The 72,089-nt window shown below is 31.0% G+C and overlaps 5 protein-coding genes across 8 annotated transcripts; 2 read left to right on the top strand and 3 right to left on the bottom strand.

Moving 5' to 3' along the window:
* Positions 1-7,654: 7,654 nt before the first annotated feature.
* LOC105247797 (NAD-dependent protein deacetylase sirtuin-1) lies at positions 7,655-17,471 on the top strand. The gene is made up of 10 exons (XM_025412998.1): positions 7,655-7,836; positions 9,138-9,270; positions 10,095-10,329; positions 10,948-11,163; positions 11,451-11,658; positions 12,008-12,166; positions 12,677-12,953; positions 13,708-14,531; positions 14,605-14,775; positions 15,569-17,471. The coding sequence occupies exons 1-10, from the start codon at positions 7,686-7,688 to the stop codon at positions 15,667-15,669; spliced, it is 2,475 nt and encodes an 824-aa protein (XP_025268783.1). The 5' UTR covers positions 7,655-7,685; the 3' UTR covers positions 15,670-17,471.
* A 4,878-nt stretch (positions 17,472-22,349) lies between these two features.
* LOC105247792 (ankyrin repeat domain-containing protein 17) lies at positions 22,350-47,307 on the bottom strand. Of its 2 annotated transcripts, none has more exons than XM_011252167.3 (28): positions 46,807-47,307; positions 40,682-41,122; positions 38,465-38,612; positions 38,030-38,310; positions 35,608-35,893; positions 35,223-35,524; positions 34,874-35,089; positions 34,008-34,616; positions 33,595-33,757; positions 32,922-33,511; positions 32,100-32,264; positions 31,798-32,008; positions 31,307-31,723; positions 30,855-31,190; positions 30,464-30,625; positions 29,375-29,740; positions 29,091-29,245; positions 28,844-29,019; positions 28,629-28,761; positions 27,813-28,549; positions 27,044-27,346; positions 26,714-26,908; positions 26,482-26,629; positions 26,198-26,408; positions 25,268-26,115; positions 23,701-25,011; positions 23,213-23,404; positions 22,350-23,086 (listed from the first exon to the last, which is right to left on the bottom strand). In XM_011252167.3, exons 1-28 carry the CDS (start codon positions 47,035-47,037, stop codon positions 23,063-23,065), a joined length of 9,357 nt encoding a protein of 3,118 aa, XP_011250469.2. In that variant the 5' UTR covers positions 47,038-47,307; the 3' UTR covers positions 22,350-23,062. The 2 variants fall into 2 exon arrangements, with proteins under 2 accessions (XP_011250469.2, XP_025268785.1); XM_025413000.1 differs by lacking the exon at positions 46,807-47,307 and adding an exon at positions 42,074-42,159 and having other exon boundaries at positions 22,351-23,086.
* A 1,120-nt stretch (positions 47,308-48,427) lies between these two features.
* On the bottom strand, positions 48,428-53,491 carry LOC105247793 (phenylalanine--tRNA ligase beta subunit). The gene is made up of 14 exons (XM_011252172.2): positions 53,382-53,491; positions 53,073-53,254; positions 52,477-52,532; positions 52,246-52,397; positions 51,802-51,871; positions 51,471-51,737; positions 51,106-51,285; positions 50,738-50,913; positions 50,431-50,635; positions 50,245-50,325; positions 50,065-50,157; positions 49,471-49,750; positions 49,204-49,357; positions 48,428-48,980 (listed from the first exon to the last, which is right to left on the bottom strand). The coding sequence occupies exons 2-13, from the start codon at positions 53,128-53,130 to the stop codon at positions 49,206-49,208; spliced, it is 1,770 nt and encodes a 589-aa protein (XP_011250474.1). The 5' UTR covers positions 53,131-53,254; positions 53,382-53,491; the 3' UTR covers positions 48,428-48,980; positions 49,204-49,205.
* Positions 53,492-53,963: 472 nt separating this feature from the next.
* LOC105247795 (inhibitor of growth protein 1) lies at positions 53,964-55,698 on the top strand. The gene is made up of 3 exons (XM_011252173.3): positions 53,964-54,234; positions 54,533-54,736; positions 54,842-55,698. Exons 1-3 carry the CDS (start codon positions 54,099-54,101, stop codon positions 55,414-55,416), a joined length of 915 nt encoding a protein of 304 aa, XP_011250475.1. The 5' UTR covers positions 53,964-54,098; the 3' UTR covers positions 55,417-55,698.
* A 1,178-nt stretch (positions 55,699-56,876) lies between these two features.
* On the bottom strand, positions 56,877-62,565 carry LOC105247796 (ubiquitin-conjugating enzyme E2-17 kDa). Of its 3 annotated transcripts, XM_025413033.1 has the most exons (5): positions 61,675-62,565; positions 60,942-61,022; positions 60,535-60,739; positions 57,812-57,973; positions 56,877-57,082 (listed from the first exon to the last, which is right to left on the bottom strand). In XM_025413033.1, exons 1-4 carry the CDS (start codon positions 61,716-61,718, stop codon positions 57,818-57,820), a joined length of 486 nt encoding a protein of 161 aa, XP_025268818.1. In that variant the 5' UTR covers positions 61,719-62,565; the 3' UTR covers positions 56,877-57,082; positions 57,812-57,817. The 3 variants fall into 3 exon arrangements, with proteins under 3 accessions (XP_025268818.1, XP_025268817.1, XP_011250476.1); XM_025413032.1 differs by lacking the exon at positions 56,877-57,082 and having other exon boundaries at positions 57,454-57,973; XM_011252174.3 differs by lacking the exons at positions 56,877-57,082; positions 57,812-57,973 and adding an exon at positions 58,477-58,833 and having other exon boundaries at positions 61,675-62,533.
* Between the last annotated feature and the right edge of the window lie 9,524 nt (positions 62,566-72,089).

Genomic DNA, 72,089 nt, shown 5'->3' with positions numbered 1-72,089 from the left:
AGTGTTACATTAAAAATATTAGTATAAAATTAAATATCCATGTGAGATTTAAAATTTCTTGTCCCTTTTTTTCTTTAGAATTTTTTTATTTTTTTTTTTAAAGATTCTTTAAGCGAGAACTGCTTCTTTCACAAGACTATTGAACAATTTGAATATTTGATATTTTTTTAGTAGTTTAAATTTCGAGAAAAAATTCGAGAGAAAATTAGATTTTACCGTATTACTGCACATATCGATTAAATGCTATATCAAATATGTAGTGTAAATATTTTAATTTTTTTGTATACGATCTATTTTTTATTCTATCGATGTTTTCATAGTGATGCACCTTGAGCACTTTGCTTCATATGTTTGCAATAAAAATATATTAAAGCAAATTATTTTGCAAATTTATTATTCTAATTTTTATTTAGAAAGACTAAGATTAAAAAAGACGTATGAATTTTTTCAGATATTTCTATTGAAAAAAACACATCAGATAAAACTGACTTTTCTGTACATTTTAAATGTGCCAAAAGATTTGCTCTTTATTCCACTTACTGCAATAATGTACACTAAAAATGACAGATCTATATTAAAAATGATAGATCTATATTTAGAAGTTGGAAAGAAAGAGAAGAAAAGTGCATCTAGAGAATTTAAAAGAATAAAAAACAAATCTAAAAATAATAATACATAAAGATTCATATTATGTATTTTTTTCATGAGGAATGTGAGGCGCACATTTATGCATTTATTTATTTAGATGAGATTTACTTTAGAGCACATTCAGTATTCAACTTTAATTTTATTTTCTCTTTCTTATGATATATAATTATAACATAATTACTTGCAAGTGCTATCATTTTTGTGTGCTTACAGTGATACAGAAACAACATTACGAGTACTATATTTACAGATAACATCTGTATAATAAAAAAAGCACCAGTCTAATGGTGAAAAAAGGGTAAATATTGTAGACCAGCATAAGTATCAACCAATTATTTCACCACTCTGTTTCATTAGAGTTGCAATTTTCTTTTATATCATAAATATTATAAATAAGATAGAGATTTCCATACGTTTCAAATAAATTTATATATTTTATGTATGTAATACTGCGCACACATATTAAAAGGTGATAATATCGCAGTTATAATAAGATACAATCCTGGCAATGTAGCGATTTTTGGATTCTGAAAATAATTTAATTTGATTTATTTTTGAGAAATGCGCACAATACTTTAGAACAAATTATTTTTGTGCCATGTATTACCTGTGTAAAATTCCACACGCAGTATCATATTGTCTGCGATATATGAAAAGCTTCATCGATGAAATAAATGGTTGAATATGACTGAGATATAAGAAAAGTACTTGTAATGTAATAACGTTAATATAGTACTTGTATATACAAGTAATATAGTACTTGTAATGAATAACGTTAATGTGGAATACATAAATATTTTATATTTTAATTTCATATAATCGAGATGAGATAAGACACTCATGATTACTTTAAAAATGTGTCCACAAATATCATGTAACTTCAATAGCTGCACATTCGTCAAATTAATCCTATTACTTTAAATGAATCACAGCAGCTTGTTTTAATTTAATCTAACCTAACCAATTATATTATATGCTTCTCATTAAAATGTGTAAAACTGTACGTCGCACATTTAATACGATTAATATACTACGTAATAAAATGTAATACACTAATGAAATAATTAAATATTATTTTTAAAAGCATGATACAATCCAGGCAGCATACGCTTGTATTTACATCGACATCCAAAGACAGTGGTTAGGTTAGGTTAGATTAAATCAAACAAATTTATCATTTAACAGTTGGCAGCCCTACAAGATAGGCTGTGCAGCACTGCGCGTATATAAAATAAATTTGAAATCGCTTCTAGCATAACCATCTTCACGCGATCGACTTTATTTGAATTGCACGGCATCGCATCGAATTATGATGCGGCGCTGATTTGTTTGAACGTAATTCGGGACATCGCGATGCTGTATAAGCGTTGAATTGTTACGCAAATATGATAATAAATCACATCTACTCACCGTTCACCGGCTGTTCCACAGGCCGCTCCTCCTCGGGACAGTTCGCTCACCTCGGGACGTCCTATTCCGATCTTGATGCACACGATATCATCAACGCGAACGCGCGACACTTTATTCGGCACTCCCGATATTCGCTCGCATCCGATAATCATCATCAAGGGCGCGAATAACGCGACGCAACTTCGCTCCATCTTCGCGATAACGCCATCACTGAATATCGTCAAAAATCGCTGTCGCGCGTTTCCATCGACACACTATGAAAGTCGCGCGATCATCCTTGGACACTCTCGACGCTCTTTCAGTCGCGATATTCGTTTAAAAACGGTTAAAAGACGCGAAAAATGCGGACGTTCGACGATCCGTGTAACTGCGTATGACTCCGATTCATGCGCCAACATGGCGGCCGTATGACGCGTTTGACGTAGCAGTGACGTACAGTGACGTCGCAGTCACGCGCCAACATGGCGGCCGAACCAGTGCGCTTTCGTTTCTGCGCACGGCCATTCCTGCGCGCAACTTTGATTTCTGAATATTGTCTACAGCTTTAATTAATAGCACATAATGATAAATATATAAAGATGGAATCAATTAATCATATTGGTCATATATGTAGACTTGCCTGAAGAAAGAGAGTTGTTCTCGATGTTCACTTTTAAAGGAATAAAGAGAATTATATATAAATGTAAATAAATTATCCAAAGAGAGAAAAAATTGAGAGATATTTTTAATTTTTTAATAAAAAATGGAAATGTCTATTCATAGGCTTGTTCTTCTTTTCCTCTTTTGTGCAATTTCGATTCAATATATAACGTAGAAAATTCATAGTATATTGCATTTATTTTTATATATTCACAACTATAATATTCGCGCGATCATTTTTTGACATTTACAATACTCGTGTGCCTTGTTCTCGATGTTCACTTTTAAAGGAATAAAGAGAATTATATATAAATGTAAATAAATTGTCCAAAGAGAGAAAAAATTGAGGGATATTTTTAGTTTTTTTAGTAAAGGTTGGAAATGTCTATTCATGATAGAAATGCAAAGAAAGAAAATTATTATGTTTAAAATAATAATTTCATATGAAATACAACATTAAAAGTTACATTATAGAACTTGACTTTCTAAAAGCGTAATAAAACAATCAAATAGCAGACAGAGAAAAGATTAATTGTAAAAGAAAAAAAGTTGTTAACTTAACTAAACCATTTAACTAAATTATTACTTTTTTAACTGGAATATTTAACTATTATAAATCTAACATGACATTTATTTAACTTAAATATTTCAATATCTCGTGAGATTTAATAAATAATTAATCTGTGTACACTGAGAAAAAAAGTTGTTAACTTAACTAAACCATTTAACTAAATTATTGTCTTTTTAATTGGAATATTTAACTATTATAAATCTAACATGACATTTATTTAACTTAAATATTTCAATATTTCAATTTAAAAAATAATAATTTAGTTAAACGGTTAGTTGAGTTAACAAAAACTTTTTTTTCTCAATATACGTGTGTGTGTGAGACTTTAAAAATATACTTGGATATAAATACATTTATATTATTAAACGATTAATATATCTCGTGAGGTTTAATAAATAATTAATTTGTGTACATTGAGGAAAAAAGTTGTTAACTTAACTAAACCATTTAACTTAACTAAACCATTTAACTAAATTATTGTCTTTTTAATTGGAATATTTAACTATTATAAATCTAACATGACATTTATTTAACTTAAATATTTCAATATTTCAATTTAAAAAATAATAATTTAGTTAAACGGTTTAGTCGAGTTAACAACTTTTTTCTCAGGTACGTGTGTGTGTGTGTGTGTGTGTGTGTGTGTGTGTGTGTGCGCGCGCGCGCGCGCGTGTGTGACTTTAAAAATATACTTGTATATAAATACAATTCTCACATACGTCACAGTACGCGTTAAATATTTCGGCAGCGAACTAACACGTCATTCGACCTTGTGACGTCATTTGGCCTTGTGACGTAGCGCGCTATTGTTTACATACGCGACGACCTCCCCTCATTCGCACGGCGACATTCCAACGGAGAAAGTAGCGATACGGACCGCTCCGTATTATCGAATTCTTTTCCTAAAGATACGATCGCGATTAGATCGAAATATAATAATTCGACTATTACAAATGACAAATAATTAACTCTTATAATAAATGCAATTGTGGCGACGATAAATTCATCGAAACGCGATCTTTCATTATTGCAAATAAAAATTGAAGCGAAAGGGGCAAAAATTACAAATTTTCTCGCAATATTCTCCGATTATCGAACTTTAAGAATAATAATTATTTCTTTAACATTGCGTAGAATGAAATTCAATTTCGCCCGATGTTTTAAACTTTCCTAAACTGCATGCATATATATCATATTAATTAAACGATTGCTGTATCATCAATTTACATTACTTTAATATTTTAATCTTATGATTCGCGTTATTATGCATATATTATACATCAACAAATAGAAATAGTTAATTAGTGTAAGAATCGAATGGTGCATGATTTTGGCTTCGTTTAAAAATCGAGCGAATTATTGTAATTTTTGTGTTCCTCTCTTGCAATAATAATAAAATAATAATAATATAATAAAAATACGTATCTCGTATGATTATTTTGCGATCGGGAGTGCCGTGCAAAGCGTCTCGCGATCGTTTCTGTATATGACTGAAATATAATTAACTGAAATGTAATTGTTTGTTCGCGAGTGAATACGTGAGTGCTACGAAAAAACAACAAAGGATGAAACAAAAAAAGAGAAGGACATCTGGAAAAGTATCGGACAGTCAGAAAGCAGGGAGAGAGCCTGAAGCAGCCAGAGACATGCGGTAAGTAATTTATAAAAATTATTTATTATTTATTATTTATATATACTATTTTTAAACTAGATATATTGCTTATTATTTTATTATCGTTTTATTTTTCGATCATTTAAATATATAATTCGGATTGAAATGCAGTAAAACAATCGTAGATCTAAATAATTAACTTAACAAAAAGATCCATAAAAGATGTATTAGTGCTTTTAATAAATAATATCGTATATTTAATCTATATAAAAATGAAATATTCTCTATTTATTTCTACATATTAAATACTATAAATTTAATAGTTATATATTTTGTAAAATTTAATTATAAAAGAATCTTTAAGATATTTCAAAAGAAACAAAGAACTTTTCTCAACATAGAAAAAGTTAATTAAAACAAATTTATATTTATTATAATTAATTTGTATTTAATTTTATTGGAATTTTATTATTAATTTTATTGCATTGTTAAACTCTACGCGATCTCTGTAATGATAGCTATTCACGAAATAGGTACAATGAAATAATCAATTATTATCGCTGAAAAGAGGCAATAATATACTTTTAAATCTAATTTAAACTTTTGATAAACGATATAAAATTTTTTTATTATGATGAGAAATCTTTATTAAAGATCATAATTGCAAATAAAAATGGAAATAACTTCACAAAGTATATTAATCGTTTAATAAATAATTAATCCGTGTGTACGTGTACATGTGTGTGTGTGTGTGTATGACTTTAAAGATGTGTGTTTAATAAATCATTAATCCGTGTGTACGTGTACGTGTGTGTGTGACTTTAAAGATGTGTGTTTAATAAATTATTAATCCGTGTGTACGCGCGCGCGCGTGTGTGTGTGTGGGACTTTAAAGATATACTTGTATATAAATACACTTGTATATAACTTTAAAAATATATATTTCCGTTATGTTAATTATCCGATTTTTATTCGATCGTTTTATTGCGCGTTCTGAATCAAATTATATTTAGATCAAATGATATCAGAGAGAATATTTATTTATTATATTAGAATTCTAAATGTGTGTGTGTGTGTGTACACATATATATTAGGATAGAAACGAAATAGAAATAGAAGAATAATCATTGCTCGTAAAGATTGCAACAAAGTAATAATTTATAATTTTGATTCCTATCGTATAATCGAGTATCGTATTTCGAGATCAATCAACTATTTATTAATAATAAAATTGTATATAATTTACGAATATATTTCACTTATTCCGGATGTTAATATCGCGACAACGACGAATAAACTTTTCAAAAAAGTTCAATTCAACTATTTCATATATGAGACAGTTCTACCAATCACTGATACAAAAAACTCGTCAATTGACTAGTTGGTGAAACTGTTTCAGTCCTGAGTATTTTCTTAAAAGAGCTGTTGGCGCACATACATGTGTGTATTATGTTTACGCGCGTCACGCGTTCGAACGAACCTTGGCATTCTCGCGGGTAAAGTCACTAGATTAACAAAGGCCGGTATTCATAGTCCGATCTTATATTTAAGATCGTCTTAGGTCTGGTCCGAGGTTGACTTGAGACCTCAATCAACCAATCAAATAGCTGCGTAACATTTCAAGCTCGAACTTAAGACGATCTCAAATATAAGATCGGACTATGAATACCGGCCTTAATCTAGTGACTTTACTTCAGCGTTCCTTAACCGCAGCATGAATTTTGATGCATAAATGAAAAGCTACTTAGATAGGAATCCTCAAGTGAGGAATGGGACAAAACCGCCATTAATGGAATAGCGGAAGTGACGGATTAGCGCCATTTTTGAATAAAAAAATTGAATCGAAAATATGTCCCAGGTAGCAGAATTATGTCAAATGACATGTTATTAACGTTTTACGTTATAGGAAAAAAGTTTTTATATTCAAATGATTTGTCTATTAAGGCCTCCTGTTAGAAAAATTTTTATATAAATTTATTTTTGCATTTTATATAATATAAAGGAAGTTTTAAAATAATTTAAAAAATTTGATCAAATTTTAATCATTTGTTAAAGATTATTAAAGTATAAGGGATACATGTAAAAACGATGCAATTATTCGTTTTTATGAATTAATTATAAATCGATTGGCTATCGCATCATTTTTGGTATGCATAAAAATAATGTAATAATAATTAATCAAATTTTTCAAATTCATACATATCAGCTAACTGTAAAAATAAATAATTAATTATAACTATTTAGATAATTGTCAAATTTTTTAAATTATAATACATTTAAACATCTCATCAGCACTTATTTTCGAAATGCTAGATTTGTAAATGTACTAAAAAAAATTGAAGTTTTCATAAAGTGAACACTTCTCACTTACGTTTCTCACTAACATTTTCATTTTTTATTATTAAAAATTATAATAAACAATTTTAAACCTACAATTTCAATTTAATGTATCAGTGCATTGCCAACTGATTATAATATGAAAGCATAATTATTAAAGACAGAATTTTATTTAAATTCTGGAATTGATTAAAATTCCATGAAAACTTTTCAATTTTTCCTGATACAAAAGAAACTTCTAAGAATTTGGGATTCTCCATATTTTTCCAGGGAGTAGAAGACGCCTCTTATATATATGAAAATCTTACGATTATATGTGAAGCATATAAAAAGCGTACGAAATATAGGTAGGAAGAAACCGTGGGGAGAAAGGGAAAGCCGGGGGGACCGGGGCGACCTCTGGCGGAATGAACTGTCAGCCAGAGTACACGACATTATTCGCCGCATTGCTCGGCATTGCTGTCGAAAATGGCGTCGAGTTCGGAGCTGCTGGAGTATTCGTCCCCAGTGAAACGTCGTAGGATCGATGGCGGCGAGCACGAGGTGAAGGCCGTCACGACCCTGGAGGAGCCCCGGCTCGCCGAGACACCGTGTGACAGCCCGCACGATGAGCTCGAAGGTATCGAAAGACTCGCCGAACGAATAATACGCGATTGATCCCGATTATCGCGAAATTCACGGGTTCCTCTAACGCGCAAGATGGCAGCCATTGAACGCTTTTCGTCTCGCCATTACGTTCTCGGACCTTCGATCGCATCATCCGGCCGCCATGACAGTCACGTTTAATTGCGTCGTAATTTTATAGCCGATGCGTTTTCACGATCGTAACGATTTCCCGTCGTGGGCCTACGATCTCGCGTTTTTTTTTCTTTCTTTTTTTTTCGAAATATCGAGATGCCTTATTCTCGCCTTTTCGAAGAGCGCGAGTCAATCGATAAAATCGATCGTACTCACAACTGGCTACGCGTCTGGTCATCGCGTCCTCATTAAAGCGTTCACAGATGGCATTCGTATGTTCGTTTCTTCTAGCTGTACCTTTTGTACCTTCGGCTTCTCTCGCTTTTTTTTCCATAATGCTAGTTTTCTCGTTAATTTGTTAAATTTTTTTAGCAGTATTTATCGCATTTGATATGGAATAAAATTTCCATTCCAAGCTCTTTAAGCTTCGAAGGAAGAATAAATTTTCTGTATCTTCCTAGATTATATGCGATATGCTTCTGCCATTTTGTTGAATCCGGATATTACGATCCGGATATTTGTTTAAATATCACTTGGCGCGAAATATGAAAGTAAGAAATTAATTTTTTAAATTGTATTTTTTAAATATACTTTTATATTACTATATTAAAAGAAATTAATTTTTAAATGTAAAATTTAAATTTTTTAAATTGCATATTTTAAATTTAGAAATTAAAATTCTAAATTTTTTTTTATTACAATTTTTAAATATATTTTTATATATTACTATAACTTAAGAAACGAATTTTTAAATTGAAAAATTAAATATTTTAATTTTTAAAATGCAATATTTAAATTAAAAGCTTAAATCTATTAAAATCACAGTTTATGAATATATACTTATTATTAAAAAATTAATTTTTTAAATTTGCGTACAATTTTATTATTAATTACATGATTGTATTGATAATGAGAAACAGTGAGAAATATATAATTATTTTTAAAATTTTACTATATTTGATATATATTTTTTCATGTCAAAATAAATATGTAGAAGTAAGTTTTGAAATATAAGTTAAAAAATTAATAAAGAAAAAAATATAATAACACATGGAGAAATTAGTTGGTCTAAGTTGATAACATCATATTTTATATTTATGTTTATTATAAGTTTTTTAATATAAATTAGTTTAATATACTATAACGTATTTTTATATTTTATGTTTTTTTTATATTATACAGAAATACTTGGTGCAGACAGTGGATTTAATGAACTGAGTGATGAATCTAAATCTATATCCATATCTCCTGCAATTACAAATCTGAAATCACCATCATCTAGAATTGATTCCGCTAGTAATGGTACTGGTTGCACGTAAGTTCTATTTCCAAATAATTTTTTGATGAAAAATATTTATATATCTATATATATTATATATACATAATTTAAGCACATACAATATATACATAGAAAAAATATCTCATATAATCATATATTTTAATAATATATTATAAAAATAAAATAAAAAAATTATAAAAATAAAATATATTCGAAAACAGTCTAATACGGAAGTTTTAAAATTACAAATTATTTAGTTAATTCTAAGTAATCAAATTTGACTAATAATATAGTTAGTTACAACAATAAATTTTCAAAGAACTTGTATGCACACTTGTAATTGCATCTGTCATCTGATATTAATTTATACAAATCCAATGAATTTGATTAGTAGCAAATTTTAACATAAAGTTTAATAATTTTACTTTTGAGTAATTAAATACTTTTATTATAAAAAAAGAAAATAATTAATGTAATATTTTAAATGTAATATTGTAATTTAAAATTTACAAATATTGTACACACATGTATAGAATAATTATAAGATTTTTTTATAAGTGGCTTTTAGATACCAAATGATACAAGTCAGAAAAATAAAAGCTTGAGAAAGAAAGATCTTATATTTGCTTTGACAAATAAACATGTAAGTGATTTAACTATGTAAACTAGGTTTAACTGACTTTGAAAAGAAACGACTTTAATTTAATTATACTAGATGATAGATTACATCTCAAATCTATTAATAACTTGAAACCGAATTTGGGTGAATTTGTATCACTTGGTCATTTGTACATATATAACACACATCTAGTGAAAAATTAATTCTTTTTAATTACATGTTATTTAATGTAATATTTCAGAATCGATACTACAGACGAGAAAGACGAGATGTCCTCTACTGTCTCAAATTTATCAGATTTATCAGGTTTGTCTGATCTTTCTGGAGATGCAGAAGTCAGTCACCAATGGAGAAATGCTTCTTCATGGATTCAGAAGCAGATGTTGACAGGTGCAGATCCAAGGGACCTCTTACATCATCTTCTCATGGATTCCACATTGATTCCTGAGCAAGTTGATGATTTTACATTATGGAAGGTATCTAATATATTTTATAGTTGTACAATAAGATCAATTCCTGAAAAAATATGACACAAACTGAGACAAACCTGAAATTCCTAGCGATTTTTTTTGTACTTAGAAAAGTCAGGGAATTTTTATGGAATTTTATTCAGGAGATTCAGAGAATATTTAAAAAAATTCTCTCTTTAATAATTTTGCTCTTATATTGCAATTGTTTGCTCTTATAAGCAAACTATCGATAAGCCGTAGTGAATTAAGTGTTTAAAAAATATGTTATAAGTCTTATTAATTATATCTATCTATGTTTATATGTTTAACAAAATATTAAATATACATATAGTATATATTCTTTTTATTAAGTAATTTTTAGCAATAAAAAAATTAAAATGTTATGCAAGTGAAAAATTTAACTTTTGCAAATTTAGTATTTAAAACTCAAATGTATTTCTTCTTCATATAAAAAGCATTAAAAAATATAATAAAGAAATTTATTTATTTTAGTTACTCTAGAAAATCTTTAGAATATTCTCTTCACTTAGAATTTTAAATATAAATATTTGATAAATCAGAGAATTACAAGATTTTGTAAAAAAAAATGTAATTAAATATAACAGTGAATGATATGAATTTCAGATTATAATCAATATGATGTCAGAACCTCCAAGACGGCAAAAGCTTAGACATATAAATACCTTATCGGATGCGGTGCGATTAATTCGCAATAGCAAGAAAATTATAGTCTTGACTGGTGCAGGTGTTAGTGTCAGTTGTGGCATTCCTGATTTTAGAAGTAAAGATGGTATTTATTCGAGATTAGCACAGGATTTTCCAGACTTACCAGACCCACAGGTATTAAAATTTTACATCTCAGTTTTATAGCTGTTTAAATTAAAAATATCTAATTACTATTAATATTTTAAATATTTCGAGATTATGTGTATATACATATATATGTGTATATATATTAAAGTTGAAAGAAATTCATATATGTTTGTTTTAAAAAATTTTTTTATGCATAGTACATCAACGCTTGTGATTTCTTTGCCTAATTGCTCTTTAGCTCTTTGCCTAATTGCTCTTTAGCCATTTCTTTATTAGATTCATATATAATGTTTTGTCCTCTGGTTTGTTTTCAGGCCATGTTTGACATTAATTATTTTAGTCAAGATCCCAGGCCATTTTACAAATTTGCATGCGAAATCTATCCAGGACAATTTAAACCCAGCCCATGTCACAGGTTCATCAAAATGTTAGAGAAGCAGAAAAAACTTTTGAGGAACTATTCACAAAATATTGATACTTTGGAACAAGTGGCTGGTATTAAAAATGTAATTGAATGCCATGGTAGGTACAATTACTATTTGTTTATTATATAAAGAGTTTTGAATCTCCTGAATAAAGAGTATTTGAGTGATATTTCACAATGAAATGTTTTTTGTATTAATTTTTATATAAACTTAGAGATTTTATTCATTTAAAAAAAATAATATTTTATAATTGGGGATAGAGATTTTCATATAAGAATTTGGAAAGGCTTTTTTCCAAGATTTTAAGATGAAAATAGATAATGAAAATAGATAATGAAACATTAATTATAGTTAATTTCGAGCAAATTTAAATAAATTGTCAAAAAAGCTCAATTTGTAAGTCTATATTATATAGTTTTATACTTATTTAATATTTTCTATTAAAGGCTCTTTTGCCACTGCATCGTGTACAAAATGTAAATACCAAGTGAAAGCAGATGATGTTAGAGAAGATATCTTCGCACAAAGGATACCTACGTGCCCGAAATGCCGCATCAACGCGTTGCCTTCTCTATCCGAAATTAACTGCAGCGAGAATTACAGAGGTAAATAGAGAAATTTGTTTTTGTATAATTCTTGCTGATAGTTATTTATTTGCAGTCTTTCGTAACGGCTTATCAATTTCAATATGATATGGAGAGTTAGCTATCTTTAGTGATAGTTTTCCGTTATTTAAGCCTTTGCTATAATGTCGCGAGTCGATGGCCAATGAGAGAACGTAATCTACTCTTCTACGTCTCAAACTAAAATGAAGTTACTGATCCAACACATAAGTCGGTACATCAATCGTAACTGCGAATAAAGCTTCGCTTGTTAATAAGCACATAAAGGTAAACTTCTAAGATTGCACTTACTTACGTGAGTGCCGTGTTTCGTGGCTATTTAGAGCAACGGTTTTTGTCGTTTACCATTTCCTCAATTTGACAGTATTGTGTGTTACGATTGAGCAAAAAAAAATTTTTTTTTGACATTTGAGAGAATTATTCGTTAAGTAAAAAGAATATGTAATTATTATATTCAATTAATTAAATCTATCTCGTTCTTAAAACTTTCAGACTTGGTATCGCAAGGTATAATGAAGCCAGATATCGTTTTCTTCGGTGAAGGACTCCCAGATGCTTTTCATGATGCGATGGCCAAAGACAAGGATGATTGTGATCTTCTAATCGTAATTGGTTCGTCCTTGAAGGTTCGGCCGGTAGCTCTAATTCCGTCGTCCATTCCATCACATGTACCACAGATTCTCATTAACCGAGAACCATTGCCACATCTCAAATTCGATATTGAGCTATTAGGCGATGGTGACATTATTATAAATCAAATATGCCATTTGTAAGTAAGAAGTTTATAATCTATCTTTTATATGAAAGAACTATAGAGTTTTGTACCTGAAAAATCATGGAATTTTATTGAAATTTGAGGATGTTTTTCAAAATTCTCTTTTTGATAATTTTGCTTTTATCTTATAAGCAATCGATATAAACAAACAATTATGCAATTATGAATTATATATTTAAAATATATTATAAACATATATCTGTCTTTGCTTATATTCAATATTTTAACAAAATATTGAATATGCAATACATACTTTTTATTGTAATTTTTAGAAATAAAAAATAAAATTGTTATAATGTTATAATTGTTATAATTGTTATAATAAGTGAAAACTGTTTATCTATAAAGTTATTCAACTTTTATTTAATATATTTACGAAAATTTAAGATGTTAAAGTAACTTGTATTTTTTTTCTTTGTATAAGTAAAAAGAAATCACAATAAAAATTCTTATTTTTAAAAATTGTGTCACAAAATCTTTAAAATATTCTCTTTAACAGAAATAAGATATAAAAGAATATCTGAAAAATCAGGGAATTCTTTTTTATAAATTTTGAATAAACATCCTCTGTGCAAAATATATTTCACAATGTTGATTAACTTTTTATACAATAGATTAAAACTTTATGTATTTTACACAAATATTACTGTAAATATTCATATATAATAAATTTTTATTTAATTAATATTCAATGTTATGATTAATTTTAATTATGATAATTAAAATCCATCTATTGGTGTTATGACAGGTTGGGTGATGTTTATAAAGAGGTCTGTTGGTATGATAAAATCTTGAAGGAAGCTTCACAACTTCTGTCATTACGTCATTTGTCTGATATGTGGGAACAGAATCAAGATACAACGAGCAACACTGAAATATCACGAGATAGTACAGAAATTGATTTCAAGTCACAAAACATAACTTCGACTGAAAATCAAAATAATCTATTGAAGACTACAAATGCAATATCACATCATATGGAAAACATCAATGTTTGCATGCCATCTTTCCATACTGGTCAATGTATCAAAAATGCAGAGGAAAGTTTAAATCTTTTTGGAGAGAGTCCAAAGAGACGATCAGGTGATACTAGTGTAGAGAACAGTTCCAAAAGAATGAATTTTGATAGCACATGTGAATCGAAAAGTTCCGTATCATCGACAAAAATAAATGTTGAATCTGCAATGACTTCATTAGAAAATAGATTTCATGTTGCATCAATGTCGAGAGAGAATTTCACAGAAGAATGTCAGGTGGTATCAGTAACATTATCTCTTTCTTCAGAAGCTATTATAAACGAAAATACCTTATCATATAAATCGCTAGACAATTGTGAAAAATCAAACAACTATGACAATACTGTAATGACAAATGCTGCCGAGTCAGACAAATTGACACCAAAGCCTAGGCAAGTGTCAGTAGATTCTATGTTGGATTCTGGCATGGGTGACAGCTGTAATAGTATCGATAGCACAGAAGAGAAATTCGATATTGCCGAATTGAAGAACAGAAGTTTAGAAAGGCATTGCTGGCAACCAAAAATTCGAGAGAGCCTCGCCATCAGGTTACCAGGTATGTTATTCTTACAAATAATTAGACATTTTGAATAAGTGAAATACAAATATTAATTTGCAATGCTTTACAGAAAACTCGTATTACCAATTGGCGCCAGGTAGATACATCTTTCCTGGTGCAGAGGTCTATTCCGAACCTGAAGATTATGATCAGTGTTCTTTTTCGGCAAATTCTGAGAGCACAGATAGCGACAGCGATTCTTCTTTAGAAGAAGAAGAAGAGGATGAAGAGGAAGAAACATGTAAGTTTCATAATTTTTTTGTTTTTTGCGTTATGTTAGAGAAATAATCAAATCTCATTTATTTTTAAACTTATGCTCTGATAAAATTTTATGTATATAATCACACACACATACAGGATATATACTTCGATATTTTCGTATTCTCAAGGATTTTTGTTTCTTCCATGAAAAATCAGAGAATTTTTATGAAATTTTTTATTGGAATTCAGATGAAAATCGATAATTTTTAACAAACATCTTGTATTAGTTTATTATTTTATCTTTTATATATTAAACATTTTTTTATATTTAAATAAACACACAAACATTTCTTGATAATTTATAATATTTTAAGAGTTTAGATATGTTTTTATATACGTTGTCCAAATTTTATGATTATCTAGCCGATATCAAATTTTAGTACTTTAGAATCTGTATTTTATTTAATACATAAATAGTTATTTTAAAATATATTTATAAGAAATATGAAGTTTTTTAGGTTTAAAATATATTGAAATATATTTTAATTATGTTAAAACACATATATCTTAAATAAATTTATTTTAAAATTGTATGTTGTCTAAAAATATTTTTTTAAATTCTATTTGAAATTTTGAACAAAAATGCTTAGAAAATCATAGAATCAGGGAATTTATTTACAAGATTTGAGTATATATATCCTGATAATCTATTATTAATTATTTAAACAATATTTTAATTATTAAAATAATTTAATTATTATTACTTAATATTACTTTAATAATTATTTAATAATGATTACTTAATATTTAATTTCTATTTTTTTTCTATTCAGGTGCCGATGATGATTTGTCGGAAGGAGCGGACGCTGATGTTGACGGCCAAAATAATGACGTGAAATGGGCGAGTGATTCTTGTAGTGCTGAACAGCATTGAATTCGAGCTACGCCCGTTCGGGTTGTGGTTAGTTTCGATCATTGTTTCTTTATTGATTTTTATAAAAGTTTGTTGAGATTATTTATATAGAATGATAACAGTGCAATTTTTATCGGCTCGATTACGAAGCGAGATATATATGTTAAATGTTACATGTAACAGAGCCCACAATGCACATAACTGCTCTTGTTTATTTAATCGAAAGTTGGGATATTTCTTTCGAATTTTTCTCTAGTTCAAGTAACACAAATTGAGGGATTAGTTAAGCACAAAACTCCACGTATTTTTCTTGTTTTTACTTTAAATAATTGTTATTGAATACAAATTTGCAGTGCCCATGATAAAATGTATATAAGGTATCATTAATCATATAAACGAAATATATCACCTTCCCTCGATTCGCATTCTAATAACACAACTAATAGTTGTTTTTGTCTATATAAAGATCATATGTGGAAATGATCAAAACTGCTTGTAGCTTAATGTATTATTCTATAATGTATGAATTAGTCTATTTAACCTACTTTATACTCGTACAATGTATATATCGATATTTCAGCTTGTCTTTTGATTGCAAGAGACAAAGTGAGAGTGTGACATAATATTAAAAGAAACTACGCATTTTTTCCTAATTGTGCGATAACGTGTAAATGAGATTAATCTAAAAATAATTCCCAGTTGATAAAAATCGCGAATTATTGCATCTATTGTAATATTTTAAACGATGCAAATTTCTTTTTAGCTGCACGATCTTACACTCTTATTGTGTTTAATTAAAGTAAAACAATCATGAATGAAAGAAGATGAAAGAAAATAGAAAAAATGTAGAAAAATGCAACCAAAATTGACAGATCTAATTTTGTGAAAATAATCTATAATGTTCTTTTATTATGAGAATGCATGTAATCATATTTTAAGCACATATAAACGGAATAACATGGAAAATATCCTTATTGAAACTGTAAATCTATAATAATTTGAGCCAAATAGCTTTCTTTGTTATTCCTAATATGAGTACTTTGATTGATGAATAATAATGGAAATAGTATATTTTATTTAATGTATACTACTTTAATAGTATACTTTATTTATATAATACACAAAACAACATGTAAACAAATTATACTGTGACTAATACTGTGCTAAACTAGTATTGATTAAAAATTGAATCCTATTAATTTCATATTATTACGTGCATTATGCTATTTCTGTTATTATAATTAGGATCGTTAGTATTAGTCGAGATCTTCTTTCATTACAAACTTGGGAAAGAGAGCTGGGATGATAGCTTGGGATGATAGCTAATTACAAATAGTATATTTCTATTATAAATGGAATTGAATTTTTTAATACAGTTTTTTATTTAATTATAAGATATATTTGCAATAATTATTGACATTAAGAAGGATCGATTGAATTTTTAATAAATAAGTAATAACTGTATCTTATCTTTATCGGTCGACACGTTGGCAATCACGCACTCACATTCTACCATTAAGTTATATTAATAGCTTCTCGCGTCCCGATAATAATCGTCATAATTCTGCAATGAGAACACACTCTCTTTAGATTCGTTAAGTTCAACTTTGTTTCATTGGAGCACGGGCGAATGTACAAAGCAATGTTGGATAGCTTCGCATTGCATGTTATTTTTATATGAGCCAGAAGAAAGAAAATAGAATAGCGAATTTACAAGATTAAAATAAAATGATGTAATAATGTTTGACAAACCGTCGTTATAATCCGCAGCCGCAGATGCATAATTGAACGAAACATATGTGTAATCATAAAAACAAAACGAAGGAATAACATAGACACACGCGAGAATGATGCGAAAACTGGATGCAGATTAAGACACTTTGTATACACAAGAAGAACGGTTCTGTCAAAGTCATTATTGCAACGTATATCTGTAAGAAATAGAAAACGCGGTTGTGTACGAGTTTACTTTGTGTTTGTGTGTATGTGTATGTGTATGTGTATATGTGTGTAATTACAATGGACGTAAACTTACCTTGATTCAATGCTGTTGCATTGTATGAGTAATGTTTGAAATATATAATTGCAAATATGAAATATGTTAAAAGTATGTATGTGTGTGCATGAGAAGAAGAAAAAGAAAGAGAGAAAGAGATAAATAAATTATACCATAAGTACATATATGTAATACACTTCTAATTATCAATAAGATTTTATGTTATATTACACAAGAGACAATTCTAGAAGAATCGTTTCGTTGCAGGGACACTTTCTCGCTATGGCGATCATTCACAGAGAGAAAGCTCGAAAAATAATATTTAATTCCTTACACTAACAAATAGTAATTTAATAAGATGAGCACACACACACACACGAAAATTATTTTCTAATTTGTATAAATAGTTCTATATATATATACATATTACTATTTTGTTGAACAATGGGAAGAAGACAGATTAGATTATTATTATACTTGGTGAATTTTTCTTTTCTTTTCTTTTATTTATATTTCATACACACACATACATACATATACACATATATATATATATATATATATATATATATATATATATGTATGTATGTATGTATGTATGTATGTATGTATGTATATAGTTTTTACGAATGTACATATACATACGCATACGCGAGCATCCGTGAATAATTAAAGGTTTTCAGATGCCCCCTGATACGTGCGATTTCTTCAAATCTTTGGAAACTTAGATTCTTTGTGATCGACTAGATGTACACAATAATACATATGATGTCACATTAAATAAGAATTAGTTTTTTTAAATTATGCATATGTAATTATTATTCATTCATGATTAGTTTTTTTTTGGACTTTTATATTTTTACTTAATTATATTATTTACTTATATACGCATGCCAGTTACTTAAAAGGAAGATTAAAAGGTATTTTGTATATGATTACAAGACATGTTAATCGAGAAGCGTCATCATGTAATATTATATACATTTAAAAATATATTTGTTATACAAATATATTTTTTATATAGTGACGATTATACGTAAGATTCAATTCAGAAAAAAAAGGAGAGCAAAGGAAGGGAAAAGAAGAGGGAAGGAGAAAGCGAGAGAGAAAGAGAGAGAGAGAGGTCAACTCGTAAAAGTTTGACAATCAATATCAATTTTTTTTATGCAGTAAAGTAAATTCTATATAAATGTCACATAAACATTTATTATTTTTACTATAAATTGCGATTGTTATCATATCTGAATGAATGAATGAAACAAAAAGATTATGTTCAATTGGAGATGTAATATATGTATTACATCACATATATTACGATATTTTAACGTTTTCAATGATACAATATAATAGTATAAAATCTTGAATTTTTTATAATTTGTTATTTAATATAATGTGACTATTATATATGAAAAATTGTTCTCTATTACAAACTTTGTAAGTTTCCTGTTTCTTCGGTATTATTAACGTATAAGCTTAAATTAAACGTTTTTCTATAATAAAATTGTTATATTTATTTTTCCTCCCGTAATTTTCCTATAAAAATAATAGTATGGATATGAAATTTTATAATCAAATCTATTAAAAATTTTAATTTAAAATTATTAATCGCGCTATATATTTTAACAGGATAAACTATATGCTTGATAAAAATTGAATCGATGCTCGTGGTAGAGTGAGTAAAGTGCAGTAAAATAGGAAATTCTTTATCATTTTGCAATAATTATTGAATTTGACTTAAAGAGATGGCAAATGAGCGTACGTTTCGCAACTAGACCATAAGATGTGAGGAATTGTAAAAGATTTTTTTGTTCAGTTTATTACACTTTATCCATTCCACATAAGCATTGGTCAAATCTTTATTAAACCTTGTATATTAATTGAGACATTAAGTGATCGTATTCAACAACTTACCTAAGACAGCACACATTCTTAAAAGATCTTCGTGATAGTCTCTGGATGTATTTTGAATGATATCTGAATATTTATTTCAATGTATTTTTAAAAAATTATAATTCTTGCTTCTGATATCATAATTCAAAATGATGTCAATAAGAAACCACAGGAGTTTTTAAATAAATAATTATGAATAAAAACTGAAATAAAAATTTCTGATTTTACAAATTAATAACTGATTAGTTTTCTACACCAATTTGTCATAGATTTATTAATAATAAAAAACATAATATAAATAAAATGTATATTCAAAAAATATTCAAGAAATTAAATATGCAATCTTAAGTTCGATAAATATTTTAACTAATTTTTTCATTTTACACAGCACATATATATATATATATATATATATATATATATATATATATATATATATTATAAAGGACTCTGTTAAATATAAAATAAAAATATAATAAAATAGCGCTTTGAATTTTGTGGCGTTCTCTTTTGGTTTATAAGATAAGCGATTTCGAAATATAATTTTCATATCACCTCTTTTTATATCCTATTTATATATTATATAATTATATATATATTTTTTGTTTACATTTGCATAAAATTGTGTCTGTTAATACGCTTAAGAATTATTGTTTAGAAATTTTGAGATATGTGTAATGCAGTGTATGTTATGAATTTCTAGCTATTATTGAGGATAAATTTAATTATTTACTTTAACATCACATTATGCATAATGAAATCAAGTGTCCTGAATACTTTATATATTAAGTATTTATTATTAAAATATATTTACTTTTTGTTATTGGGCCTTTTATTTTATAATGAAATTATAAATTACATATTTACTCTCCGCACAAAAAGTTTAAAATAAAAAAAATAAATTCGATATTTACATATTTAAATCTCTAAAGTGAATGTTTATGATGAAGATATTTTTTAAAGTTATTGAGAATCATAATGAAACATATATCCAAATTATTAGGATTCTCTTTTTTAAAGATGTTATTTTTACAATGTTTCAAAATTGCATCTTAAGAATTAAGGAAAAACGTCAAAATTCAAAGCACGTATTAAGAAGTTGTATTCTCTATAATAAATGTCAAAAGAAAAATGATTCATATTGTGTAAATAATACAAACATTTATCAGTATTTCTGTAAATCAAATGTGGAAGCATGAACGATAGGATGAATATAATGAAGAGAATAAATTTATCGTCGTTATATTTATTTGCTTCATTGTTATATGTCATATAATAGTTTTATATCATGTATATATATATATATATATATATATATATATATATATATATATATACACATATATATTTATATATATATAATATATATATCGTAGTTATCATAAATCAAATTTGAAAATAGGCTTTAAATTATAACAATGTACTCTTAGAGAATAATTGAAGCGCTCCCTGGAATAAAGGTCAAAAAGCCCTCATACGATTCCATGAGCTTCATATCATCATGTTGAATCTTATGCGCGTCTCTGGGGAATCGTTTCAATTACATTATATAGTCTCGCTATGTATTGAACACTTGCCGAAATCCCCACCAAGAAAGATTTTCAAATGTTCAATGAAAATGAACATTTTATATATATCGAATATATATCTATATAATATTATTATATTATTACTAAGTCCAGCCGAAATAGCGGGTAACATTTCTCTATGTGTACTTGTTTTTTTCTTTCTTTTTCTTTCTTTCTTATAGTTATGTCTCTTGTGTGTGTATAATATATAATAACTATAATATAATAATAAACATTATTACCACCACACAGCAATAATATTATAATAGCACTGTCGCACTAGGGACGCACAGCTATATTTTTTATGCATTGGCGGCCCACTACCACTTTAACAATGAACAATATTCATTGATCTGAGTAAGGAATCGGTGTACATATTATTAATACAGTGTATATTCGGTTCGTGACATTTTTTTATAATGCTTAGATAAATTCGATTTCGAGAACATGGTCATTCACGCGTGTATGTATGTATGTATGTATGTGTATATATATGTGCTTAATTTAAAACTCGCTAGGAGTATCATACAAATCTGTCTGGTTGATCTGTTAAAATAAAATATGGTCGATCAATAATTGTGCCTATGAAAAAAAAATATATATTTATATATATATATATATATACCGAGCCGGCTGGACAACTGAACCTCATAATCAATAATATATTGTTCGTCTTCATTTCGTTCTCTAATTGTTTTGTTGATGTAACACCAACGTATAACCGCTAATGAGGTTTATACAATTGGGGACATGTCAAACAATGAGCGCGCTCAGCGCGATTAGACACGATCGAGAGTTCAGCGCAAAAAAAAAACATCCTTTTTTTCTACTCAGCAGATCTATTCCGAGCACACTTGAAAGAAAAAAAAAATCGATCAGATTCTTCAAAATAATAGTTACGTGTTCAAGCACAGATGCAAAAGTGGAAAGCGAATAATATCGAGTTTTCCATTTATTTTTTTTTATTTTTTTTTTTAACAGCTTTTCGTAAGTTTTCCTTGTATCTTTCTGTTTTTTGCTTATTCTTCGATCTCACTGTGCATAATTAAGTAATTAAAATTGCGAAGCAAGTATATGCAATTGTTTCGTACTCGTATATCAGTATATTATTACAGCAAATCTTTTATATGATAACACAGTAATCTCTTTTAATTATCTGGTATGAAGAACACAGCTATAGAGTAGAGTCTTTAATATAAATAATTGTATATAATAATTCATATCATCGAATCAAAAATTTTTATAAAAATTCAAATTGATTCTGAATTAAATCCTGAAAGTTAATTATCATTATCGCAAAAGCTGAAGTGATAGTGTAAAATATGAGAATGTACGTTTATGAATTTCATTGCGATGAAACTGACAAATATTCTATTCACGGTAGTTTGAAATATTGCCATATCCAAATCATTTCCAATAATAAGGACGAAAATAATCATTATTATTAATATTCAATTATTATTAAGATGTATTCTAATCAATAACTGATAGGAGCATACAACTATCCGCAATTAATATCTCAATCTGAAGGGATCATATGTCAATCATCAAATTACTGTTATTCGTTTCCATTATGCTAATTTTAAGGATCGTTTATATAGTTATTCGCAAAACGCAACCGCAAAATGATGTATCGTCATGCAATAAGTGAAATAAATTCCAACTTTTTACTGCAAACGCATCGTCTGCGTCCTTTTGCGAATAGAGATGCACAAGACTGGTTTTTATTCTGATTCTTTTTTATACTCTTTGCATTATAATTAAATTAATATATTCTAATAACAGCAGTGAATAATTAAGGACTTCATGTTTTTAGCATGATATGTAATATAAAGAATCTGGGTTTCAATAAGATTATAAATTTATGCGCCTATAAATAATTAAACGAGATTTCAAGTACTATCACTATTACGAATTGCAGAATTTCCATCATCAGGTTTTGTCAATACGATTTGGGTTTTTAATGAGTCCATTTAGTCCACGCCTGAAAATAAACGAAGTTAACATGTGTATACATAATTTCTTGCAACATAGAGCATTATCTCCTTTGAAATAAATTTTAAATATAATAAATCAAAGAAATTTTACTGAAGGTAAGAAAAAATCTTACCGGATGTTGCTTGTCTTGCACAGCATCGGGCATTCCCCATGCTGGTGGATCTATTTTATTCGGTTCATTTGGAGGGATTTCCGCCAGACCAGGTGCTCCAAATTGTCCTGGCAATAATGCCAAGCCTGGCATAAGTGATAAAGCCGCGGTATTTCCATTAGCCGGATAAGGTTGTTGAGTATCTACATGACCCTATATGTGATAAAAAATAACTTACGAGAAATTCTGCAAATTTTAAAGAGCTTAATGTACCATTTAAAGATACATCGTACATCCATGCACACACAATTTACATTGACTTATCATTGACTTATCGACTATTGCCGACCGCTTACAATATAAGATTAAAATTATCAAGGAGAGAATTTTTTCCCTGATCCCATTAAAATTCCATGAGGATTTCCTAAATTTTCCAGATACAAAAGAAATTCCGGGTTTTTCTAGGGAGTAGTCATCATGAATAATCTAATCATGCGAGGGATCATTACCTGAAAAGTGGATTCCATCATCTGATGAAGCTCAGGATCGACATTGGATATACGTTGATTGTAAGTGGAATTTGATCGGAATATTTGATGCCTATCGATACCGGGCGCCAAGTTGCAATTAGAAGGCCAACCTAATTTCTCGTTGAGCATCCAACTAATGGTATCAGCATCTCCGCCCGGACCCATGTTTGCGGCCGAGTAATTTTTCCACGTTGCTCTCTCGGTACCGATCGGTCGTGGAACCTTACGGTCCTCGATTTTCAATTGGTTCATCTCCTGAGTGACTTGTGCCGGTGATGAAGGGGATATGGCCGGTGAACCACCGTTCTCCAGACTTGTGATAAGATCCATACTACCACCAGGCTGCCCGCCAATATTAGCCAAGTGATTGGAGAAACTAATCTGACTCATCATGGGCTCCTGATGCGGCGGATAATTGGTATGCGGTGCTGGTGCAAATGGCCAACGTGTCTGAGCTGTCGTTGAAATACCAGTATTCGCCGCCGGTGCCGCACGTGAAGGCGGCTGATACTTTCCCAATGGGAAGTTGCCAAGCATTGCCAGATTGTTCGACTGTATCGCGGATGGCGGTGGTGCCTGTACGGTGGCCGTGAACATATTCGCCGGATGCAATGCCGATCCGGTGGCAGGATTAAACATCGTTACCTGCGATTTATTGTTCAGATGCAACGAACTGGAAAAGTCGGGAGCACGGGGATTCAACCTCGACATGCTGACGGTGGTGTTGATCACAGAAGTGGCTGGTGCAATGGTCTGCGCAAAGCTCTGCATGTGCGGGTGAAATGGCAATAGGGGATGACCAGCACCGCCCTGATTCTCGTTCGGCACCATCTTCAGCAGGCTAGAATTTGGATGCTCGTAACCACTGGCGTTATTCGCTGTCTTGAACAAGCCAACGTCCAATCCTGGCTGCGACGTAGAGGATGGTATCGTCGTATATACGTGGGTCGTCGGTTGGTGCGACGTCGCATTTCGCGACGTCAAGTCACCTTGAAAAACCGCTGGCCTATTGTACTGTGCTGCTGCCATGTTTGCTCCCATGTCGATACCTTGCTGGGGCATCACTGGTCTAGCCACCGCTAGACTTCCCGGTGGTTTATTCGGTAACGGATGCTCGTTATAGCTTGTTGAAGATTGAAATTGTGCAGATTGCATTGGATTGTTCTGCACGGAGCATGATACCACGTTACCGATTATATTAGTTGATGAGTTACTCGTGATACCTGACTTGCTGGAAACTGGAGAACACATCGTTGTTCCACGATATCCAGGAGCTTTGGCTGCATCCACCTATTCGATGAAATTCAAAATATATTTTATTATTTTTAAAGAAACAGTAAATCATAATTTTTGATAAAAAAGAAAAAATGTGTACACAATTACGAGTGTGACTTACAAAAATAATTAAACACGAATATAATTTACAGTGTACAGAATTTTAATTTTTCCATTAACGAGCATTTTTTCCAAGTTTTGCAAATTTTAATTATTTATCTAATCTCACATTTTTCTTTTTAACTAAGAATGAAACTAAATATTAACATACCTGGGGCGGAGAACTGTCAAACTTAGCCGCAGACGAGCTGGAACCTGTATTTGACGATACACCACCGCCCGCAACAGTCGCGAAATTCATGCCTTTCTGAGTTTCGTTCTCTCTTCCGCCCCACATCGACTGTTGCGTGACTTTGGTGAAAGTATCGTTAAATAAGGAGTACTCGAGAGGTGTGCTACTAGGTAATTGTTGTTGTTGTTGATGTTGTTGTTGCTCTTGCATCACAATTGGAGTTGTGCTACGAACAATTTGTTGCTGTTGTTGCTGTTGCTGCTGCGCTGGCGATGGCGGCGGCAACGTTTGCGTTTGCGACGATATAGGTGGTGAGGATGTCATCCGGATAGAACTAGTTGACGTAGACACGATTGAACTTTCCGAGCAGTTTGTCATCGCCACGGTACTTGTAGCTGATGACGAAATCGCGCTCGTTCCGAGCGGGTAATTCGACTTTCCGGTATAGTGACACGCTATTGACGGGACAGGCAAAGTAGGCAGTGATCGGCAGTGTTTCGGCGACGTACTGATTACAGACTGCTGTTGCTGCTGGTTGTTGGTTGCATGAACGGTCGCTGCGGCCGACATAACTGTCATGACTTGTGCACCAGGCTTCTGTTGCTTATTCACAGGTGCGACATGAGTGGATTGCATGACCGTTGTGGAACTATGGGTCGAGGCAGTGATTTCGGACAGCTTCGCCGCAAACGTTTGCGTCGTGCTAGTCGCGACGATCTTCGTCCCTGCTCTACCAGCAGTCATGATTGCACTTGTATATGACATTGTCGTCTTGGTGTTTGACGAAGAGGCCATTTGCGCGGCTACAGCTTGCGCGCGCTTCTCTGCTGCGTACATACATTTGTCATAAGTTGTTGATAAACACAAGTTGTTGATAAATGTTATATATCTTTTTCGTATTTAATTTACCTGCGGCTACGAGTCTAGGTGCTGTCGCACGTGGTAAAGAAGTAGAGAAAGCACCAGCAAGCTTAATAGTGGACGATGAGCGAAGAGGAACTAATTGGCTTACAGTAGTAGACACACTTGAAGGATATCCTGGCTTATTAACTTGGTTATTGGTTGTACTGGATGCTAGATTAGATGATTTATTTACAGATCCAACTTTTGTCTTGCATGCCTAAAAAGAAAACAATCAACTTATTAAATTATTTCACGTATATAAAGCTTACTGATTTGTCTTATATGTTTACCGCGACTGTGGAAATAGATTTGTCCCACGAAGAAGTTGTTATGACATTGAGCTTTGATTTTGGAAGCATTTGCAATATATCCACGTCAGGATCTTTGATAAGTATTGATATCAATGTATGAGCTTGTTTTGTAGCTTCAGATGATCCCCTGAAAAACAACAAATATGGTAATATAGAGTGATATTCTTTTTATTTGTATCTGTGTGTGTAAAACGTAATATTCAATGCTTACTTAATTGTGATGATTCTTTCCCCTTGGCATTTACTTTGCTTTTCTACTTCGATGTGTGCGCCTGTTGCAACACGAATGGCATTTATGTTACTGCCACCTCTACCTATCACTCGACTAATAGCATTCGGCGGAACCGATACCTTTTTGGAACGAAACGGTGAATTCATAAATCTACCCGAATCATCCGATTGTCCCCTAAAAAATTATGATGCATGTATTAAAGAATATATGTTCATTTATGAAAATAAATTTTTTTTTTCGAATTACAACACACGAAGTCTGCAAATATCTCTAAGAACTATCTTATTTTCGTATCTAAGTATATCTTACTTTCGTACAACTTCCTTCCATCCTTCTTCGCGTTTTCCGCTTTGCTTGGGACTAGTATTACTTATCTTGGTTAATGTGTTCAAAGTATCTCCATCGTATTGATTATAAGACTTTTTTCCTTTGCCAGGAACATAAGTTTCATTGCCAGTCGCTTCGAAATCTTCTCTATCAGCAGGATGCCTAGAGGATTCGAAAACTAATTGACCTTTCAGTTTTCGATCAGAATTGACGGTAGTGGATGTTCTAGTCGTGACTGAAGTTGTAGGTGCGGATACTGCACTGGTAATATTAGTCATAATTCGCCTATAAAAATTATTATAAATACTTAACAAGCTATATTTACAAAAGGATAATTTTTCAAATTTTTCTCTCAACAGAATGTCTATTCGAAACATGTTCAAAAATGTTCTAAAGATTTCTTCAGCTTCCAGGTTTATTCAAAATTCATTTTTATTCGAAATTCATTTTTTGAAATACATATTACATATATTTTTTTTTGTAAAGAATACTAAATATATAAACGGAGGTAAATATAATGCATAACTAAATGAATTATGCATTAAAATGCACGATTCATTAGTTTGACGACTGATTTTTTCAGATACAAAAGAAATCCCTAAGAATTCCAGATTTTCTATGTTTTTTCCAGGAATAAACATCCTATAATATTCAATATTATTTTCTGATAGGTCTGAAAGATTATAAAAAAAATTATAAAAAAAAATTATAAAAGAAATTTAAAAAAATAATAAATAAGAGATTTACTTACTTTTCTGAAGTATTATTTTGGGACTTGGTCGATGTTGCCGTGTTTTGAGATAAATTGTTATTTTGTGTAAGAAGTGCTTTAGGTGAACGCTGCGGGGATGTATTTTTATCGTTGTTACTAGGAGTATTATTCTTTTTTTTCTTTTTATCTTTCTTCTTTTCTCTTGCCTTCACATCGTTGCTACTACAACTGCCCTGACTATTTGCATCTATTCCGCTATCACCCTCCTCTCTATCAGGATCTTCTGGACTTCTGTTCATGGGCGACGGCACGCTCTCCATTCTCTCATCGCCGCCCTCGTGTTCACTATCATCCGCTCGATCGCATTCTTCGTCACCCGATTTCTTTCCATTCTCTTCCTTATCCTCGAAAGTTGTCTCGTTCTTTTTATATTCCTCGTGAAGCTTACGTTTCTCTTCTTTCTTCTCAAGCTTTTTCTTTTTTTTTCTTTCTCGTCTTCGCGCAGCGGCTGCCTTTTTCGATTCTTCTCTTGTCTTTTCCATGTCGAGCTCCTCTAATAGTATAGTAGCATTTTTGTTCGCCTTAGCAGCTTGCGTCTCTTTAGCCGCTCTTATTACTTTTACGCATTCTTGACACTTCTCTAAAAGTTCCTTGTCGCTAACGGTCGCTATATATCTAGTCATCTCTTGGTCACTCGGGAATTGCGTTACGTGATTCACCATCCACTTGACTACTTTAATGTGACCTTTTCGAAAAGCAGCCATCAGACAGGAAACCTGATCGTACAGAAGGTATTTGTTTAAGATTAAGGAAAAAAAAAGATTATTCTATTAATAATCAAATTTGCGTACACACCTTACGATTATCTTGCGAATCGATATCCGCATTTGCATGGTACAACAGGTCTACGACACTAAGATGACCGCCATTTGCAGCTAACCATAATGGGCTGTTTCCTTTTTTATTTTTTACTTCGACTTGAGTCCCTCTAGAAAATAAATTAGTAAATTATTAAGGATATATCCTTATGAAGAATTCAAACACATGGAGTGAATGTATAAAAAAATTACTTCGTTAATAAGAGTTCCACGAAACGGCAGTGACCTTTATCAGCAGCAATAGTTAGGGCAGTATCACGAGACGATGGGACAGGTGTTGCGTTAACATCCGCACCTTTGCTAAGTAACACGCGGCCAACCTCTACGTATCCACCGCTAGCAGCTTCCATTAGCGGTGTTAGACCCGTCTTTATAAAGAGATGAGAAAAAATGGTTATAAGAGACTCACATATATAATTTATCATTTTAAATATATTACCTTAGCTCGATGTTCAACATTCGCTTTTCGATCGAGAAGAAGACTAACAACTTCATGTCTTCCTTGGAAGCACGCAAGTGTCAATGCTGTGTTACGATTTGTCTCAATTTGTGCATTAATATCACTGCCCATATCCAACAGTAATTTAACTGCCGCTGTAAAATCAATTATATATTTTATAATCTTTTAATATTAAAAGTATAATATAGAATTGCTTTACACATACACATATATTGGTTATTGATTTATAGATAATTTCTAGCTCTAATTAATCTATTTCTTACCAGTATGTCCATTCATAGCAGCAAGCATAAGTGGAGATATACCCAATTTCGAACCGGTACGAGAATTAATTTCGGCACCATGACTGAGTAGAAGTTTTATTATATTCACATAACCGCCAGATGCTGCGAGACTCAAAGGTGTATAGTCAGAAACATTGCGATGTTCCTTATTTGCACCGCGATTAAGTAGGAGTTCGACTACTTCGTATCTGCCTCCGCTACACGCAAGAGACAATGGTGTATCTTTAGTACGTTCAGATTGTGCTTCAATGTCAGCCCCATGATTGAGCAGACCATCGACTACTTTCTGGTGACCCGCTGTTGCAGCCAAAATGAGTGGAGTAAATCCTTTCTTATCTCTATGTTCTGCAATAATATTGTATATCAGCTTCGTGTGTATCTATTCGTTTCATAAAAAAATTTACCAAGAATAAACAAGCACTCTCTTTTGCCTCTCTTTTTCTTAATATTACATATTTTCTATATTACAAATTACTAATAATTCTTAATAAAATTCTATATTTATATATCTTTATAAAATATTTTTCTATATTAAATATAAGACGAAAATAAATAATAATAACACTAATACTGCTCGTGTGTTGCAAAGCAATAATAAAAATTCTAGAGCCAATAATACGAGCTAATTACTAATTAAGGTCTAAATAAAATAAAACCAATATTAATAAGTTCATTTAATTCAATAATCACAAACGTTTCGACTTTACTTAGTATGAACGACTCTTCCTCAGTATGAAAAATAACAAAATCAACATATTAAAATCATCTGTATTTCTTTAACAATATTATTCGTATGTCGCAGAAAAGTAAGTATAAATTTAGTCAAAATATTTAATTAATATTGATTTATTAACTGATTAAAAAAATTTTTTAAATTGTTTACTAATTGCTTCGAAATCTTTCCGACCTTTTGAGAGGGATCAAAGTTGACTGAGAATCGGTTAATAAATCAATATTTTTAGATATATCTGAGAGTTCGCATGGACTATCATACTCAGTGATGTCCTCAAAATCTAATGACGGAGAGTTGCCTCCTTCATTGTACATACATATTGCATTTTCGCTTACCTATATCTGCACCACGACTCACAAGAAGATCAACGAGATCTTCATGTCCTCCAGCACAAGCTAAAGTCAATGCTGTGTCGTGATTGCTGTCAGTTTCTGAATCAACCTCCATACATGAGAATGGAGCAGGTGGAACTTGTTGGTTGGTCGTGTATCCTGTGACTATTGAAACAATATATTGTATGTTTATCAATTGATTGTATCACTAGTTGACTGAGAATCGGTTAATAAATCAATATTTTTAGATCTGAGAGTTCGCATGGATTATCATACTCAGCAATGTCCTCAAAATCTAATGATGGAGAGTTGCCTCCATCAAACTCTCCGAGATACAGCGACATATAGTCACTCGCATTTTTAGAGCAGTATTACAGTATCGTATAGTTCTCACCTGTCGCTGGATCCATTTGAAAATTTTGCGCCGAAAAATTGGAAGTTTGTTGGGCATTGGCAGTTTGTTGTTGCTGGCAAGATTGCTGTTGAGTTAGGAGAGGATATCTGGTCTTTTTACTTTTACCGGATATTGGCGCAGTATACACTTGTTTCTTATCAACAGCGGCAATATTCGAGGAGGTTGTAATAGCAGGTGCTTGAGTTTGAGTAGCGACTTGAACTTGATTAGCACTACAAGTTGTAGATTGTGTATAACTGCTTGACTGATGAGGCGGTATACTATCTATTATTCCCGTTGCTCCACTCACGGCTGGTAATGTTTGTGTAGGAAATGCTGAAATAGTGAGAGAAAATTGAGAGAAATTAAAAATCACTATAGCAAAAATTCAGTAACAGTATTTGTATTAAGTAAATACTGTACTAATAATTAGTGTACATTGAACTACTTACTTATTTGAGAGGATTGAAGCAATAATTGAGGCTGAAAGGTATCGCTGCTAATATGTTGCATACATTCGCGGAAATGTATGCTACCCTGGCGAAAACCTTCCTCGAAAGCTCTTAAACGATTTTTCAGCGCTGGATTTTGCAAGGATTGTGTACTCGTTAGTTGTAATCCCGCTGATATGTCTGCCTCTATCTGAACGCCAGCACTAGTCACTTGCAGTGATGGTAATGTAGGTAGAGAGACCGATGGTACTGACAGCACAGGACTAGTGAAATATTCTTGAGATACATGAGGACTTCCACTTTGCTGTACTATTTGAGTTTGCAAATGTTGCTGCTGTTGTTGCTGCTGCTGTTGTTCTTTGCTGTTATTCGACATATCCAATCTTTTCAACTCAAGTTTTTCTTGGTCTTCTATTGCTATAGAGAAAAAAGATGAAACAATTAATTTTATTAATAAATTTAATTGTCAAATTTAAGAAAAAAATATTTACTATCAACTGCATCATCAAAATTGATGGAGCGAAAAATTTCAAACGCATCATCAATTGGAATATCTGTGCCATCCTCCAATTTCAACATTCTTTCGTTAGTGGAGAATGTTTTAGATTTTTGAGCTCCAGTAAAAAATGCACAAGCGCTTTCTCTGTACTTTCGCATTAATTCAGGATCCATTTGCTCGGGAAGAATTTCTTGAGCCGGTTGCTATGTCAAAAATGTATGTTTTTTTAGTGTATATTAGATGTTTTTTAATGCAAACGAAAATATCGGCAATTAATAATTTAATAGCACATACCTGGCTATGTAAATGATGATGCGTAGGATGCAAATGCGACATCAATTGAGTGGGCATCAATATGCTACTCGTATTATTACCGATCACATTCGTTTGCTGTTGTGAATGAGGTTGTTGGTGAGATTGTTGTGGTTGCGATTGTGGCTGCTGGGATTGTTGTTGTATCTTATATAAAAAAAATTTTATATACATATATATATATATATATATATATATATATATTATTTTCACAAATGAATATATATATATATATATATATATATATATATATATTCATTTGTGAAAATTATCCTATGTGTTGAGATCTCTCATTGATATCATATTGAATGACATCAGAAATGGAAAATTGTTTTTGAGAAAATAAATTATTAAAATTGTTTTTTTCATTTATTGTCACTTGCATTTAAGGACAATAGTATAAAATAAAATTCACTTTTTGAAATTTATGGGTTAATAAATGTGTAATTAGAATTTAAATTCAATTTAAAAGTTCAATTCATTGTTACAGGACTGTTTGAACATTTTTAATAGAAACGTAAGATAAATACAGATAAGAATCATATGTACATTTATTTATACTATTAATCAAATGCAGAATAACAAAAAAAAATTTGACATATTTACCATTTTTACCATCTAATATCAAATAAATGATAAAAAAATTATATTAAAAAATTTATTTATTTCGATATATGCAAGAAAAAATATCTTTTCATTTGATGTTATAATTCAATATAACTGCAAGGAAATAGAAGTTTTGAATCTAGTTAACGCTTAAAAATTTACCGAACTGAAAATATATACATGGGAGTAAAAATTCACCTGCACTTGATCTAGCTGAAGTTGCAATTGTTGGTTGAGTTGCTGCAATTGTTGAACTTGTTGCACTTGATAAGAAGGATGCTGTCGTTGCTTCTGTTGATATTGTTGTTGAAGACCGGCCATTATGGTCGCCTGTGTTTGCTGTAATTTCGCCATCCCCATGCCGGATGTGGCTTTTCGTATGTTCTTCCCTTCTTTCTTGGATACAGGTTTGGCTTTTGGACGATCGCTTATAGCGGTATTTTGGCTAACGTCACTGCTTGCGGTAATAGGCGATTGAGAAACTGCTATGATGGTCGGAGAAGTAGAAATGCTCGGTGGACTGGGTGTAGCTGTTGAGGAAGTGGTGATCAGTGGCATAGGAGTAGCGGTCGTAGCAGGCAACGACGCAAGAGACAAAGGAGGCGAAGAAGGAAAAGTATCTGTAGGAAACGTTTCCATTGCATTAGAGGTAACGGACATCTTCGGATAGTGTGCACCTTGCATTCCCATTAATTTACTATCAATGTAAGCACTGCACACTAATGCTGCATCACCAGTTCCTTGGTACAATGAATTGCCGGTCATACCAGTTGTACTGCAAACTAAACCTTTGGAGCAAAACAATTATGTTGAAAGTATTTGCACGAAAATCTTTAATAATCTTTAATAAATAATAAAATGAAAAAAGTACCATGAGATGTCGATTGACCTGGTAAATCAATGTTTAGTACGCTTGGTAATAATGCCTCAGTCTCGCTAGGATCTTGTTGTTGTTGAGCTTGATTTGCCGTGGAATTTCGTTGGCTCGAAAATAAATGTCCCGCACCCTTAATGTGCAATTCTCGCTCTACCCTCTACAGAATAATTATATGATTTTAAAAGAAATATATATAAGACAAAATATAATAAAGTTGTAAAATGTACAATATTAAATATTATTTCAAGTATTTTTTTTGCTTTTTTAACTTTGTTAATTTAAGAATTAAAATAAAAAGAATTAAATTAAAATAAAAATTTTTGTATTTCGATAAAGAATTTTATCGAAAGAATACTAGTACACAGAACCTCCTTCCTCAAGTATACATAATAGTACACAAAACATACTTGTAATTCCTCAAGTATTTGTTGTTTATGAAGAATTTGTTCTTGTCTAGTATTTTTCCGACTCTCGGTGACATTTACGCCTTGTGTCGACGCTGTTGATGTTGGACTGAGACTAATGTTAGGTTCCGACAAACTCGTGAATCCTCCACTGCCTTTATCGAGAATATTAGTATCATCTTTGGTAATAGCGGTCGGTTCTCCTGCAGGTTGCGAACGAACTTGTTGCGCTTCGGCAGAAGTAAGACTCATATCGGGCATCATAGTCACTGATCGATTCTTTCTCAATAATGATTTTTGTGTATTATGTTTGAGTTGTAGATTTTGCGCTTGTTGCTCAGTGGTCTGTTGTTGTTGTTGTTGCTGCTGATGCTGAGGTTGCGTAGATGTTTGCTGAGGGTGAGGTACATGTTGTTGGTGACTTATATGCTGCTGCTGCTGCTGCTGTTGTTGCTGCTGCTGCTGCGGCTGTTGTTGTTGTGGTAATAACATAGGCCCAGAGGCAGCACTATGGGGGGCACTCATCATAATACTATGAGGATAATCCAATAATAGTTGAACAACAGCAGTATGACCACCTTTTGCAGCTTCTATCAGCATGGTAGAGTTATCCTATAATACATTAGATTGCATATTAATGAAACTTATATGTAAAAAAATCTCGAGATACTTTATCAATATTCTACAAAATGTATTGAAAAATTAATACATTATTGATGATATATCAATCTTATTGCTATTATAATATTTTAACATTCAAGTATATATATATATATATATATATATATATATATATATATATATATATATATATAGATTAGAAATATATAATTCTTTTTTTTTATTGAAATGTTTCAAATACAACATACCTTCAATTTATGAAATGGATTTGCAGAGTTTGTTAGAAGCGTTTCAACTACCGCAAGGTGACCACCAGCGCATGCCAATGAAAGAGGAGTATGATCATTGTTTGTTGTTTGTCGATTAACATCAGCACGCTTCGTAATAAGGAATTGAACTGTGCATAAATGTCCTGCTCTACAAGCCTTCATTAATGGAGTTCTACCTCCCTCTGATTCATGCTCCTATAATACAAAATAAATTGATGTAGATAATTCATACTTTTTGATTTTGACTATAGACGAAAAAAACAGAAAATTTAAAAATATATAAAAATAAAAATAATTTGTAAATCCATAATTATATTAAAAAGCATACTAGATCAGCGCCAAATTGCAGTAAAAGATCGGCAACATCAGTGTGACCATTCTCACAGGCATATGTCAATGCAGTGTCCCCCGTTTGCGTCTGAGCATGAACATCTGCTGCAGATTCCAGTAAATATCGTACAAGATCTATATGTCCTTCCTGCGCAGCTTCCATCAAAGGAGTAGATGCACCTAATTCTATATCCGCTCCCGCCTTAATTAAAAAATCGGCAACTTCCAGGAAACCACCACAACAAGCCAAAGTAAGCGCCGTCTCTTGAGTTTCCTCAGTTTGGGCATTGATGTTTGCACCTTTTTATTAATTTTATATATATTCGATTATCTCTTTTTATTCGATCATTTTTATTTATCGCTTAACAATCTATCTAATGTACCTTGACTCAAAAGTAAAGCGACCATTTCTTCGTGACCTTCACGCGCTGCCTCCATTAACGGTGTGTAACCTTCATCGTTAACTTCTTCGATGTTTGCTCCACGCTCGATCAGAAGCATAGCCAAGTCTACATGACCACCACAAGCTGCCAATGTTAATGGTGATTCAAAGCTATCTGTCGGCATATTCACTTGGGCACCTGAATCTAAAAGTAAACGAGCAACTTCCACATGACCATCCATCGAGGCTTCCATGAGAGCTGTATGCATTTCGTCAGTCTTGTGCTCCTGTAAAAAATCGCAAAAGTATTCATATTTATCTTAAATTTAAAGTTAAATAAGTAATAAATAGAGAAACGAATGGAGGATTACACGAGCTCAGACATATTCCCAAGTTCAGACAATCCATGGTGGAAGTACTGATATATGATACATTTTACACATTTTTCAATTAAACAATCGATAAAAAATGGTATCTAGGGACTAGAAAAATATGAAGTACGAGTGGGTGAATCGAAAACTGAATGAAAATCCTTTGCTTTCAGACTCATTTTTTCAGATATTCTTATTATTATATATATTATCTTTATGCTTTTAACACTTTTAACATAGAAATACAATAATATAGTATAATTTCAAAAAGATATCCTAATCTTTACTAGTTAGTAGCTAGACTATAGATATTAGGCAAGCCACAGTCTACAAGACTTCTAAAGAATAAAATAATTCCCCACTTTCTGAACAAAGTCAATGTTTTTGAAAGTGGACAAATAACGTTAAATGAATTTTTAATAAAACAACTTTGATATATTTTTTCCTAAATAATTCTCTATAGAAGATACATATATATATAAAAATAACTAAATTCATGTAACGCGAGCTAATGCAAGACGAATATGTCATAGTGTTAAATTAGCATCAACCAATCACACTATATTACCGAAATGTTTTATGAATTAATAATGGTAATTAAAGGGCAATTAACTAAATTCATAAACCTCGTCTTTTCCATTTCTCTTTCGTTTAGAAACTATGAATTATATCTGAAAAATTATGATTAAATTTTAGAAAACAGATTGTAGAAAAAAAGAACAGAAAAATTCTAAGATACATTCTAGTTGATATAATAATTTCAATTGAAAAAAAAATTTGAAATTGTGGTTTTAATCAATGCTTATGAATGCTTTTCTTTTTCTAAATAGTAAAGAATGTTTATTTGTTTGATTAGGCAATTTTTTTATCTCAATTGGTCAATCAAATGCTTCGAGACATTTGAAAATGTCAAATGAAATGTGCTAAAAAAATACATTAATTTCAATATTTGTATTAACTAAATCTCTAGTAGAATGTATCCCTAATAGAATGTATCCCTAGAAATATATAGCCAATACATACAATTCTCATTTTGATGTTATTGGTCGGAAAAAGTTACAATTTCTTTTATAGATTTTTGAATACGAAGAAGTCATGAGGATTATGATTCATGTGTTTTCCAAATTCACTGCCAGTACTGGAAATCTATTTCATATTACGTATATAGATCTTTAATGTTGTTAGTGAATTTTGCAAGACAACCGTAACATATTTTGTCCAACAAATGGAAATACACAAAAACTTCCTATTAATATATATTAATAAGAAATTTCAAATTTTGTAACGAAAATTTCCTGGTTTTCTAGGAACTATTTTATATTTTATTCTTGTTCAAAATTCCAGGTAAAAGAGAATTCTTTAGGATTTTTTTAGACACAATTTTGGACTTTCTCAGAAGTTTTTTTTATTGTGTACATTTTCTAATATTTTTTATTTATACAAAAAAAATATAAAAAAGCCACTTAAGTTTCAAGTGCTATAAATTTGAATCAGATTAAAAATTACAATGAAAAATATGAATATGAATTATCCATTCTATATTTTGTTAAGACATATTCTATATTCTATATTCTGTTAAGACACTGAATATATATATATATATATATATATATATATATATATATATATATGTTGTGTACAATATATTTTAAACACATAATTAATTCTTATCATATTTAACTCTTATCAACTGATTACAATATAAGAGCAAAATTATTAAAAAGAAAAATTTTTTTAAATCTTTAAGTTCAAATTCCATAAGAATTACGTGATTTTTTTCAAGAATAAAAAAATGCTTAAGAAATCAGATTTTCCATGTTTTTACCCTGATATAATTCACACTTGACAACTTGACTTATTGGAGAATTGCCTAAGACTAAAATAAATTATCAAAGAGAAAATTTTTAAAAAAATTCCTCAATAAAATTTCTTAATTTTCCAAGTAAAAGAATTTTATTCCATGTTTTTCTAGAAAGTAAACACCCTACATAATCATCATTTTGTAAACATGACTATTTTGTTACATCTGGAAGAAAATCAAACAATAATTACCTGATCTGCTCCAGCTTCCAATAAAAAGCGAACCATTTCTAAATGTCCTTTATAGCAGGCCAACGTTAATGCCGATTCTTTAAATTCATTGGAATGAGTATTAATACCAGCACCATGTTCAAGTAAGATCTTGGCAACTTGAACATGACCAGCACTTGCTGCTTCCATTAAAGGTGTATGACCATTCTCATTATGATCTTCAACATTAGCTCCCGCTTCTAATAAGACACGTACAACTTCTTCATGTCCACCGGCGCATCCATACATGAGAGGTGTATTACCTTCAATTACAAACACAAATATTTTGTAATATTATTCTGAACGAATTTTCCTCGATTAATATTTGCAATAGAAATTTGAAATAAATGAAAAATTAAGCACATAATTTAAAGAAATATGTATAATAAGAAACAAAGAGCTACTGTGTAATTTTACCTGAAGTAGACTGAGCATTGACATCTGCTCCATGAGCGATCAACAGACTCACGATATCTACGTGTCCTGCACTGGCGGCTTCCATTAGGGGCGTACAGTCCCCTTTGATACCACGATCTTCTACATTGGCATTCATCGCCAAGAGGACCTATTGTAAAGACATGCAATAGATGAATTTTTCATCTATGCAAAACTAATTATAAATAAATTTTATTTTATAATTGTAAAATTATAATACTAATTTCATGTTAATTAATATAATAAATATTGAATAAACAAGGAAAAAAGATTATAAAATCTAACATTAATACTTTCTGATAGCATACAAATAGTGAATCTTTCTAGAAGGATTTATTCAAGTACCTAATTTCTTGTTACTTGTATTATACTTGTATTACACTTGTATTATAAAGTAAAAAAGTTGTATAAATTCTTTTATTGCAAAATATGTCAAGATAAATTAGTTTTGTCAGAACTCATGTTTTATGATAATAAATTGGTAAAATATATCGAAAATTCAAGATTTATGGATAAATAATTGTAAATTTTAAATATAAAATCCATTTTTATTATTTATTTATCCATTATTATTATGTTTATTATTTATTTATCCATTATTATAGGATACATGCAGATTGATTTATTTATAGAGGCATTCATTAATAGAGTAATATATCAAGATAATAAAAGTTTTTAGTACATCTTATCAATCTGTATTATCCAAATGTAAATAGTAGCATATAAAAAAACTAATTTATTTCGGTATATTTCAAAAAAATTCTCACGCTTGAAGTCATAATATAGCTACAATGAGGAAATAGTGCCTTAATTAAAGTAATTAAAAAGTTTTAGCTAATTAAAATTCATTTATGAGTTTTATACAACGTGTAGCCTATAACACAAATATATAACTGCAGACTAGAAAGAAATAAATATATTACAATATAACTCTGGAATGTAAGTCCTATAAAACTAAACTATATTTACTTTTAAAATAATAAAGAGAATAAAAAGTTATAAATTATACAAAGTGTCTATTCAAATTTTGCAAAAATATATCTTGCTTTTCCAGATATTTTTCCAGACATTTCAGCTAAAAAGAAATATTTTAAAGATTTTTTTATGCAACTTTTATAAAATAAAATTGTGATGTATGCGTCTCCTGATGCTTTTCACTCATACAACAGAAAAACATTGCTATATAGAGCTATTTTAAGTGTCAAGTGTTAAATTTGCAAATGTATTAAAAAAAAATGGTTTAGATCACTTGCATAAAATTTTAATTTTTTTACTACTAAAAATAAAACAAAAAAATATATATACTGTATACTCAATCTTTTTAAGACATTAAATATATAAACAAAGACATTTATAATGTGTTTTAAATATATAATTTATAAGTTGGATTATTGAGATTGTTGACTGTTTATAATATAAAAGCAAAATTATTAAAGAATTTTTTTTCAAAAAGTTTTAATAAAATAAAGCGTTAGGTCCTAATAAAATCGCATGAAAATGATTTGATTTTTCCCAAGTACAAAACAATTCCTTTCAGATTTAGCATGTTTTTTCAAGAAGCAGATAGGCTGTATATGTATCATTAAACAATTATTAAGATATTCTTATTCTCTTATTATAATTATTAAGATATTCTTATAATTATTAAGATATTATTCAGATATTTTTGCAATATTTGAATGACTGTAACAAGTAATGCATGCATATGTGAAATAAGACAATTTAAAGCTATAATAAGATAATAAATTTGATATTATTTATTTCTTTACTAACTTTTTTGAGGTAATATGAAAATTATAATGCTAATATAATATAGTTACTCAAATTAATTATTAATATGAATTATATGATCAACTTGCGCCAAATGAAAAATACATATATATATATATATATATATATATATATATATATATAATATATATAGATACACACACACACACTATGGAAAAATATGGCATATATAATTTTGATCAAAAGAAAAAATAATTTACACAAAACAGATTTCACAATTTATCTACTTTTATTTATCACGCACCATAAGAAAAATATTGAACGTGTCCCAAATATTATATCTCTCCATAATATATAATCATGCACTTGAATAAAATATCCTTCGAAATGTCATTTCATGCAATTCAATGAGGATTGACATGGGGAATTTTTTCTTTTAAAAGGAAGAACATTATTTCTAACTCAAACCTGAGCAAGTTCGTAGTAACCAGCTGAGCAAGCTAAGGAGAGTAAACTTTCTCCTTCCTCAGTAGTTTCATGAACGCTCCGGCCCTCTGTCAATAATTTCCGAACGGTACCAACGTCTCCGTCGGTGCAAGCCTCGACGAGAGAGCGTTTTTCGTTCGGCGTACGTGGATTGTCACTACGCATACGTGTTAATGCGGCCGCAGCCTCGTCCAATGCACAAGAAACACTAGATGTTAAACGACGAAGCACTTCGTGGTCGGCCAAGTGCTTCCCATCACCCGATGATAATTTTCCGATTCCAGCTGCCTCAAGGAGTGCCTCGAGACGCGCTTGAGTTTCTGGATCCACGGAACGCTCAGGATCCTCAGGAGTCAATAAAAATTTCGAGGATTCAGGATGATCTTCGTCCAATTCAACTTGATCAATCGCAAAACACTCCACCTAAAATTGAAAATATTGCTAAAATACATATTAAACAATACACACATACCGATGCAACAAACATAAAGTTAATTATATATAATTATACATATAAAATCACATATAATTATATACAATCAATTAATATAATTTTATACTTTATATTTGTTTATATCGATCTCTCGTCACGAGAGAATCTTGGACGCATCTCGCAGTTGATTATATTATAATCGCCGAACAAAGGGACGTGTAAAATCGCATAAAATGGACGTCGATTCCCAAAAATTGATCGCCACTCAACAGATTAATCGAGAAATGCAAAAACACTCCCCCGCAAAAGACATTCTCATTCTTTCGGGCCCCCAACACACACACACACGCACACACACTCGGTAGACAGGATATTCGGTATCCGAGATATAATTTCGCGTGTTGCAGGCAAATGGCTAAGGCCGCGGGACGTCAAGTGACATTTCAACATTTTGACAGTTGACAAGTGCGCGCGTCAACGGTATCCTTCCCGGAGAAGCCGATCGCGACACCGATGCCACTTCCACGACGGGGATTCTGCGTACACTCCACCGCATACCTGCGCATCGTACACCCGTTTGTTTGCCCTCTCCTCGCCCCTCGTCGCGCGATATAATCGGCCGAAGCAGCGCGAGGACGAGCGACATTCGCGTTGACGAGGGACGTAGGCGACGTCGGGGATCGAAATTAGGATCGCTTCCACGTCATTGATGCACGGGGAACGCAAGTATGCACGCACGAACAGGGCAACCTCCGTGCGAACGCCGTTGATAGGATACGAAGGAATAATATGGTGGCTCTGCTATCCGCGATTGCCTCCACGAGTACATCGACTAGCAGCAGCACACGCACGAACGCACACGGGCGAACCGATGCACACATACACGCTATAATATACATGTACGATACGTCGCGAGATGATGTATGCAGGGAGATACGTACACAATGTGCCACGAAATACACACAAAGTGGCAAGCGGAGAGATTGGTATACACGAGCGAGTTAACTAATGAGCTTTGACAGATTGACTCGCGTCAAGACAGATACGGGGGGCTAATCGACATCTCGCGACTCGCGGATACTCGCGAGAGCACGATGTATTACGAGAAATCCGCTAGATAGCGCACCAATTGAGATGTGAACAAACGCAAGGCATGCTCGCGACTCGCACGGTATCTTATGTATTGTATATACATCGCATGCATCATGTGTATATATCGCGACAGTAGTGTGGGCGATAGAGTGTCTATTCAAATATGGAAAATAGTCTTTTAAATTTTCCTGATATTTTTCTCTAAAATTCCAGATAAAGAAAATGTTCTGAAGAATTTTTGGAAATTTTCTCAAGTTCTTTTTTATTACGCTTCTCGAGGGAAAAATATAGAGCTGCTCAAATTTCAAATGCTAGATTTGCAAATATATTAAATATACGAAAAAAAATTAAACAGCTTTCGTAAGCATTTTTCATTTCCGTAACATTTTTAGCTTTTTATCACTATATTTCAAACATAATTTTCACTCGCTCTTGCCTTGCCAATTGTTTACAAAAAGAGAAGTTTTCTAAGAAACTTTTTGTGAATCCTAATAAACTTCGACGAGACTTCTGATTTTTTTTCAGGTACAAAAGTCTCCAAGAATTTCAGATTGTTTTTTTTTTTCTGGAAATAGACATTGATATTTTTTTAAATTCCTCGAGTCCCAATAAATTTCTATAAGAATTGCCTGATTTTTGTATAAAAAAAAATCCATGAAAATTCTAGATTTCCAATATTTCTGCAGAGAGAATAGACTCTAATTTTTAAAAAAATTCTTCGAATCCTAACAAAATTCTCCTATTTTTTTATAAAAGAAATTCTGAGAATTCTAGGTTTTCCACTTTTCTTCAAAAAGTAGACCTGATTTTTTTTATAAAATTCCATGAGAATTCTCCATTTTTCTAGACACAGAAGAAAGCCTGAGAGTTCCAGTTTTCCCAAGAAGTACTCTAATTTTTAAAAAAATTCCACGAAAATATTTCTCTAGCTGCAAAATTCTGAGAATTTCCGATTTTCCCGAAAGTACATACTTTAAGTATATGATAGCAGGAATATATAAGTGTACACTCATCACGCATATAATGCGTGTGTGTTAAATGTGTATACATGTGTGGTACGATAGTTAAATATATTTGTATACGGCTTCCTGCGTGGCTACGCGCGCGTTTCGTACACGTGTGCGCACGCGCGTGCTTATGCGGGGCATACTAGTTTAGAAGCGACTATGTACTTTATTAACCAGTGCCTCTATGCACGTACATACACAGACACTCGTATTTATTATATACGCTATATTCATTCTTCCCTTCTCTTTCACCTTCGTACTCGCTCAGTCGCTGTCTCGCTCTCTCTTTCTTTCTCCTTCCCGTTCCTCCTCCTCCCCCACTCTCCTCTCTTTTTCTCTTTCTCTCGTGGAACACGCAGAGATGCCAAGAAGAATGGGAATGGCATTCGAATACTGCACCTTGGTGGTCGCGTCCCGATGCTCTCTCTCTCTCATAGACATCAGGATCAAGCGAGATACATACGTTGATAATTTAGAAAAAAAAAAGAGAAAAAGAGGGAAAAATTACGAGAGAGAAGAGAGACGGAAGAGAGAACAATGAAAATTGTGCGAGCGATTCAAAATGAGAGATTCATCGATCTGACGTTTCAATATCGATGACTGTTTCCACAGCGGACAAATTATTAACGCACATACATATATTCCAATTACATAACTCTTCTTTTCCAACGAGTGAATTTTCCGCTGACGTTCATCCTTTCTTTTCTTCGTCCCTTCGTTATACGAGAGTAGCCATCTAACTCTAAAGCCGCCAGCAAAGCGAAGACATTTGGTAGCTGACTCAACATCGAGCAACAGATAAACTCTCTGTAAACTTGAAGAGGGAAGGCACATCCCAATATCTTGTCGCGATAGCAAATCCTTAAAGCTAACATCGATTAACGATAATATCGTTAGCGTTCGCTTCCTGTTGACAAATTTAATTCCATAAGATTAATCTGTTGCATTTTTAGATTATAATACGCGGTCTTCTAAATATTTACATCCCTTTAATCTGTTTAATTAATTATACTTTTTTATTAGATAATATTAAATAAATTGTGCTTGAACAATATGATCAAATCCAACTCTATATGAAGTCATATTAAATTATCCTGATTTAGCAATTTCTTTTTTGCATGATCTTAAGAAAATATACAATTTTTTTTCTCTCTATTCATCTATATATAATTTCAAAAATATCTCAAAAATTACAAAAATTTTATATTTAAAAAGACACAGATATTAGTATTAAAAAGAAAAAAGAAATCATATTTTTTTTACTCGTCAATAATGCTTTAAATTTGTTCGCTTTATACTTTATTAAAGCATTTCACAGTGTTTGCAATATTTTCTATTTTTATAGATTATAATTATTTCTAAAATATAGATAAAAAAATTAAATAGGATTAAACAATCTTATTGTTAATATGATCAGATTTAATATCAGATAAGATCAGAATTAATATGATAATTTAAATAAAATAAATTAATAACATTTTTTTAATGTTACAACTCTAATTAAGTATATCACATAGAGAGAGTGGCTTTGATTGTTGAAATAAACCATTTTAGATCACGGATTTTTAATCCCTTTTCTTCTAGATTATGTTCCCAATATACATAGAAATAAATTTAGCCACAATGTTTGATCATGCAAATCTTAATAGATTAGACTAATAATAATTTAACCGTTTTGTTGCATTTTCATTTTAGATTAGACTAATAACTTAATAGTTTTGTTGCTTTCGAAAATGATTGACTTAATTCCACGCTTTCAAACAATATATGTAATTTTCAATTGTTATGTTTCAAGCTTACTATGAATTAAAGTTTACCTTATAAAAAAACGAAAAAGGCTACACACTGTTTTATATGCATGTGAAAATTCTTTCCCTTTGTAGATATTATATATTAAATATTAAATATTTGTCTAAACACATTCAAATCTTGTCAAAAAAAATTTCCCAAATTTTTGTTCAAAATTCCAGATAAAGAGAATATTTAAAGATATTTGATGTACTTTATATAAAATAAGATTTTTCATTGTATGCGCGTTTTCCAATGTTTTTCATTCATATGATGAAGAAACACAGATTATTTACATTTCAAATACTAGATTTACAAATGTACTGACAAAATTGAATAATTTTCATAAAATAAACATTTTTCACTTGCATAACATATTCATTTCTTTGTCACTAAACATTAAAAGGAAGAATATGTATTACATATTAAATATTTTAAGACACTGAATATATGAACAGAGACAGATATATATTTATAATATATTTTAAATACCTAATTCACTATTTCACTTATTGGAGGACTGTCAACTGCCTTACAATAAAAAGCAAAATTATCAAAGGGAGAATTACCTGATTTTTTTTATTAAAAAAATCCAAAAAAATTCAGTTTTCCAGAGTAGACATCCTATAAAACAAGATTATCGAAGAATCTTTTTAAAAATTGCTCGAGATCCATTAAAATTTCATTCCTCTGATTTCTCTTGACACAAAAAAAACTTGAAGAATCTCAGGCTTTCCACATATTTCCAGAGAGTAGACACCCTAAAACTGCCAAAGAAATAAAAAATGTTTCGGGCCCTATTAAAATTTCACGAGAACTCTAATTTTTCCAAGTCCAAAAAAAAATCGCTCGAGATGTTAGGCTCGTTCCCTTTTTTCAGCGAGCGAACACTGTTATTAGTTGAACAATGTTTCCCATTCTCGTCGGTATCTTACGGCGATATTGCACGTTTTAGCGGAAACCGATCGTCTCGACTATGACACAGGACACGGGCTCGTCATCTCGTAGTTTTTCTCATCTCGACGAGTCCGTTCCTTCACACGTATATATGTACATTGCACACGTACCATGCACGCGAGTGTAAATGTACATATGCACGGAATTCGTACAAATACGTACCTAGAGATACACGGTCGTATGCGTGTGTGTTCATGCATGTAACACGCGCCTGTGGATCGTATAACGTGCGGATCATTACAATCGATTCAACGTAACAGGAGCGTACACTACGTAAGTCGTCGATATTATCGATACACAATAATATACTCTCTACACAGAGAGAGAGAGAGAGAGGGGGGGGAGGAGGCGAGGAGGGAGAGGGGCAGGGGAGGAGCGAGAGAAAATTACAGCAAGCTCTCCACATGTGTGAAGCTTGGAAAGAAGCTAAAACCAATTGAAAATTTCCAAGCTTCGACGTGCGTATCGCGGTACAATTGCCCCGACAATGACACGAAGATGATGATGTCGATTTCGAGACGTCGAGCGAGAGGTGACGTTAGCGTGGAGACGACGAGGACCTGCGTAAAATCAGACTGGCAGAAGGATATTTTCGCACGAGTGACATTCACGAGAGATACATACTTACGTACCTACGCTCTACGTATGGACAAACATTTCTCTCTTTTTCTCGAGCCTTCTCATACCCTCTCTTCCCCATCCGTCATTCTCCCTCTCGCTCCGCCTCTCTCTCTTTCTTTCTCTCTCTCTCTTTCTCTCTCTTTCGCATCCTGCTTACGAATATAGCGCATACGGATCGTCTTATCACTCTGAGAGTCTCGTTGCTTTACCTCGGAAACGCTGTCCTCCTCGCTTTCCGACGAGTCAGTCATAAAACGTGGTTGCAGCTCGGAGAAGGTCTCGGTCTCCGACTTCGTGGGGCTCGAATTCGACGATTGGGGAGTCGACGATATCTTCCCAGTCTCGTAGCGAACGCCCGTTGCCGCTGCCGTTGACGCCGCAGACTGCTTTTCGTGGCTTTTCTGGCTATCCGAGGTCGTTCCCTGTACTACATTCTGCATCTTTACTCTCCAGATAAATCATATGATTAAACACAGTTACTGCCGCTACTATCGGTGATAACGCATTAACGCGCGGTCGAAGCCACACCACACCGTGCACTCGCCCCTCGTTGTTTTTCCTCCCTTATTCCCCTTCACGATTTTGTGCGCGCGCGACAATAAATCCCGATCAACGACGAACACGATCGTCGTCATTCACGTAAGCTGGTAACCGCCATTTTCACTATGGCCGACACGAGAGGAGTCCCGAAAACTATTTCTCTCTCTTCGCATGCAACGGTTGAAGCCTCTAATGATTCTCGCGATCTCCGCGATATTTCGCGAATCGCAGCGTCACCTCGCGTGGCGCGAAAATTCAAGCGACGAGTGAGCGCGTTCGCCGCGGGCGTTGATCCTTCCTGAACATTTATTTGGAAATTTCAAAAATCGAGAACTTTTTTTATTACTTTCTTATTTTTAATTATAATTTTAAAATGTTATTGTAATTAAAAATCCATCAAATTAATGATAAGTATGTGTTCGATTAATTTACGTATATTAATTTTACTTTTTCTGATATTAGATTTTATTGTAGATAACAATTTGAGAACTAGAAGATTGTTATTTGTACAAATAATAATATTAATATATTAATAATAATGATAAAGGAGTTTGTTTAAATAATAATTTTATTTTTTTTAATAATAAAGTTATTTGAGAGAAAAATTTTGAAATATTCAGTATATTCAATTTTGTAAGCGTATATATTCAGTTTTATTTTTTAAATAATAGATTTTATTATAAATAAAAATTATAGATAAATAATAAATTGTTATTCTTTTTAATCATAATAACAATAATAGAGATTATTTTATTTTTTCATGACTGACAAATATCTTATACAATTATTACAATTATTGAAAATTTTATTTTATTGCACATTGTTGAATTTGTCATAAAATATCTTACAAAACACACTATAATAAAATGTATATATTATTTTGTTAAAAATAATAAAACTGTTAAATGGACATTTAAAAAAATAATTTGATATTTTCGTTTAAATCTATATTATTATAACTATATTATTAAAAAAACGGATTTATTTATTTAAAACAAACTCATTTTATATACTTTATAGAGAAAAGTATAATTATATTTTTTAACTTTAATGTTATATCCATTATGAAGATAAAAGATATTTTGCTTTTTGCATAAAAGATAAATGTATAAATTAAAAAAAAAACCAACTATATCTATAAATTCATTAAATATTTTTCTTACATATATTATTGAGTATAATTTTGTCACAATTGAATCTGATTGTTCCTTTTTTTACAAGCACAAAACATTCTCCTTTATTAAAAAAAAAATAATAAAAATATATATAGAAAGTCTGATAATAGTTGCCTCATCCATCATGTGCTGATAGAGCGACTAAATCGAATAAAAAAAGTCTCGTATCATTTTGTGATTTCCACAATAATTAACTAGATATTAATTTATAAAGATTAGCCAATCCGCGCGACAGCAAAATTGTCCCATTTTAACATGATGACACGTGGCGAAATGGTGGGAGAACGCTCTTCAAAACACAATGGCGACAACGATGAAACTCTGCGGTGAAGCAATAAGAGGCGTAGCTAGACTACAGGACGTACGCGATAGGCGAGCCATCGGCATAAAGCATGCGCTATTCATATGTAAAATGGTCGTTAAAAAAAGAACAATGAAGACGACCTGTTACTTAGAATGCTTAGAAAAAAAGAAAAATGGCCGTTTTCATGCTTTATCTCTTTCAATTTTTCCGATTATTATTATTTAATATATTGTTTATATACGGATACCGCTTTATGTTGATAGGCGTGCCAGAGTAGCCAGAAACGAGTGCATGGCAACGAGAAGAGATGATGTATCTGTTCAGTTTACTCGCTCACAAACATTGGCATAATCTTTACAACATCCTATATACTCCAAATATATTAGATATGAATAGAAATATGTTAATTATTTAATAAAATTTATATGAAACATTTTTACACATATATATTAAAACCTTATAAATAGGTAAATCTTATTGAAAATAAATCATATATAGAATATAAATATATTTTTATCACAAGTTTTATTTAAATATATTTTATGATATTTGTTTGTATTTCAACAAACATATTATGAATTAATTACCTTTATAAAAATGGTTCAATGTTTATTTCCATAGCAGAACATGGAACATTTAATTCAAACTTTGAAAGTACATTGGGATGTAAAACTCCCATTTTTCCTATTACTTCACCATTGCAAACAATTTCAGCACATCGTTGAGGGAAGAATGTTGGGTCTGTAAAAATATAAATAATAAATTCCTATTATTTATGAAATAATTCTTTTGTATTTATAATTGAGATTAATCTCAATCATATTCTAAAAAAGGATAATGAAACTATCTTGTACCATCAGCTGCATGCAAATAATATCCGCTTTTGTCTTTGTTAGTGCTCCAGGGTACTTCTAGTAATAATAATATTCTATCTACTAAGCCATGAATGATTTCAAAACCAGCTGATTTATTAGCATATACTGCGCATAAACGACGATTATTACGCGCACCAACTTCTGTCTTATCGTCTCGTAATACAACATCAGAAACTTCAAACAATTTATGAGGCAACGGCATTTTCTTATTAGCAGATATCGTTTTCAGTAATCCTGGTAAGAGTGAAGTACGTGCAACCTGCAACGATTTTTGCATTCAAATATTTTAAATAATTTTACACAGGACTTAAATTATAGTTCAACTTTGATCTATGTGCCTCTATTCTCGATCATTTTTAAATCAGTTAAATCTTTGTTAATTTAATCTCTCTTCTTACATTGCTTTCCTATTATTTTATAATTTAATCATATAGCAAATTCCATCAGTTTCTCGCAAAATGAATTGCACATCCAAAATGTTGCTTATATTACATGTATATATTAAATTAGTAGAATGAATAAAAGTTAAAAAAAAGAGAACTTACACAGAAAATACGAGAAATTATAAATTACCTGAAACTCCAAAGTTTTTGGATTAGATATATGAACTGCTGGTACATCTTCTATTTTATAACCCAATTTATCTGCTACATCTTCACGTGAACACTATAAAATAATATAATTAAAATCCATAGAATCAAAGATATAAGAATTTTACTAAATATAAAAATATAAAAATCTTTTTTAATGTACCAGAGAAAAAGTCAATGCCTCGGTAAATCCTGCCTCTGCAAGTTCTATTCGTATCTGGTCAGTAAGTTTGTTGAGTGGAAACTGAAATTACACATGTGTATATAAATTATATATATATACACATGCACACATACACACATCTCAATACATTAAATTATATTTAATTAAAAAATATCTTAAGTTTACCTCTGCTGCAATTGTTGACATATGTGGTATAGTTTTTTCTATTTCATTGTATCCATAGGCAATGGCAATATCTTCATAAATGTCACAAAGATGTATCACATCGTGTCTTGTTGGTGGTATTTCTACAACTAATTTATCATTATCCTTTACTTTAGATTTTAATGACATCTTTGACAATAACTGTGCAATCTGTTCTGGTGTCTGTCTACAAAAACATATTTTATTTTATATCAAGTTTAAAATGTAACCATCTTGATGTTTACTATTAACATAATAGAAATGTCTAACTAATAACTTCTTTACTTACTTAATACCAATATAATTTAGTGCTTTATTACAGTTAATTTCTTCCACTCGATACTTTAAACTTGGGTAATAAAAAGTTTGATTATCAGGATATACCACTTCTACAGTTTCAGCTACATATTTCTTGCTGCAATACTGACTGAAAGCACAGACTATAGTGTCCACTGCGATTCTTGCCTATAAATTTATTGTATACAAAAATATATGTGTATACATATATATATATATATATATATATATATATATATATATAATTATATATATTACTATTAGTTACTTGTATTTTTAAATCACAAAATGTTTAAAGGATATTATTATTACAAATAAAAATATATGGAATGTAAAGAGAATAATACAATATACATATACCTTTGTGAGATCAGTTGCAGTGCATTCAATAAAAATATTTTTTGTATTAAGAGTTATCTTTGAATGATCTCCATTAATGATAGGAGGAAGAGACAAAATAATTCCATTACTATCATATATCACTGGATAAACAGGACTGTCTTTTATGATGGGCAAATATTGCTTGAGTTGCGAATGTGTCTGTAAATACGTTAAATTACATTAAATACATTAAATTACAAACACACATACACACAAACGTGCGCACACACACACATATGTATGTGTATGTAATATAGTGATTATAAATATTTGTCATATATATAATATTATGATAAATGTTTGTATGTATATAAAACTAATACTTGGTAAACTGGAATACTTACTGCATACAATTGCATGATGCCTTCACCTGTATATTCTTTGTCCTGATTAAGTGGTTTGAAACATATCTCCGTTGGTGGTTTGGCATCATATAAAAATGGGCCTTTAATTGTATCTAAATCATGAGTACCAATAGAAACTAGACTGCGCTTTCTTCCTATATTTTGATGCAATTTATCTTGAAGATCAATAAAACTATTGTAAGAATCTTGTGTCAAAGTTACATTACGCAAAATTGCTGCAACTATGTGGCCTCTTATTTTTAAGCACTAAAAAATAATTCTTTAATATCAAACAAATTGTGATATAATTTTCTATAAATATTATACATACTTCTGGACTCATCACAATTTTTTCTATTCCTGTTTTTGATTTTATTGTCTTATAATGTGGAATAGGTATCCTGTTCAAAAGGAAAAAAATAGATTTTATATATTGTTTTAATTGCAATATTTTAAAAAAGAAAATAACAAAAGGAAATTAATAAAAGCCAAATGTAAAGAAGATATAATAAATAATTATCTTCAAGAAATTCCTTTAATTATCCAAATAATTTTAGTTCCTTTTATTTTTCCATTCAAATATTCTAAAATTAAACAAATTTTGAATCAAAAATTTATCCTAAACATTTATCTTGATAATTAAAGGAATATTTTATTAGTTTATTTCATTTTATTAACTCATTTAATTCTTATTAGAAAATGTTATTTTTTTTTAAATAAAAATCTTCGCAAAAATCATAAAAAATATTTAAATTACTATATTTACTATATTTACTTGTTCAAAAAGATAAGTAGTCCAACACTTAAACTCTCTAAGCACAAAAGGTCATATCTGTTAGCAGGTATATCAATTTTATAGATGATATCTTCAGATGCATCTTCTTGACTAGAGCCTTGTTCTTTCGCTATCATTTGTTTTTCTGTTGTCTTCATGAATAATTAAGTAAATATTACAAAACAAAGCATAATACAACTATAAATCATAAAATAGTTGACTTAAACTTACCACCTCATCTAATTCCAAACCAAATTTGAAACACAAATCTTGAAATTCATCATCAGCTGAAACAGAAGTTTTTTTTTTAATTTGTTTTAGAGAAATATATCAGTATAATATATTATATATATTCATATATAAACTTGATCTTTTTATATCTTCTAAAAATTTATATATATAATAGCATAAATAAAAATAATAGTAATAAAAAAATTAACATATTTATAATAATATATGAAGGTAATAAAGGAGCATTTTATTTATATTACTTCAACACATAACTTGTGACATTGTAGAAATTAAACAAAAGTAAGCGCAATATAATTTTTATTTTACAAAATTTATATTTATTTAGATCAGTGTTTCTCAAACACTTTAATTATTTTGCAGCAAAAATTTAATATCAATAATAATAAAATTTTATATGAGCAATTAATTTAAACTATTTTCACTTAAAAAATTTAACTTTAGACTGTAGTTTTTTAATAAAAGAGTTCTTATGAATATGTTTTTCTCAGAAAACGTATTTCATTCCTTTTATGATTTTATTTAACGATCCCAAGTTCGAGAAACATTGATTTAAATAATATATAGAAGTTACTTACAATATGTTTTATCCAATGCTTGAAATAATAAATCACGTTTTATTCCAATAGTTGGCATCTTGATATTAAAGTAATTTCTCTCGATAAGCTTCAATATTTTTAGCTCCTTTTTTTATGAAATATTTAATTTCTTGTTAATTCTTTTGGTTTTTCAATTGTTCATCCATTTAAAGATCTATGATCTGTAATTATACAATCGATTTTGACAGGTTATGAACATAACAATTAAAGGAATTCAAATATATTATTTTGATTTCGAAATTATTAAATTTTTTCGATAATCCTGTTTATATAATAAAAAGAATTTACAATTTAAAAAATCGCTCCATACGTCAAATTAATGTGTAATTTTACTATATTTTGAATGGACATAAAAACTTTGACACGTGAAAAACTTTAGAGACACTTCGATCAAATTCGACAGCAATCGTGTAACTTTTTCCCTAGAGAAAAACGTCAAAATGAAAAGTTTCGGTGAACTCTACGGTCGATATTCCTAGGATACGTTCCCAATTGTGATGTTTTGTATGGTTCGTTTGACCTGACCGGGGATAATTTACTAGACGTCATTGTCCAATCACAGCCATTCTTCTAAAGAATGTAAGCATACATTCTCGACCAATCACAGCCATTCTTCTGAAGAATGTAAGCATACATTCTCGACCAATCACAGTCATTCTTCTGAACAATGTATGCTTACATTCTTCAGAAAAATGGTTGTGATTGGTCAATGATGTCTAGTAAATCACTCCGAAAACGCCATATTTTTTCTATAAAACAAACTCTCTTATTGGATATCGTATCGGATGTCGTACATCAAAAACGCAGTGTAAATCCTGCATTAAAGAAACGCAGTATTATAGTTCACGATTCTTCGTAAGAGGTCTCCATAGTCTCTTCTGTTGACCTATAATTGGGTATAAAAGTCAAAACGATAGTTAGCGAGTTGGAGTTTTGGAGCAATATTCTTGTGTTATTGTATAAGGGACGAAAAGCTAGAAAAACAGAACAAAACATAGTGTAAATATGTTAAATCAGGCGGTAGTCGAGGCTCTGTACTCGGCGACATATATCGAAAATTACTTGGATTGCGTAGAAAATCTGCCCAACGACTTGCAGAGGCATGTTTCTCGTTTGCGCGAGCTGGACGCCACTTGTCAAAGTAATTTGAATCGAATTATTATCTCGAAATTCGATTATTCGGCTATAATAATCAATCAGATGATGCACTAATACTTACACAAGTTTTTGAAAAAATGTCTTCACATATCTTAACTATTTTTCATCAGTTTTCCAAACTTGTCTCTATGTGTGAATACTTTTGTATAAAAAAAATTAAAATGTTATATTACACTTTACCTGCGTAAATATTGCAGATTTTTTATGAATATTTCTCAAAATAATTATTATATACCTTGCTTGAAATAGTATTTCTTTACTATGTTGTTTTATGTTTACAGCATATTTACGTGAAGTTGATCAACATCAGGAAACATTACAAAATGATACAGATCCTGTGATAAAAAGGAGAGCATTACTAAGAGTACAACAAGCTCTGATTGCAGCACAAGAAATAGGAGATGAGAAATTACAAATTATTCAGCAAGTACAAGATCTTATAGAGAACAAATCTAGGCAGTTAGACTTAGATTATCGAAACTTAGGTATATTATTTTGTTTTTCAATCCTATTTGATCGATATTTATATTAACAATATGTACCATCTATAACATATATTTCCAAAATAACTAACTTTTATTCTTTAATAGATTTTGGAAAGGAACAAGAAAACTCTGAAGTTCGTGAATCAAACATGAGCAACAATTCGAATACCACAAGCCATGCAAATATAGAACGCCATCCAAAACGTGCCAGAAGAACAAGAACTGAAACCTTGATAGAATCGGCTCATTCCATGGATATAATGGGTGGAATGGCAGAGACGAGGTCTTCAACAATGTCTAGCATAAGCAATGGAAATCAAAAGAAAACAACAACGACTGCTACTGGTAAAAAGAAGAAGCGAAAATCACGTCAAGGCACTCAACAAAATCAGCATCGCGAGGATACACCACCGCCACCGGAAGACGATCTCGCGATAGATCCTGACGAACCAACTTATTGTTTATGCGATCAGATATCATATGGCGAGATGATTCTTTGCGACAATGATCTGTGTCCTATAGAATGGTTTCATTTTTCATGTGTTTCTCTGACTACTAAGCCTAAAGGTAAATGGTTCTGTCCAAAGTGTCGTGGTGATCGACCTAACATCATGAAACCTAAAGCGCAATTTCTCAAAGAGCTAGAAAGATATAATAAGGAGAAGGAGGAGAAATCATAGCAAGAACACGGCGAAAAAATTTGAGTTTCGTAATCGAATGTGTAATTAGAAAATTTCTAGTATTTTAATTTTGAACCTCATGTGTATATTAAGAGTGCATTCTTCGAAATACTGAGTTATATTGATTTCTTTTCACGAAATCATGATCTTTTAATTGTAGAAACATATTCAAATGTTTCTCTTGCATTTAAATTATAAAGCAGATAAATATACAGGTAAATAAAAATATTTGTGCTTGTACATAATGTCATATTAAACGAATCACAAATTTTATGTTTAAATATATTTCCTTTATTTTAAATGGACTTTGTTTCCCTCCTTTTCTCCTACTTGTTCTCTCTCTCTCTTTCTCTCAATAGAATTGAAATAACTTTGATATTCTTGCATAAGCATTTTCATCAATACTAATAGTTGCGCACCTCTTCATATTTTAAAAACTAAATCACGTGATATCGCGTGCAATATTTGGAGAAATCGGATAACTCTTCTTTTTTTTAGAAATTCTTCGCTAATATTGAAAAAGTTAGTAAAGAAAAGTAAAGAAAAATAAGAGTTTTTGCAAATACTTACAAAGTAATTGAATTACTGAAAAAAATTTAATATTTAATATTTAAAATACAAAATTATATTAAATATATTTATGTTTAAATTATATATATTATTATATTTTATATACTATAAAAATTTATACTATAAAATTAAATTTAGATTTCATTTATTTTTACTTATGTTTACTCGTTTTTATTTTTAAATTATATTATATTAATTATATTAATATTATATATCATTATATATTAATTATATATTATTTTGTGTATAAAGTATATATTATATTAAATATTTAATCATTAAAATACAAAATTATTATATTAAAATTATTACACTTTATATTAAAAAGACAGAAAATACATATATTAATTCATTATGAATATCTAAAAAATTTACTCATCAGTTTTTGTAAAAATTAAATCAGCTCAAAGTACTTCATACATGTTTATGTATTTTATATAAGTTATGATAAAAAAATAATAAAGAATTCACAAACATGATGTAATTCCTTCTTTGTAATATTTGATATTACTACTAATTATATTCGTTCAAAATTAATAGACTACCAATCGAATATAATAAATGATTACACTTTTTTATTATATATTTATTATTACATGATAAAGGCACTAAAAACAAAATGACAAACTATCATATCCTTTAGTGTATTTTTCCAAATTTATTTACATTTATAAAATAGTAAATCGATTTTGCTCTGCAAAGATTTCATGAAGACATTTATTTTATTCTTTACGAGCACATAATGTCAAGTTATAGAAGCAAAAATAATATGTATTGAAAACTTATAAATAACAAATCACACAAGAAATAAATGGCTCTACAAAATTATCCAATTGGTTCTAAGAAAAATTATAGAAGATGATTCTGTATTTCTTAATGATTGCATTTTCTTTTTTTTTTTTCTTTAACAAAAAGTGTATTTCTTTTGGACGCTTACATACTTTAAGCTTATATAGAAATTGCTTACATCGTTCCCTTTGACATTGCTCATAGATGGTATATGATGTCATAATTCTGCTCACGAATGCTTATTTCAATGATAGAACAGCCAAAGCGTAAATGCTCATGCTTATATTTCAAAGGGAACTCAGGTACACTGTAAACATGGATAATGAAATAGAAATAATGGAAATAATTTTTAAACAAATCATTTTCCTTAAAAATGAGAAAAGTAATTAATTTTTATACTATTTTTATATTTCAATTATTTTATAATATTTCATTCCAGATGAAAAATATGTAGAAATTGATAAATTCATTAAATATAATGAAAAATAAATATTATAAATTCATTAAATATAATTAATATTTATTAAGAACTTATTAATTATTATTTATATATAATTAATTATTAAATATTTAAATATAATTAATATTTATTAAGAATTTATTGATATTTATTTAAATATTTATTATAATTTAACACAAATTTTTCATCGTCAAAAAATGTCTAAATTTAAAATTTAATTTAATATAGAAATTAATTCCTTTCCAATCACCGACTTTGCTTGCTCACCTAAGAATTTAAGCAGCAAACAAGACGGTTAAAAATAACGCTTATAAGCGTAGGCGTTCAAATCGAACGTACCCCTAAAGTTAGAGTCGTACAAATTTGTTTCGTCGTATTCTATATGAATTTTGAATTAATATATGGAATGTTCGGATCATAAAATATCAAAGGATATTACATATATATACAGAATTTAACATGTGTAAAGACCACATTACTATTATTATATAATATACGGGAGAGAGGATGAACACAATTTTAATATTAAAGAAATTGCGAGACATTTTTTTACGAATCGTGAAAAGCAATATATACTTAATGTCAGCGGGAATCCTCCGTGTGACTCTCTTGAAAATTCAGCCAAGATTGTTCGACTACAGTAGCCACTCTTTTTTCATATTCCCGTTTGTTTTCTTGATACAATTGTGCTGCTAAAGAATTGGCTGGCGAATTAGGATTCGGTTCGTCCAAAAGTGACTGTAACATAAATAATCAAGAATTTCCTCAGCAAATTCACTTTAATTATATTTTTGATCCGTGACAAAGAAGTTGGAAATATATATAAGTATGATAAATATATATAAGTATAAATAAATAAATAAATATATAAATAAATAAATATATATAAGTATGTACAAGCAGGATAGAGAGACAGGTTGTGGAGAGAAAGAGAAAGAGAGAGAGATAGAGAGAATAACGAACACCAGGCTACAATTATATCAAGTTATAAAGAGAAAAATTACGCATTTATTACTTCATTATATATATCTATATATAAATGAATTTGTGTACATGCTGAAATGTATATTAAAGTACACTAAATTCAATTAAAGTTATATATATAATTCTACGCCGCTCAAAAAATAAAAATAAAATGAAAAAAAAAACCAACGAGAAAAGAAAAGCCAAATGTATTTTTTAATTCTAGGTTTTAATAACTAATTTCGTGTATCACCAGATATTCGAAATAAATAAATACACAATTTTATAATAGTTTATTATTCAACATTGTAAAAATTCGGTCTAACGTTGCACATTGTCGTGGTAAGTTCGATAAAGCTCTCAGGAAGAAACATGCCAGATCTGTATATTTTTTTCTTTTTTAGCATTAGCTTCTTGTAGTATAAAACTACATGTTCTTCTCCTTTCCATTTGATGGTTGTTGACTGGCTGATACTGTTACAGCAACAGCATTATGTTAACGCCCATAACTAATCCACAAAACTTTGTTCCACGCAAGCCTTCACTCGCTTCTCGTACTCGCGTCGATTCTCTTTGTACAGTTGTGCTGCCATTGAGTTGGCAGGTGAATTCGGGTTCGGGTCACTTAACAGCGACTGCAATCACATAAGTCGTACCTTATTATACTTGGAAGAATAGTTTTATTATTTTTTTGACAAAGTGCGTAAATCTGACAATATGCTTTTTATTTTTTCTTCTTCTTTTTTTCCATTTGAGTAATTAATACAGAAAAACCAAAAATGCATATCGACGGACAGATTAAAGATAGAGTTATCCCAGGTGGCAAATACACCTCATCTGGTGCATACATTTGCTATCTGAGATATGTATATATGTGAAATTATTAAAGTGTTATGCACAAATAATTTTTAATTGGAATCATGTGATTAGACTTTGCTGAATTGCAACCGCTGTTAAGATAAAACGAATAATCCCTTCACAAACATATTTTTTATCACATAACTAAGAACACAAAAAAGTAATGTTTAAAAAAAGGAATGTATCAATGTATATAAATAAGTTTGTCAGAACATAAGATTGCACATAATAGGAATATAAGAGATTGTATAGATTTTAAAATGTAAAACGTATTTAATGTGAGAGTTATAAGATAAAGTTATTATATATTTTGTACTATGGTATGAATTTTTATTAAAAGCCATGCAAAATACGTTTCTGACTATCACACAATTCATGAATAAAAATATTAACAGTAGGATATATTGTTACTAATTGTAAATATTAAACTTATAAATACTAACTGTGTATGAAATAATATCAAATTATAAGTTTGATGATTGCTTCGTGACATATTTGATAAAATAAATAATAAAATATTAAAATAATGCAATCAAGAGATTTTGATGTCTAGTACTTGTTATGGTGACACTCAATGGTGAAACTCTGTAATGTTTAAAAAAAGAAATATATCTTTTTTTACATAGATAGCTATATAATTATCAATAATATAAATCAACTACTTTGTTTTATGAAAAAAATAGAAAGAGTGTCATGAAATCTTTTTATAAATATGAGTCATGAAATCTTTTTATAAATATGCATTAAATAGTACTAATGCTTTTTTGATTACATAATTTAAATTTTTTTTGTAATCATGTTTTGTAATGTTGTCTTTCTCTGCAATTTTAATTATATCTCCATTTGTACATTCAAATAATAAAAATTTTACATCTTGCTATGTATAAAGAAAAAGAAAAACCATTATCTTATATATATACAAATGTAAAAAACATTATTATGTTTCATGTGCGATATACAGAATGAATTAGGAAACATAGAACAATCAAAAAAGGGATTATACAAAAATAAATCGAAAATGTAGAATAAAATTTTTTTTGATATGAGAAGATTAACTTTAAAACTAGGAAAATTCATAATATATTTATTTAAGCTTGAGTAATTTTTAATAACTATATTTTATCACCAAAATCTCGATATTAACTATTAATATATAAATATATAGATAAATCTATAATATATTTACTATATAAATATGAAACAAACATTTTATTTAATAAAAAATAAGTTATTATAAAAGTTATGCATAAAGATAAATATAATCTTACTTATTTCTGACTTCTTTTTGCACAATCACTTTCTTTCTGATTATATTTGTATTATATTTTCCACACAGCTCTTATCTTGTACATATCATGAAATATTATTAAATGTTATGAAATTTGTGTAAAATTGAGTTTTTGATTGATCACTTAAAATGTTACAAAAAATAAGAGTGTTGAAATATATCTTAGTATAAAAAAGAAAAAATGACACACCTGTATAGATGTTAAAATGGCCGAGACATCATAAGTAGGACTCCAACGATTTTGAAGTATATCGAGACAAATTCCACCATCCGCATACACATTAGGATGAAACATCTTACTAACAAATCTCACTGTAGGTGGCTTGTTTGGGTATTCTTCCGTAAATTCTATTGTAAGTTTAAATGTACCATCTTCAAATGGAGTGTCGTGTGGTCTTAAAATAAATGTAAACATGATTAAATTATCTGAAACTTAAATCATATATTATATCTCTCATAATTTACACATATATATTTTATAAAATAAATTTCAGACAAAATTTTTTCGCTATCAGAAATATATTTTTCACTTAAGATAATGTTTTCTTGATTTGTAAAAACAAAATAAATTTCATCAAAGAAGAAACATTGTCTTACCCAAATATAACTGCATTCCATATCATAATATTATTGTCTGTTGGAGCACCTGATACTCCAGTTGGAGGATCTTCCTGTAATCTTTGCAAAAAATATAACTTTTACAATTTTATATTGCAAATGTACACATATATAATACACATATTCTCATTTGTATATATAAATTCATTTAATATTTATTATCATAATTTTATTGTCATATTTCATATTATACTTATATGTGTCACTTCATTCTAAAATCTAATAGATTACGTAAAAAACCAATAATTCGATTAATTGATATATTTGTACATGGAAAGAAATTTTTAATACTTTCATTATAAATTTTACAAAATATATATCTACTCCAAGTATTATTGAAACTTGTGTCACGATTGAAAAATATTTAACATTATATGCAAGAATGAATAAATATGTGAATCATTATTGAACTTAAAATATAATATCTTTCATATAAAGATTCACAGGAACCATTCTATAAATGACTAACTATATTATACTTGTACAATTACGCAAGAGAATTACAACTATTTGCTTATTAAAAGAGACAATGAAAAAGATTGTCTGTCAAAGGCAAATATGAAAGAGATACAATTAAGTTTTAATAATAAATATACGCTTGTACGCGTACAGGTCAAGAGGAATTGAATAAAATTCACAGTAGAAGCACTGCACTTCGCGACATAGTTTTACAACTAAAATGATATACATCAACAGTGGTAACATCCAGTACCTTTTGAAATCCCTCATCAATCTTCTCCTCGCAGGGGTGGACATTCCTTATATACCGGCCTCCCGGTTAACTCTCGTGTCCAAACAATGACAATGATGGATGCTCGCACGAGAGATGCTCTTTCTCACTTCTCTGATGTACTAGCGTAAGTGTAATATATGCGCTAACGAGGCTGATGATGATGACCAGGCGAATGACGACGGCGACGGCGACGGCGACGACGACGACGACGGCGACGGCGACGACGGCGACGGCGACGGCGACGGCGACGACGGCGACGACGGCGACGACGACGTCGACGACGACGAGGGCAGTTTTCCTCCTTTACGCTTCACGTACGTCGTCCGCCAGGAAGATAGGCTCGCAGAAGAGATCACAGCACCTGTGCAAGTGTACCTACGCACTTTTCCTTCCCTTCGGCGAGGGTTATTTCTGACGAGGACCCAGATTTGCGACGAGCACAAAGAGAAGTGGGATCAGCGGTAGGCACAAAGGGCGAAAGTGCAGGAAAATAGGAGACAGTCCGTCGTCCTTTTGCCTCTTCGGTCGCACCTGTGAAGGTCGCCCTGTTTCCCGCGATACTATTATAAGGACGAATTCGATCCCACCCTGACTGTAGGATGGCGATGACGATCACCTCGGCGCTTTCCCGACTTGGATCGAGCTGTGTGCGTGCGCGCGTATACGTATGTGCGTGTGCATGTACTTGTTAAGATGCGGCGCTCTTTAATTATGGCGAGGAGCCTTCGGCGAGACCTTCACGTTCGCGATAGTTTCTCGAGGAAATTTTCGTTGACTGCTGCCAAACGGTCACTCTCGACAGCTGGGCAGCGGACAGCGGGGTGGGGGATACGAAATAGGGCTGTGACGTCACCGGGAGATACCACGAGTGACGCGGAGCCAATCAATCTCCTGCTACTTGAGAAATAATAGATACGCGCGAGTTACGTATACATGATTGGTCATAACGTAAATAGAATTCTTGAGTGTTCCTCTCGAGACGTCATGCGATTGGCTGTCAAATGGAACAGTTTTCGAAACTCCAAAAATTCTCTATGCGATGACCAATTGAAATTAAAGTCCCAAATATTTTTCTGTTTAATAGTCATCATAAGACGTTGTATATATGTGTATTCCTTGCTAGAAAGTTCCCTCTATAATAAATAAAAAAAAAATAGAACAAGAGGGAGGGAGAGAGAGAGAGAAAATAATGACCTAATTTATACTGATTATTTAATATATAAGCTTCTATATATTATATTGGATTAATAACACGGCTGTATCTCATATGATAAGATGTGAAACTATTGACCTCTACACTGAAATAAGCCATTCCTTTATTTAGGCATGGAAAACGACACAAGATAGAAAAAGAGACACAGATAGCGTTTATTTATACTTGTTTTGTTCTAATGTTATCCTCAATGAAAAATATTTGCCTTAATTAATTTCAGTTGTTGATGCGATATGACACAATAATGTGCAAGAATAATAACAGTGTTTACTTATAAAAATATAATTATGTAATTAGGTAACTACTGGAATAGCCAGATGGCTATTTAGATTGGTCAACTCCGATCGCAACCTGTAGTGTGATTACAGCTTTACACAACTCCCACGATATCAATATGAACATGAAATACTATGAAGCAGAGAGAAGACTGAGAGATGTCATGGCCTGCTTTTATGTGATCCCTGAAAGCGACACTTCCTCTATGAACATTGAAAACGTGGACATGAACTACAAAATCATTGTCCATGAATGTGCACCTTATATATTATCCTCTGAGAATATACATGATTTCGTAGTTCACATTTTTGTCGACAGAGGATGGTTCGCTCTCAGGAATTTAAAAGTGGATCATTGTTCTTGTTTAATATATAAAAAAAAAGTGGGTCATGATACCTTTTACAATTAGTCTTTTCTCTGTCTACTATTTGATTGTTTTATTACGCTTTTACAAGGTCAGGTTCTATAATGTAACTTTTAATTTTGTATTTTGTATGAAATTATTATTTTAAACATAATAATTTTCTTTCTTTGCATTTCCATCATGAATAGACATTTCCAATCTTTACTATAAAAATATCCCTCAATTTTTTCTCTCTTCGGACAATTTATTTACATTTATATATAATTCTCTTTATTCTTTTAAAAGTGAACATCGAGAACAAGGTACACGACTATTGTAAATATCAAAAAATGATCGCGCGAATATTATAGTTGTGAATATATAAAAATAAATGCAATATACTATGAATTTTCTACGTTATATATTAAATCGAAATTGCACAAAACAGGAAAAGAAGAACAAGCCTATGAATAGACATTTCCATCTTTTACTAAAAAAAAAAAATTAAAAATATCTCTCAATTTTTTCTCTCTTTCTTCAGGCAAGTCTACATATATGACCCATATGATTAATTGATTCCATCTTTATATATTTATCATTATGTGCTATTAATTAAAGCCGTAGACAATATTCAGAAATCAAAGTTGCGCGCTGGAATGGCCATGCGCAGAAACGATTGCGCACTGATTCGGCCACCATGTTGGCGCGTGAATCGGAGTCATACGCAGTTACACGGATCGTCGTACGTCCGCATTTTTCGCATCTTTTAACCGTTTTTAAACGAACATCGCGAGTGAACGAGCGTCGAGAGTGTCCAAGGATGATCGCGTGACTTTCATAGTGTGTCGATGGAAACGCGCGACAGCGATTTTTGACGATATTCAGTGATGGCGTCATCGCGAAGATGGAGCGAAGTTGCGTCGCGTTATTCGCGCCCTTCATGATAATTATCGGATGCGAGCGAGTATCGGGAGTGTCGCATAAAGTGTCGCGCGTTCGCGTTGATGATATCGTTTGAATTTGTGTGCATCAAGATCGGAATGGGACGTTTCGATGCGAGCGAACTGTCCCGAGGAGGAGCGGCCTGTGGAACAGCCGCCTGAGTAGATTTGATTTATCATATTTGCGTGACAATTCGTGCTCATTCGACGCTTATACAGCATCGCCATGTCCCGAATTACATTCGGACAAATCGGCGCCGCATCATAATTCGATTCGGTGCAATTCAAATAAGTCGATCGCGTGAAGATGATTATGCTAGAAGCGATTTGAATTTTGTATACGCGCGCGCAGTGCTGCACAGCCTATCTCGTAGAGTTGCCAACTGTTAAACGATAAATTTGTTTGATCTAACCTAACCTAACCTCTCAGTGGCTTTGGATCTCGAATGTAAACACAAGCGTATGCTGCCTGGATTGTATCATGCTTTAAAAAATAATATTTAATTATTTCATTAGTTTATTACATTTTATTACGTAATATATTAATCGTATTAAATGTGCGACGTAGAGTTTTACACATTTTAATGAGTAGCATATAATATAATTGGTTAGGTTAGATTAAATTAAAACAAGCTGCTGTGATTCATTTAACGTAATAGGATTAATTTGACGAATGTGCAGCTATTGAAGTTACATGATATTTGTGGACACATTTTTAAAGTAATCATGAGTGTCTTATCACATCTCGATTACATGAAATTAAAATATAAAATATTTATGTATTCCACATTAACGTTATTCATTACAAGTACTATATTACTACATTACAAGTACTTTTCTTATATCTCAATCATATTCAACCATTTATTTCATCGATGAAGCTTTTCATATATCGCAGACAATATGATACTGCGTGTGGAATTTTACACAGGTAATACATGGCACAAAAATAATTTGCTCTCCAGTATTGTGTGCATTTCTCAAAAATAAATCAAATTAAATTATTTTCAGAATCCAAACATCGCTACATTGCCAGGATTGTATCTTATTATAACTGCGATATTATCACCTTTTAATATGTGTGCGCAGTATTACATACATAAAATATATAAATTTATTTGAAACGTACTGAAATCTTTATCTTATTTATAATATTCGTGATATTATAAAAGAAAATTGCAACTGTAATGAAACAGAGCGGTGGAATAATTGGTTGATTGGTTAATTGCAGGTAATTATGTTATACTTATATATCGTAAGAAAGAGAAAATAGAATAAAAGTTGAATACTGAATGTGCTCTAAAGTAAATCTCATCTAAATAAATAAATGCATAAATGTGCGCCCCACATTCCTCATGAAAAAAATACATAATATTAATCTTTATGTATTATTATTTTTCGATTTGTTTTTTATTCTTTTGAATTCTCTAGATACACTTTTCATTTCTCCTCTCTTTCTTTTCAACTACTGAATATAGATCTATCATTTTTAATATAGATCTGTCATTTTTAGTGTACATTATTGCAGTAAGTGGAATAAAGAGCAAATCTTTTGGCACATTTAGAATGTACAGGAAAGTCAGTTTTATCTGATGCGCTTTTTTCAATAGAAATATCTGAAAAAATTCATACGTCTTTTAATCTTAATCTTTCTAAATAAAAAAAAAAGAATAATAAATTTGCAAAATAATTTGCTTTAATATATTTTTATTGCAAACATATGAAGCAAAGTGCTCAAGGTGCATCACTATGAAAACATAGATAGAATAAAAAGTAAATCGTATACAAAAGAATTAAAATATTTACACTACATATTTGATATAGCATTTAATCGATATGTGCAGTAATACAATAAAATCTAATTTTCTCTCGAATTTTTTCACGAAATTTAAACTATTAGAAAAATATCAAATATTCAAATTGTTCAATAGTCTTGCGAAAGAAGCAATTCTCGCTTAAGGAATCTTTAGAAAAAAATAATAAAAAAATTCTAAAGAAAAAAAAAGGACAAAAAATTTTTAATCTGACATGGATATTTAATTTTATACTAATATTTTTAAAGTAACACTTCATTTATAAAGATTTTATTTTGTGAAACGTTTATACATAAAAGTACAATGATTATAAGGCTTCTTTAATCTATTGTTTCATCTTCGCATGTTTTTCGTCTATAAAATATTTGAGCTTCTGGATACTTTTCTCTGGAAGCTTTATGCAATGTGTGTAACATAAATCTGTTAACGTACAAGTATTAGAGTAACGGAATAAGTATATGTAATTTGATTAAAAATACGTTTCTTATATGAATTTTTAATTACATATTTTATTATACTACAAATAAAAAAAATCATGCTTGCGCGACGTGATTCTAACAATTTACCGACATGCACAAAATGATGACTTTACCGGCAGTCGAAGTATCTAGACTACGTAATTCTGGCGTTTAATCCGAATGCAGATGGCGATACTAAACAGCAAAAAGATGGCCGTATTGTGTGAAACGCGAGGCGCGAAATATTGCATTTCGTATATCAATTTATAATTGCATGAAGAAATCCATTGCTTCTAACTCTCCTTTGGCGGGACAATACGCGAGCAAAAATTAAAGTGAAAAAGTAAAGGAAAAATTAAGCAGCAGCAGCGGGCAGCGAGCAGCAGCAGCAGCAGCGGCCATTTTTTTTTTTTTTTAATTTGATACTCTTTCTTTTTAGTTTCGAGCTTTCGCTCATATCCGTCTTTTGTCTCTAATTTTCCTATTTCCCTACTTTTATGTTTAAGGATCCTTTTATTTAAACTTTATTCTTTATTTTAATTTGTTTCTCTTCTTATTCTAATTTGTTCCCTTCTTTTTCTTATTTTTTTTTTCTTTTTCAGAATTTGGATCTGCCAGCCGACATCAGCAGCAGCGGGCAGCGGGCAGCAGCAGCAGCAGCAGCGGGAACCAGCAGCAGCAGCGGGCGGCGAGCGGCAGCAGTAAAACAATCGAATCGTTCGTAATTCATATCATTAGCATAATATACTATGAATTTTCCACGTTATATATTGAATCAAAATTGCGCGAAAGAGGAAAAAAAGTACAAGCCTATGAATAGACATTTCCATCCTTTACTTAAAAAAATAAGAAATTAATAATATCTCTTAATTTTATTTGTTTTTTCGGGCAAGTCTACATATATGACCAATATGATTAATTGATTCCATCTTTATATATTTATCATTATGTGCTATTAATTAAAGCCGTAGACAATATTCAGAAATCAAAGTTGCGCGCTGGAATGGCCATGCGCAGAAACGAATGCGCACTGTTTCGGCCGCCATGTTGGCGCGTGACCGCTCGTCACTGCGACGTCACTGTTACGTCAAACGCGTCATACGGCCGCCATGTTGGCGCGTGAATCGGAGTCATACGCAGTTACACGGATCGTCGTACGTCCGCATTTTTCGCATCTTTTAACCGTTTTTAAACGAATATCGCGAATGAACGAGCGTCGAGAGTGTCCAAGGATGATCGCGCGACTTTCATAGTGTGTCGATGGAAACGCGCGACAGCGATTTTTGACGATATTCAGTGATGGCGTCATCGCGAAGATGGAGCGAAATTGCGTCGCGTTATTCGCGCCCTTGATGATGATTATCGGATGCGAGCGAGTATCGGGAGTGCCGCATAAAGTGTCGCGCGTTCGCGTTGATGATATCGTGTGAATTTGTGTGCATCAAGATCGGAATGGGACGTCCCGAGGCGAGCGAACTGTTCCGAGGAGGAACAGCCGTCTGAGTAGATTTGATTTATCATATTTGCGTGACAATTCGTGTTCATTCGACGCTTATACAGCATCGCGATGTCCCGAATTACATTCGGACAAATCGGCGCCGCATCATAATTCGATTCGGTGCAATTCAAATAAGTCGATCGCGTGAAGATGATTATGCTAGAAGCGATTTGAATTTTGTATACGCGCGCGCAGTGCTGCATAGCCTATCTCGTAGGGTTGCCAACAGTTAAACGATAAATTTGTTTGATCTAACCTAACCTAACCTCTCAGTGTCTTTGGATATCGAATGTAAACACAAGCGTATGCTGCTTGGATTGTATCATGCTTTAAAAAATAATATTTAATTATTTCCTTAATGTATTACATTTTAGTACGTAATATATTAATCGTATTAAATGTGCGACGTACAGTTTTACACATTTTAATGAGTAGCATATAATATAATTGGTTAGGTTAGATTAAATTAAAACAAGCTGCTGTGATTCATTTAACGTAATAGGATTAATTTGAGGAATGTGCAGCTATTGAAGTTACATGATATTTGTGGACACATTTTTAAAGTAATCATGAGTGTTTTATCACATCTCGATTACATTGAAATTAAAATATAAAATATTTATGTATTCCACATTAACGTTATTCATTACAAGTACTATATTACTACATTACAAGTACTTTTCTTATATCTCAATCATATTCAACCATTTATTTCATCGATGAAGCTTTTCATATATCGCAGACAATATGATACTGCGTGTGGAATTTTACACAGGTAATACATGGCACAAAAATAATTTGCTCTCAAGTATTGTGTGCATTTCTGAAAAATAAATCAAATTAAATTATTTTCAGAATCCAAACATCGCTACATTGCCAGGATTGTATCTTATTATAACTGCGATATTATCACCTTTTAATATGTGTGCGCAGTATTACATACATAAAATATATAAATTTATTTGAAACGTACTGAAATCTTTATCTTATTTATAATATTCGTGATATTATAAAAGAAAATTGCAACTGTAATGAAACAGAGCGGTGGAATAATTGGTTGATTGGTTAATTGCAGGTAATTATGTTATACTTATATATCGTAAGAAAGAGAAAATAAAATAAAAGTTGAATACTGAATGTGCTCTAAAGTAAATCTCATCTAAATAAATAAATGCATAAATGTGCGCCCCACATTCCTCATGAAAAAAATACATAATATTAATCTTTATGTATTATTATTTTTAGATTTGTTTTTTATTCTTTTAAATTCTCTAGATACACTTTTCATTTCTCCTCTCTTTCTTTTCAACTACTAAATATAGATCTATCATTTTTAATATAGATCTGTCATTTTTAGTGTACATTATTGCAGTAAGTGGAACAAAGAGCAAATCTTTTGGCACATTTAGAATGTACAGGAAAGTCAGTTTTATCTGATGCGTTTTTTTCAATAGAAATATCTGAAAAAATTCATACGTCTTTTTTAATCTTAATCTTTCTAAATAAAAATTAGAATAATAAATTTGCAAAATAATTTGCTTTAATATATTTTTATTGCAAACATATGAAGCAAAGTGCTCAAGGTGCATCACTATGAAAACATAGATAGAATAAAAAGTAGATCGTATACAAAAGAATTAAAATATTTACACTACATATTTGATATAGCATTTAATCGATATGTGCAGTAATACGATAAAATCTAATTTTCTCTCGAATTTTTTCACGAAATTTAAACTACTAGAAAAATATCAAATATTCAAATTGTTCAATAGTCTTGCGAAAGAAGCAGTTCTCGCTTAAAGAATCTTTAGAAAAAAAAAAAATAAAAAAATTCTAAAGAAAAAAAAGGACAAAAAATTTTTAATCTGACATGGATATTTAATTTTTTACTAATATTTTTAATGTAACACTTCATTTATAAAGATTTTATTTTGTGAAACGTTTATACATAAAAGTACAATGATTATAAGGCTTCTTTAATCTATTGGTTCATCTTCGCATGTTTTTCGTCTATAAAATATTTGTGCTTCTGGATACTTTTCTCTGGAAGCTTTATGCAATGTGTGTAACCTAAATCTGTTAACGCACAAGTATTAGAGTAACGGAATAAGTATATGTAATTTGATTAAAAATACGTTTCTTATATGAATTTTTAATTACATATTTTATTATACTACAAATAAAAAAAATCATGCTTGCGCGACGTGATTCTAACAATTTACCGACATGCACAAAATGATGACTTTACCGGCAGTCGAAGTATCTAGACTACGTAATTCTGGCGTTTAACGCGAATGCAGATGGCGATACTAAACAGCAAAAAAGATGGCCGCATTGTGTGAAACGCGAGGCGCGAAATATTGCATTTCGTATATCAATTTATAAATGCATGAAGAAATCCATTGCTTCTAACTCTCCGTTGGCGGGACAATACTCGAGCAAAAATTGAAGTGAAAAAGTAAAGGCAAAATTAAGCAGCACCAGCAGCAGCAGCAGCGGGCAGCGGGCAGCGAGCAGCAGCAGCCGGCAGCGGGCATTTTTTTTTTTTTTTTTTTTTTTTTTTAATTTGATACTCTTTCTTTTTACAGTTTCGAGCTTTCGCTCATATCCGTCTTTTGTCTCTAATTTTCCTATTTCCCTACTTTTATGTTTAAGGATCCTTTTATTTAAACTTTATTCTTTATTTTAATTTGTTTCTCTTCTTATTCTAATTTGTTCCCTTCTTTTTCTTATTTTTTTTTTCTTTTTCAGAATTTGGATCTGCCAGCCGACATCAGCAGCAGCGGGCAGCGGGCAGCAGCAGCGAGAAACGGACAGCGGCAGCGGGAAGCGGATAGCGGACAGCGGCAGCGAGAAGCGGACAGCGTACAGCGGACAGGAGCAGCAGCAGCGGGCATTTTTTTTTTTTTTTTTATATTTAATTCTCTTTCCTTTTACAGTTTCGAGCTTTCGGTCATCTTTGTCTTTTGTCTCTAATTTTTCTATTTCCCTACTTTTATGTTTAAGGAGCCTTTTATTTAAACTTTGTTTTTTATTTTAATTTGTTTCTCTTTTTATTCTAATTTGTTCCCTTCTTTTTCTTATTTTTTTTTCTTTTTCAGAATGTGGGTCTCTCAGCCGACATCAGTAGCAGCGGACAGCGGACAGCGGCAGTGGGAAGCGGACAGCGGACAGCGGCAGCGAGAAGCGGACAGCGGACAGCGGGAAGCGGACAGCGGACAGCGGACAGCGGGAAACTGACAGCGGTAAGCTGACAGCGGACAGCGGCAGCGGGAAGCGGACAGCGGACAGCGGCAGCGAGAAGCGGACAGCGTACAGCGGATAGCAGCAGCAGCAGCGGGCATTTTTTTTTTTATTTATATTTAATTCTCTTTCCTTTTACAGTTTCGAGCTTTCGGTCATCTTTGTCTTTTGTCTCAAATTTTTCTATTTCCCTACTTTTATGTTTAAGGAGCCTTTTATTTAAACTTTGTTTTTTATTTTAATTTGTTTCTCTTTTTATTCTAATTTGTTCCCTTCTTTTTCTTATTTTTTTTTCTTTTTCAGAATGTGGGTCTCTCAGCCGACATCAGTAGCAGCGGACAGCGGACAGCGGCAGTGGGAAGCGGACAGCGGACAGCGGCAGCGAGAAGCGGACAGCGGACAGCGGGAAACTGACAGCGGACAGCGGCAGCGGGAAGCGGACAGCGTACAGCGGACAGCAGCAGCAGCAGCGGACATTTTTTTTTTTTATTTTATTTAATTCTCTTTCCTTTTACAGTTTCGAGCTTTCGGTCATTTTTGTCTTTTGTCTCTAATTTTTCTATTTCTCTACTTTTATGTTTAAGGAGCCTTTTATTTAAACTTTG

This window comes from Camponotus floridanus, unplaced genomic scaffold (genome assembly GCF_003227725.1).
Source record: "Camponotus floridanus strain SB8 unplaced genomic scaffold, Cflo_v7.5 scaffold6, whole genome shotgun sequence".
Taxonomy (NCBI): domain Eukaryota; kingdom Metazoa; phylum Arthropoda; class Insecta; order Hymenoptera; family Formicidae; genus Camponotus; species Camponotus floridanus.
This window is presented reverse-complemented; position numbering and strand designations above follow the sequence as displayed.

What these genes read in the sequence shown, in the direction of transcription:
- LOC105247797 (XM_025412998.1), top strand. Translation starts at nt 7,686, where the DNA reads ATGGCGTCGAGTTCGGAGCTGCTGGAGTATTCGTCCCCAGTGAAACGT. An exon ending in CCCGCACGATGAGCTCGAAG is followed by an intron (nt 7,837 to 9,137) that starts GTATCGAAAGAC and finishes TATATTATACAG; the next exon opens with AAATACTTGGTGCAGACAGT. An exon ending in AAATGTAATTGAATGCCATG is followed by an intron (nt 11,659 to 12,007) that starts GTAGGTACAATT and finishes TTTCTATTAAAG; the next exon opens with GCTCTTTTGCCACTGCATCG.
- LOC105247792 (XM_011252167.3), bottom strand. Translation starts at nt 47,037, where the DNA reads ATGCAGAATGTAGTACAGGGAACGACCTCGGATAGCCAGAAAAGCCAC. An exon ending in AAATACTTGAGGAATTACAA is followed by an intron (nt 33,758 to 34,007) that starts GTATGTTTTGTG and finishes ATTATTCTGTAG; the next exon opens with AGGGTAGAGCGAGAATTGCA. An exon ending in ATTCGCAAGATAATCGTAAG is followed by an intron (nt 28,550 to 28,628) that starts GTGTGTACGCAA and finishes CTGTACGATCAG; the next exon opens with GTTTCCTGTCTGATGGCTGC.
- LOC105247793 (XM_011252172.2), bottom strand. Translation starts at nt 53,130, where the DNA reads ATGCCAACTATTGGAATAAAACGTGATTTATTATTTCAAGCATTGGAT. An exon ending in CTACTTATCTTTTTGAACAA is followed by an intron (nt 51,872 to 52,245) that starts GTAAATATAGTA and finishes CCTTTTGAACAG; the next exon opens with GATACCTATTCCACATTATA. An exon ending in TTATTTGCATGCAGCTGATG is followed by an intron (nt 49,358 to 49,470) that starts GTACAAGATAGT and finishes ATATTTTTACAG; the next exon opens with ACCCAACATTCTTCCCTCAA.
- LOC105247795 (XM_011252173.3), top strand. Translation starts at nt 54,099, where the DNA reads ATGTTAAATCAGGCGGTAGTCGAGGCTCTGTACTCGGCGACATATATC. An exon ending in GCTGGACGCCACTTGTCAAA is followed by an intron (nt 54,235 to 54,532) that starts GTAATTTGAATC and finishes TTATGTTTACAG; the next exon opens with CATATTTACGTGAAGTTGAT. An exon ending in CTTAGATTATCGAAACTTAG is followed by an intron (nt 54,737 to 54,841) that starts GTATATTATTTT and finishes ATTCTTTAATAG; the next exon opens with ATTTTGGAAAGGAACAAGAA.
- LOC105247796 (XM_025413033.1), bottom strand. Translation starts at nt 61,718, where the DNA reads ATGTCCACCCCTGCGAGGAGAAGATTGATGAGGGATTTCAAAAG. An exon ending in TTGATGAGGGATTTCAAAAG is followed by an intron (nt 61,023 to 61,674) that starts GTACTGGATGTT and finishes TTTTTTGCAAAG; the next exon opens with ATTACAGGAAGATCCTCCAA. An exon ending in CCATTTTAACATCTATACAG is followed by an intron (nt 57,974 to 60,534) that starts GTGTGTCATTTT and finishes TTTATGTTACAG; the next exon opens with TCACTTTTGGACGAACCGAA.